The sequence below is a fragment of the Macrobrachium rosenbergii genome, chromosome 56 (genome assembly GCF_040412425.1).
Source record: "Macrobrachium rosenbergii isolate ZJJX-2024 chromosome 56, ASM4041242v1, whole genome shotgun sequence".
Taxonomy (NCBI): domain Eukaryota; kingdom Metazoa; phylum Arthropoda; class Malacostraca; order Decapoda; family Palaemonidae; genus Macrobrachium; species Macrobrachium rosenbergii.
The window spans coordinates 14,029,955-14,102,043 of NC_089796.1; the positions used below are offsets into that span (position 1 = coordinate 14,029,955).

General features: G+C 37.0%; 1 protein-coding gene, 2 long non-coding RNA genes and 1 pseudogene across 5 annotated transcripts; 2 read left to right on the forward strand and 2 right to left on the reverse strand.

Moving 5' to 3' along the window:
- Positions 1-16,293: 16,293 nt before the first annotated feature.
- On the reverse strand, positions 16,294-44,155 carry LOC136836313 (sulfotransferase 1B1-like; annotated as a pseudogene).
- Positions 44,156-50,366: 6,211 nt separating this feature from the next.
- LOC136836094 (pigment-dispersing hormone type 1-like) lies at positions 50,367-51,649 on the forward strand. The gene is made up of 3 exons (XM_067100059.1): positions 50,367-50,504; positions 50,790-50,886; positions 51,032-51,649. Exons 2-3 carry the CDS (start codon positions 50,791-50,793, stop codon positions 51,170-51,172), a joined length of 237 nt encoding a protein of 78 aa, XP_066956160.1. The 5' UTR covers positions 50,367-50,504; position 50,790; the 3' UTR covers positions 51,173-51,649.
- Positions 51,650-56,003: 4,354 nt separating this feature from the next.
- Positions 56,004-58,268, forward strand: LOC136836708 (uncharacterized). 3 transcript variants are annotated; one of them, XR_010852450.1, is made up of 5 exons: positions 56,004-56,132; positions 56,388-56,847; positions 56,996-57,119; positions 57,696-57,845; positions 58,030-58,268. It is a non-coding gene; the product is annotated as an uncharacterized lncRNA (long non-coding RNA). The 3 variants fall into 3 exon arrangements; XR_010852451.1 differs by lacking the exon at positions 56,004-56,132 and adding an exon at positions 56,146-56,256; XR_010852452.1 differs by lacking the exons at positions 57,696-57,845; positions 58,030-58,268 and adding an exon at positions 57,454-57,551.
- Positions 58,269-69,611: 11,343 nt separating this feature from the next.
- LOC136836718 (uncharacterized) lies at positions 69,612-70,401 on the reverse strand. Its single transcript, XR_010852458.1, has 3 exons — positions 70,343-70,401; positions 69,999-70,090; positions 69,612-69,748 (listed from the first exon to the last, which is right to left on the reverse strand). It is a non-coding gene; the product is annotated as an uncharacterized lncRNA (long non-coding RNA).
- Between the last annotated feature and the right edge of the window lie 1,688 nt (positions 70,402-72,089).

Consider the following 72,089-nt stretch of genomic DNA (forward strand, 5'->3'; position numbering starts at 1 on the left):
ACTTTTTTGGATGATGATAAATATTTCTGGGCACAAAGGAATGTAAACATTCTATACCTAGGTATATTATTATTCACTCCAAGATTACAAACCATGGAGGTTGTAAAGTAAGAGATAAAGTGTAACATTTTCTTATGCACATAAAATCAGCGTCTCATTTACATGATAACATAATACTACACATGTCATAGTTAAACTCCCATACCAAAGTCATTCCCTCTTTTTCATTACATTAGTGTACCAGTTTCACCAAAGTCATTCCCTCTTTTTCATTGTATTAGTGTACCAGTTTCAGCTAAAGGGATCCTTTGACCATTTTACTCTGCAATAAAAAAAAAAAAGCTTCATTTTCCAGTGGTCTTTTTTAGTCTTGTTCATGCTACTTTCATATTAGATTCTTTCTTCAAATAATTTTTGCCTTTCTGGACATCCTGTTATGTAATTTTTTATGAAGTTAATGATAAAAGTTCTTGGAAGCATGTGACTGATACAGTCGAAGTTTTGTCCACTACATAGCTCTTTAGACAAAGTTCTGTATTTCTTTCCTATATGCCTGAGACTTCCCTGGTATCTGAAGGTGGGCAGCTGGTTTTAGGGTAAAAATCCGGACTTGGAAGGATATGGCTGTAGTATATATACCAGGAATAAAAGATATTATATACATTAATGAGGATATGGCTATTGTATATATACCAGGAGTAAAAGACAGTATACATTAGTTTTAGCCAAAAAATTGCATTGCGACCCTGTTTTTTGCTCTTTCAAAAAAATCAAATACCTGCTCCCCCTGTATGTATTAACTACTTTACATGGTTAACAGTATGGTACAGAAAATGTGTTGGATCTCTTGATATCATTGGTATGAAAAATATATATTTTTTTTAAATTGGCAAAAGTAAAATGCCAAATTTTAAAAGGATATAAAACAGACAAATACTGTTAATTGGATAGGTTTTGGCTTTTTGTGTGGCAGTGTTACTTGAACCAAGCATTCAAGGCTACTGAGTCCGCTTCAGATTCTCCTGTCTACCACCAGTAGGAAGAAGATGCCACGAGTCAATTTGATTGTCCTCTTCAATTTTTGTAAATAATGTATTATACTTACCAAATATAAATCATGTACTGTACATCAGTTTTAGTGAGTGATTGTGGGAAGTCCCCATATCTATATAACTATAATGAAATTTTATATAGTAAGTCATATCCAGTGTTCATGTATTTTATGTTACGCGTTCATTAGCCGTTTCACAAATTTCATATGTAATGATAATTTTGACTCATTTTGTGTGCTGTACTGTTATTATTTTTGTATTTTGTTTGCATCAACAAGCAATGGCCTGCAACTCATTTGATAAAACAGTCAAACTACTATGGCTATTAGAAAAGTTTCAGGGTTTGTTTGCAGGCATTAAATGTCAATTTAAAAAGTTGTTAAAAGCCAGAATTTCAGGTAGGGACAGGCTAGACTAGTGTCTCTCTCTCTCTCTCTCTCTCTCTCTCTCTCTCTCTCTCTCTCTCTCTCTCTCTCTCTCTCTCTCTCTCTCTCTCTCTCTCTCTCTCTCTCTCTCTCTCTCTGTTTGGGATTCCAGTATTTGTCTTCCCAATGGTCAGTCAGTGTCAGTGATTAGCAAAATAGTGAACTACAGTAAGATATTTAAAGATGGCTGAATTTCCTTCAAGTCTTTGGCTTTATAGCCACTTTTGATTCCCTATTTGATTTCATAATTGGTAATTTCCCAGACATCCAATCATTTGTATACAGTTATGTAGTGTGCCTTCAAACTATACTGCCATAAAATTATACAGAAAATTATAATTAGGACCCAAGCTCTCCATGAGTTTGTCATATTTTTTATTGTAGTGTCATTTTGGCAATAAAATTGTTTAATTATAAATGTTATGAAATTTTGTAAGTGAGATTTTGATGGAAAATGTATTGGTTATGCTTGTAACAAGTTTTTGGCTTTAGACTAGTTTGTTATAAAGTTACTGAAGAGCTTTCCATTTGGTATTTTGTGGTCATGCCAAACATACCATTGCCCTAGATAGCCTTACATTTCAGTTGATAGTGTGCAATCAAGGATGAGGTTATCCAGAGTGGTGTGTATGTACAAAACATAAGATTTGTTTATTTATTACATTATTATTTTTTATACTTCACATACTACAGTATATTGTACAGATATGCATTTAATCTACTGAATTGTTTGATCATGTGACTTGTGTTGGTGTCCATGTTTTTATCAATATGTAAATTACAAAATACAGTACATATAACGTATAACCCATGGATGCTTTAGCTCTAAAATTAACTTAGAAAATCACAGGGTACAGTGTCATTTGACAGGATGTAGTGTGCACAGAGGTCTGAACATTTCTTTGCTTACTGAAACTTAGATCTGGCTTCATGTAATAATTTTTAACCCTTTGAGATTTTGGGGGGTCCTAACCTTGTATGTGGTATTATACGCTCGGTCCTGGCTTACTTATATTGGGCTTAGAGAGTGAATTTTCCTTTATCACTTTGTGAAAGTCTTTTTCATTATATAATGCTGGTTTTGATCTCACTTTCAAGCCAAATATTTGTACTCGATGTAATATCTTTAAATTTGACAACAAAAATCACCTTATCATAAAAGTGCCAATATTGAAGTTTATCTTTCTAATCTTGTAATTGTTTTTGAAATAGGTTATGAAAAAGCAATGTACAAAAAAGTAAGAATTGTTGTTACTTCACATAAATTTTTTTCCTTGTTTCTGCAGATGACATCATCAGAGTCTCAATGGTTGAACTTAACAATAATCAGAATCTCAAAGGGTTAAATAAATCTGACCACATTAAATAGTATAAAGATTTAGACCTACCTGTCTGGATTGCAACAGTATGAAGTTTCTAAATTTGAAGCTCATAGTGGTACAACAGTTATAAACAATCGGTGCTGCTGTTATCTTTAAACCAAAGATGTTTCAGATATTGCTTTATAGTTTTTTTTTTATTGTAAGACATTACACTTGGTAATGGATACAGAAAACTGGAAAATAGTTCTAAAGGCCTGTCTTAAGTTTTTATAACACTGTTTTGATATCTTACAATTAGTGTGTTATGAATTAAATTATGGAATCTTTAAAATTTGGTTTTGCAGGACTTGGGAGTTTTGATTAATTTTTTATTTGTTTTAGTATTCATTTTTATGTATATAAGTTATTTCTTGGAAATAATTTGTCCCATTGAATTATATACCTTGCAGGGGTACTGTCTACCTTTGAGTAGTTATTTCAGCAAGTATGCACAGTAACTTATGTTCTTGTCTGTCTTTAAATGATATTGTTTTATGGCAGTACATTGAAAGAAGCAAAAACCAGTGCTGAAACCAAGGCGAATCCCTGATGGTAAACTATTATGCATTATTCATTGGGTGAAAGGAACGAGACATGAGAAGATTGAAGTGAAAGCATTATTTACCATATATGTTTTGCTTTATGAGTAATGATTACTTACTTACATTTCATGGGTTTTCGTGAATAGACCAGTTTATCTTGTTGAGCTATGTATTGTTTTTAAAATTAATAAATTTAGTCTAGTTCATTTGATTAATGAATTTTTTGCTAATAAGTTATATTGTCTACTAGACAGGGAGAGAAAAATTTGGGCAACTTATACCATTTATATGAGAAGTAATTCCATAAGCCAATACTAGTGAACATTTAGAAATCCAGGCATCTTAAGTATGGAATTATCTAGCTGGAAAAGTAAAGTAACCCGTTATATTTTTACAAGGAAAATATATATTTACAATGAATGCAGTTTAAAGAACAGTACTCTACAGTGCTACCTCTTTGGAGCTTTATAGATAACAAACCCAGTTGAAGATTTGTTGTGAATTGGAGTTCAAGTGAATTCCAAATCCTGTGGAATTTTAATATTAACTTTCCACTGATAATTCAACCATGAGTCCAATGAAGGTTTTTATCCATTTCTTTATTAGTTACAACCTAAGTGAGTTTGTCATATTTCTTATTTTTGTAGAGATTTTTTTATTTCTTGCCTAATTGGTCAGTACTTAGATGTGAAAAAAGTTTTTGTGTTCTGAAAGCAGAACAAGTAATTAAAACTGATATTGAGTTTTGGGTATAATATTCTAATTTACAATTTTTAATATGATTAAGTTCTCCTGTAAGTATTATTCAAAAGTTCTCATATATGAAGTTTTATATTACTACTGCAGTAATTACCAGGGCACTATATAAACTGTATCTGATGTGATTCCTCGAGTATAGTTCTTTTGTATTATGTAAAATAATGCTGGTCAATGAGTACTTTAACAAAATAACTTTGTTTCCATTTTGTCCTTACCCAAAATAACAAAAAACCATCTAGTCATGAAATCTTATTTGGGTATACATTATTTCAACATGAACGTAGAGCAAAGAAACTAACTGAAAATTACTTGGCATGATTGAGTGTTGCATTTTAAATGACAGTAACTTTTAGTCCACTACCCAAGGCTGTCCTGTATCTAAATACTATGGTATGAAATGACAACTGAAATATGTCTGCAGCAACAGTTGTTAGAAATGAGAAATGTATATGTTGTCAGATTGTGTGATTGTCTTCCATTGAAACCATTAATAATGCTATTCTAAATATATTTGAATTCTAAAGGAGCAAATTTAGTAAACTGTGCATCCTAATCTCTCAGTTCTTAAATGCCTTAATTTCAACTTTGTCCTGAACAGTAAGAGTATATTTAATTGCAGTTTAAAACAAATGGCACTTGTTCCTATGAGAATACCAACCACATGTTTAATGTAGATTTACTTCTTGGTGTGGATTTGAAACGATTGTTGAAAGTTGGTTAAAAAATGGATAATTGGGGGGAAGGGGAGTGATTCCCTGATTCCCTTGCCATAAACCAGCACTCTTTTAGCTTATTCAAAACATTAGCTGCTTTCTTCCCCCAACTGCCTCACTGAAGCTTTTCCACCTTTTACTCTGTGTATGGAGTTTATTTTTTGTACCCATCATTGATGAGAATAAAAAAAAAAGCATGTCCAAAGATGTGAGGGAGATGACCATCATTGATGAGAATAAAAAAAAAAGCATGTCCAAAGATGTGAGGGAGATGACCAAGTGTGTGGCAGCTTTATATTCTCTGTGTTGAGAATCTCACTCTGTTTGTGTTCATTCTGCAGGAGTAGGGGCTGCAGGACATACCCATATTCCTGTATGGAGGGTGCTGGCTGGTCGCCATTGCAGTGGAAAAGGCTTGGCAGCAAACCGAGGAAGACTAAAAGAGCCACAGTGTCTTGCTTGAGCGATATACACTTAGAATCTTTTGGTTCCTTCCTCTCGAACTGCCCCATCCCTCATCTTGCTCCATCTGTTCTTTTCCTCTGGCTCACTGCAGAGAGGATACACGAGTGACCAGCAGATGCTCTCCAACAGTGGTGGTCCAGGTGTGTGTGTGGCAGCTCTCCTCAGTGAGACCCTAGCATGTGGACATGGTTTGTGTACCACCTACCCCTGCTTTGTTGCAGTTCAGGCATGTCTGCATCATGAAGTACCAGGAAACCCAACCTTTGCTGCCTTGTTAGACCAAGCCATGACTAATGGGTCCCCATTCCTTCTGCAGCTGCTCATGTTGCCATTCCAACTAAGGATCTCAACCTAACTGAGCCATCTGTAGCAGTCTTTCTGCCCATGGGAGATACCACTTCGGTATCGAATAGAGGCTGTGCTCTAGCGGTACTTACTGTTCCTGCTTTGACATGTTTTCCTGCCGTAGTAGAGGAGAAAGACTTGTGGGCTGAAGAAGGTGGAGAAACACAAAAGTGTACTTGTATTTTCTTCCGCCCCTTCTTCTGTTGGACTTTGAGTGAGCACCTTCCCTTTCTAAGGGTTGGTGGCAATATTTGTTAACTTACTGGTGAGACATCCATCATAGAGTTGACATGAGAGGTTTCTAAGCATGCTCATGACCTTATGTCTCCCTGTTCCTTCAGATGTTTGAGGACTGCTCTAGACTTTTTCTTCCATACTTTAGCAGAAGGTACATGGAGTAGAGTTGGCACTACCCTCTCGTCAGGTATGTGCACAATCTGATTGGTATGTGCCAGACAGAGTTCAAAAAACTATTGCTACTGTACAATGCTGCAGGATATCATGATGATCTGTGTGCATGTAACTCAAGAACGTTTTGACAACTGAATGACTTGCGTTGTTAACTTGAAATATGTGGATAGAGAATAATTAATTTTTACTTTTTGAATTAAATTTTTCAATGAATATTTGTACTTACAGAGCAAACATATTTTCCACTGCAAATCTCACTTATTGAAAATTATCTGAAGTCTGATTTTCCATATGTGTACTTGACTTACTGGTTGTTCATATTTTTGTTTTAAGGTCAGTAAAAAATTGAACCTGTTCTCTGAATAGACAATCTTTTTTTACTGATGCCTAAAAATAACAAAAGTATAGAGAAGATAGCTAATTTCCACTGGTCTTATTGGGTTGGTGGCAAACTTATATTTGGATTACTTTCTGTTGATTTTTGAAATCTAAAATTACAGTACTCCAATAAACTGAGTGAGTGCCGCACTTTGGTTATAAACTCACAATCTTCTGACCCTTTCTAATTATCAAGATTCATGCTACCAATGGTGTCTGTATAGGGAATGTCTACTGGTTCTTCATTTCTCCCATCTTGACTAGAGAGAGCAGCTTGGTTGTCCATGGGTCTCTCTGACCCAACTTGTTATAAGGTTCTGAGAACATTAAGCGTAACTGTAATGAAGAATACTACATAGTAAGGATGTGATCTATTCTCCTGTAATAAAAATATATCTAAGTCATTTGCTAGGAGTCTACAGTTTAACAGATTAAATAAAAATACTGTATATAAAAAATATCAAAGCTATCATCCAGTTATCTATCAAAAGATGTTCATCCAGGTTATGTCCTTTAGACAACTAAGAAAATAAGTGGATGGCTGAAACTGCAACTAAACCCTAGAAAACTACTGTAATAAAAAAATTGTGAATGCTGAAACTGGAACTAAACCCTGAAAAATAAGTAGATAGCTGAAACTGCAACTAAACCACAATCAAAGCACTAAATGACATTAAAATCAGTAATATAAATGTTTAACTTACTTGGCTGAGCACCATTACTAGTGCACAAGGAATGATCCTGTGATGAAAGTACTGTATAAGGAACTATTAACAAAACTGGATTAGACTCCTTTCTAAACCTTACAACCCTTTCTAAAACTTACAACACTGACATCAAACTATATGATGGGCACTAAAACTATTACATTCCCTCCTAAAAATGACAATATCAAAATACAGCATATTATGTATAGTATGTAGTACGAGAAATTAAGTTATGATAAAAGTGCAAAAATAAAGTACGTCCTACCCTAAAAACCAATCTATAGAAATCAGGCTGTATGCCAGACATATTCAATTACCCATTGCAAAGCAAAATCTGGAATAAATTTACCTAAACAGATAATTTATAACAGATACTGACTGTGCTTTCTGCAAGTCAAGTGATGAACTATATGACATCATACCATTAAAATGTCAAATGTGGACAAAACCATAATGCTGACTGCAAAGAGTGATCATTTTTAAATCCATTCAGTACAGTAATACTAAAGAGTGATCATTTTTAAATCCATTCAGTACAGTAATACTAAGCTCAAAATACTAGAAGATAAAATAGGCGTGTCCTTATGAGAAGCAAATTACAACAGAAAGGGTAAATGGGCATGTCCGTATGAGAAGCAAATTACGACAGAAAGGGTCCTTATGAGAACAAAATTTACAACATAAAGACCTTATGAGAAGCAAATTACAACAGAAAGAAGGGTCCTTATGAGAAAAAATTTTACAACAAAGAAAGGTCCTTATGAGAAGCAAATTACAGTATAACAGAAAGAAGGGTCCTTATGAGAAAAAATTTTACAACAAAGAGAGGTCCTTATGAGAAGCAAATTACAGTACAACAGACAGAAGGGTCCTTATGAGAAAAAAATTTACAACAAAAAGAAAGGTCCTTATGAGAAGCAAATTTACAACAAAGAAAGGGGACTGAATGGTAGCTAAAAATTAATTACTAATGATAACTGCAATACACTAATGACTCCAAAGAAAATAATTCAGAATTCCTAAGATAAATTTTAAAACAAATAAAATTCCTCAACATCATATATATAATTGGAGAAATCTACCAGACCTGGACAAATCCAAGATACAACATGATAGAAAGCTGTAATAAAACTTAACCCTTTAACGCCGAAGCCCTATTTAAAAAAACGTCTCCCATATGCCGGCGGCGTTCGGTGAGTTAGCGCCGAAGCAGAAAAAGTTTTTCAAAAATCAGCACGCTTAGTTTTTAGATTAAGAGTTCATTTTGGCTCAATTTTTTTGTCATTGCCTGGAAGTTTAGTATGCAACCATCAGAAATGAAAAAATATCATATATAAATATTGGAATATATGACAGCAAAAAAAAAACTCGTATATAATTATATACAATCATGCGTTTGTATAAAACAGTTAAAGCTAATGAGTTAATTTTTTTAGTTGTATTGTACACTAAAATTGCAATGATTTTAGTATAGTAACAAATTTTAAAACGATCAAAAGCAAATACAGAAAAATATTATCACAAAATGATGCATGAATTCACGCATGGACGTAAAAAATGTTTTTCAAAAATTCACCATAAATCAATATTATGCTAGAGACTTCCCGTTTATTGAAAAAATGAACCTAATTGATTGAATATTACTAGACTGTAAGTTTTGCTTACAATTGCAGTTCGACTTCGATTGAGTTAAAGTTGACCGAAAGTCTAATTTTTCTATTTATCATGATTTATATGGAAATATTTCAAACTGATAAAGCTACAACCATGAGTTATTTTTTGTTGTATTGTACATGACAATTGTGCACATTTCATATATAAAACTTTATGTAACGACTAATATAAAACAGTGCAAATATTACGACAACGACGAAAGAATTTGAGATGTCGGCGAGTTATCCGTAGACGTGAGAAAATGTTTTTTAAAAATTCACCATAAATCGAAAATATTGTGCCAGAGACTTCCAATTTATTGCAAAATGAAAGTTAAACGATTGAATATTACTAGAGTGTAAGAGTTTTAGCTTACAATTGCGTTTTTTACCATTTCAGTCGAGTTAAAGTTGACCGAAGGTTGAAACCACAGCGTTATCGTGATTTATGAAAATATTTCAAAACTGATAAAAAGCACAACCATGAGCTATTTTCTGTTGTATTCTACATGAAATTTGCACATTTTCATATATAAAAGTTTTTTGACTAATGTAAAAATGCAAACATTTAACAACATGACGAAAAAATTTCTGAGATGTTCGGCCGAGTTGAAAGAAAAAATTTTTTTTCAGAAATTCACCATAAATTAATATTGTACTGACTTCCAGTTTGTTGCAAAGAATTACATGATTGATTTTACTAGAATGTAAGATTTTTAGCTTATAATTGCGTTTTTACCATTTCAGTCGAGTTAAAGTTGACCGAAAAATTTTTTATCGTGATTTATGAAAATATTTCAAAACTGATAAACTACAATCAAAGTTATTTTCTGTTGTATTCTACATGAGAGCACATTTCTATATATAAAACAGTAACAACTAATATAAAACAATTGCAAAAACGACAGCGTGAGAAAGAATTTTCTAGCGCGGACGTAAAAATTTTCAAAATTCACCATAAATCGAAAAATGTAAGAGTTTAAAATAGGTAAATGATTATATTACTAGATCATAAGTTTTAGCTTAAAATTGCGTTTTTACCATTTAGGTCAAGTCAAAGTTGACCCGGCGTTGAATTTTATGCGCTTGATTATCGTGGTTTTTTGAAAAATTTCACGATAAAGCTACAGCCATAGGTTGTATTGCTGTATTGTACATGAAATTGCACATTTTCATATAAAACTTTAGACATTAATATTGCAAAAATTATGACAAAATGACGAAAAGAATTTATGTCCAGGCTGAGTTAGGTGCGTAAGAGAAAAAAGTTTTTAAAAAAATGTTTGTGCTAGAGATTCCAGTTTGTTTGCAAACAAAATTGAATATTGCTAGAATGTAAGGGGACAAAATTTCGGTCAAGTCAATTGACCGAAGGTTGAAATTTTTGTGTAATCGACTGTACGGTACGTCCACTCGGACCCAACAGACAATTTAGTCGACGTATGATATGTCAATAGGCGTTTTAGGGTTAAAAAAATGTTGCCTGATAGTGAATTGCCATCAAAACAAAAATATAATAATATGGGAAAAAACAAGACTATCAATGAGATCAAAGAGTAAACATGGCGGATCCAGGATTTAGGAAGGGGGGGCCTTTGTTAAAGTAAGGGGCGGCGAGTGCTGAAGGCGCAAGGCAATAAGCTAGGGGGTCAGGGGTGAATGGCAGCTCCCCCAGTGGGGTCCCCGGGGCAGAGCCCCAAGAGCAAAACTCTTTATAGCATTTCACAAGCATTTTGGGTTAAGTTTTTATACTGATTGATTGAAATTAGGATATATAATACATTCCAGTTTCAATAGTTACAGAATACCTACTGATCAAAACTGAAATATAGATCATTTGTACTATTCTTTACCACAAATGTTAAATTATCTGCTATACTTGCATTAGTTGCATATTAGTAGTTAAGCAAATAAAGCAATGTACATAATTTATCAGTAAAGTAATGCATATTTGGCACAGGCGGTAAACTTCTTTAATTTACGTTTCACAAACGGTAAACTGGGTAAAATATTTGTCATGCTAACATACTAGGTGTTTGCATAGTAACAGTCAAGTTAAAGAACAAATTCCAGTCTATGTTTGCCCTCTAAAGCAAACTTACCAATCACATCCTCTGCATTTCTTTCAATATCCCTATACAGGCACATGGATGATAGCTAAGTTAGAAAGTCTATCAGCAGTCATAGTTGTTCTGAGATAAGTTTTCAATCTTCTCAATGTTGAGAAAGATCGTTCTGCTGTTGCTGCTGTGATTGGCATTGCCACTCCAATTCAGAGCAGCATGTGTATATTTGGGAACATTTTATCACACTTAAGTTTTGATTTTTACTGACACTGATGTTTGATAATAATCCACTCTTAGTGGTGCCATTCATAGCTGAAGACGGCCCCCCCCCAAAATCTGCCACTGTATTTAAAACCAAAACTCAGAAGAGATTACATCTTGCCCGGAAAAGAAAAACTAAAGATAGAGGGAGGAACTTGCAAAACAACAAGAACTGCTGAAAAAGAAGTAAAAATCCAAATACAAACACATTATTATAATTTTAATCTTGAACCAATAGGGACAAACAAGTGCTCTCAAATCCAGAAACATCAATTGTTGCAAAAAGCAACTTGGACATAATAGAAATAAAAGTAAACAAAAATCATGTGAATTCCAAGTCTCTTCAAACCAACTACTTGTTACTGCAAAAAGCTGTCAAAATTGTTGTAGCTGGATGGGGCAGGGACTTTTGAATGTTCATAAAAGGCTTCACCCAGCTAACTATTTTGGCAGCATAAGGAAGGGAAAGATGCATGTTCATATAAGGTTTCAACTCTGTGCTAAATCCAGGTCTGCATTTATGCATAATGTGTTTGAATGCATTGCTTCTCCTTGTGGTACTGTTTAAATGCTGTAGTAACTTTATTAATGTGTTACTAAAGTATTTCAGTCCTATTAATTTTTTCCAATCTGGGACCTAAGCTTTAAATCTAATGAATATGTTCAATTGAAATCAAATAGTCTAAGAAACCTACAATAGCCCTTGATGTTTCATATAAGAACTTAATGCACTTTCCAACATCTATATATAATCTATAGGCAGTGAAGTTACCAACTTAATTAACAACAGAACATCACAAATGAGGGCCTCAGAACCAGAAGGTTGTAAACGTCACTTTTTAAAAAATGGTGTAAATTGCCTCAAGTCTAGTATCCATTACTCTGCTTCTAAGAAAGATATTGATTTAAACTAAGTTTCATAGGAAAGCCCTACCTTAGAACTTTTTTGTGAAAATTTGAAAAAATTGTAAAAAGGCTATACAGCTAGCATTCAAAATATCACTTCAATCCTCACCATTTTGTATATTCTGGTCATAGCAGCATTTTTAAAACCAGTGTTAAATGTATGAAATGATAATCAAGTGTTATTATATTCGTGGTATAACAACAATGGGATGTAATAATGATAATTATAATAATAATAATGATATTGATGAGTAACCAATATAGTGTGATGGAAAATAATAATAATACAGTAATATTAGTAATAATGAGTTGTGATGATAACCTTCATCATCATAATATTTAACCATTAAAACGGGCTGGCTACATTACATGCAGGCATGAGTTTGTCTGTACACTGCCGAAACATATTCTTGGCCTGCATCGTGCAGTAACTTAAACATATTTTTTCCTTTGACGTTGTTCATGTCCTTTTCTTCCTCTTGGCCATTGCACGAATCACAGTGATCACTTTCACTATCAGAGGAAGACATAATGGCGCTAAATAAAGGATAATAATAAAAAAAAACAAATCACAACACCACGGACATTCGAATTTCGCCACGAAAATCACTAGACTGGAATGTAAACAATAGTGGAGATGTAAACTGCGCTTGGTGATTGGCCGACATACAGGCCCCTTATGCGGGAAAATGCCGATTGGCCTAGAACTGAATGCCAGTTTAGTGGCGCGGCGCTCACTGGCTCGCTCTGAGCTGCTTTTAACAACCTTCTGGTTGTAACTGAGCTCTTATGAGGCTGTAAGCTCCAGCGCGACATCTCGTTCATTCATGTAGCTAAAATCGATAATTCCTACTGTTCTGGGTACGGATTTCGACTTACTGAAACTGCTGAATAGCATAGAAATGCCAGAATAGACAGAGGAAATGTTGACACATCTACTGGTATGCCTAACTCCAAATCGGTGGGGTGGCGTTTACAACCTTCTGGTTCTGAGGCCCTCAAATAACGGATACCTCAGAAACTCGAGTATCAGAATGTCTATATGCAATACACTTAAAAATATGAAGTCGCACATTAAAAAAAGAAATACTGTACATATATTTCATACATTTTTGAATAAACTAATTATCTGGTTGATGTGATTTACTGAAATTAAGCTGTAAAGCCAACTGATAGGGCACCTTCAGCCATTCTGTGCATAAGAAAGTGAAAAGTTGGAATGGTTGGACAAGCTGGGAGCAAGGAAGTAGGAATGGAGATAAAGTAAAATAATAATGAATATAAAATATTTAAAAGTAAAATAAAACAAAGCAATCAAAAGCACAAATACGGATCAAAATATTCATTTGTAAATAAAAACTTGAGCAAAGCAGTAAACCAACATTACCTATCTTTACCCAACCAAACAAGCATAAGTACTATCAGAATGCTTATTCTCCATACTGGATATTATGTTAAAATGGAACAATCAGCCAACCAATACATACATATCAAAAATTTAACTATCACATAACAATTACATAACTTGACGAACTTCAGATATGAAAATAACAAAAACCTACCCAAATTCTCTTTATGATGAGGAAAGGTTCTCAGATGGCAATAATTGACAACCAGCTATGTTGTTCACATGGGATAATAAGGCTAACATTTTTTACAGGGCAAAAAGTAAAGTCAATTTTTGCAGAGAAGAGGTACAAACTATAACGCAACTTTATCTGTCTAATACAGTGAAAGGGTTAAAGCCTAATACAATATCAGCAATAATTTAAATGACATCTAACTTTGCCAAAATACTAACTGGCCCATACATTTGCTAACAAGCTATTATTTACTACCACCAAAAAAGTATACTTACTATAATATACGTGAAGAGTAACATAGGTGCCAACCTAACCAGAAATACTGCAAAATGTTTAAACAAGGAAACCACACAAAAAAGGAAGCCGATCCTTCACGTCATTTACCTTATTGGATCTTTTATTAATGGTAACATCATAGTTACAACGCTCTCTATTCATTCACACAATTTTCATACACCTTCATATACAAAACGAACTACCTTTATTTACATTTAAGTATCTGATGTCGTGTACAATGATAAGAATCCAGTAAGTTGACAAAGTATACAGTAGCTTTCTTGCATTCATATTTACTGTTCAGACAACTGAATTGCACTCAGTTTTTAAGAGTCCACTGTTGTTTATCGACAAGGATATAATAAGGTACTGCAATAATCCTTCATAGGTTACCAAATCATAAAAAACTGGACATACTGTACTGTTATAAGGGTACCATCCATACCAGGTACTTGACCACTCTAAACGGTTAAAAGTTAATACTGTAACTGTTCTAAAATGATTAAGAAAACTACAGCAGATAAAAGCCTACATGCACCTTTCAGCATATCAACCATACAACTACAATTAAATCTGAAGGTAAAGTAGTTCTAAGTTTAACCCTTTCACTGTGAAAGACGACTGCAGTCATACTAGAATTTGTACCTCTTCACTGTAAAAATCAACTTTACTCCATACCACTTAAGTAATGTTAACCACATAATCCCATATAGGCGAATTATTTTATCATCAACTGCTGCCATCTGTTAACAATTTTATGAAATGCCATCTGACAGTAAACATCTGAAAACTTTTTCTCATCATTAAGAGAATATGATACACTTTTGTCAAATTCATACATAAAGTTGAAGTTATTTATGATGGATTACTAAGATTTATAATGGCAAGATGCATACTTCTGCCACATAAAACAAGGTTTGTTTACATGTTAGCTGTAGTGTAGCCCAACTTCCAACAGGCTTCTCATTTCTATGATAAATATGGGATGCTGAAATGATAGCTGAAGGGGCTTCCTCCACTCTGCAAGAGGACTATCTACCTGTTTAAAGCTACGTGCTTTGGGCTGGTGATAGCCCCACTGTTCTTCACACTGGTTTTCAATCCTAGTATCAGCTTGGGCCATTCGCAGGATATATGCTGCTACATTACCTGGATGACTAGCTAGTTCTGGTGTCCTCAGATCTCAGTTGCTCCACAGACTATCGACTTATATTTTGTTGTGACCTGGGGATTACAATAAAATTTGAGAAATCAAATGTCACCTACGCAGCAAGCAAAGTACCTGGGCATGCTCATACACATGGGAGCAGTGGCAGTCTTTTCCTTGAAATCTCTTGTCGGCAAGCTCAGGGGGGTTACAGTGCAGTTCCTGTCTCAACAAGAATGACCAGCTTGGCTTTGGTAGCACCTGTCATCCTTAGAGAAGCTTGTTCCACATGGGCAACTCTTTATATATAATTGCCACAGGGGCAACTGAAGCAGCACTGGTCAGCAACAAGTGATCCTCCCTTCAGCTCATGTCCTTGAGAGGAGAGATCAAAAAGGATCTTACTTGGTGGCTGGATCATGAAAACCTACTCATGGGAGTTACCTTGAACTCTTCACCTCCAGAGGTGTGGCTGTTACTCTCTCAAATGTTTTCATCAAAAGAGGTTCAGGCACACACCAGAGCAGCATGTTTGCTTCAGGTGTGTGGGCAAAGGATGAACCTTAGCTGCACATCAACGCTTTGAAAATGCGAGTAGTGTCGCTGGCCCAGCAAACATTCAAAGAAGGAATGATGGGTCGCAGTAGTGTTGATCAGCAACACCATCAGCATAGTGGCATACACCAGTATGCAGTAGACCTATAATGTAACCAATCAATGTACTGTACTTCTTTTGGCTGATAACCAGGGACTGCCTGTATGTGTTATTAAATATCTTGAGGTATAGTATAACACATAATGGTACAAGAAATACTGCCAATTTGAAAAAACAATAAATTACACAATCCCTTTTCAGTCATTTTTTAGACATAATGGGCTACTTAAAAGCTAAAATCATGTTCATTCCAGAAAATATAGAGCTTAAATTTTTTTTTTTTTTTATTATTATGCTGAAAGCATTTTAACTTTTCAATATGAAATGCACACCTTGAGAATCAAAGCTAAAATAAATTCCACAGCAAAATGGATAAGAGACCTTTTTTATGAGGTTCCTCATGTTTGACATGCATTCTTTTGGATGGCGCTCTCTGAACCTCAACTCCAAGTACTATAACTTTGAAAATAAGAATCATCAATAACGAGGATTTGAACATGTGGCCCGAAGTAATGTTTTAGCTTACCTGTGGCAATCTGCAATATGTATTATCTTTCATCCAGGGATACTAAAATATACATTATCAATCTAGAGTTGAAAAGTTTTATACATAAATTAGCTAGAAAAGTTTTATACATATGATAGCTTGAACTTACAAGTATTTATACAATCAGGACTCCACATCAGCATCACTTATTTCATATGTAAAGCAGAAGTCGGTATTGGATAAGCTCCTTTTCTCCCACTCTTCAAAAGCAGAAATTTCCATCTTGGTTAAACGAGCTTTCCAATCTCCCACTTTACCTAAAAAAATACCAGATTTCCATTACTTTTAAGCATATAAACATCATCATTAATAAAAGGCATGTTAATCTCCATAAACTTTAGACCCAATTACAATACCTGTTTCGAATCTTTTAGTTTAACAATGGCTTAAAAACCAAATAGCATCAGTTTCCTACACCATCTGCCGTCCTCAGAAAATATATTTAATATGCTTGATGTGATCTCAAATATTTTTTATGTTCACATAATACAAACACTAACTTTTAATATGCTAGACAGGTATAATTTCACAAGTTTCCTTAATAAAAATGTTTAGTAAATGCTCCAACAATTTCCTTTTTAGGACTCCAGGTGAAGGGAAGTTGTGATAATTTGAATAACTTTGTCGACAAAATTTTTTAAACGGAAGAAAATTATTCAACAATCTTAGTATACGGATGTAGAGTATATCTAATGACAATTATCATGGAATCTGCACAACATACTATACTGTATTAAATTGTTCATGAAATTATTACATATACACACACACACACACACCACAGACAAAAGGAGAATCAACATTTACAAAGTTTTGTGTATGACTGCATATGTTGAAATGTATTGACCCTGGCTTAGCAGAAACAATGTTCTGATACCTCTGTGAAATTCTATAAATGTTACTAATACCTATATAGGATACAGAAATCATCTGCTACCATTAAATTGTCTAAACTTAACATTTTAATTTGAATGCTGCCAAATGTCAATCTCTATTTACATTTACAAAACATCTTAGGATTTATTATTATATTATTACTATTTTACTGAAAAGAATGGCAGCCTATCCTAGCAATGAGAGAATCTTGACATTAGTTGGTCTGTCTCATTAGTAATAATAATAATAATAATAATAGTATTTTAATGTAATAAAAATTTAAACATATGATTACCTTTCCTCATAAACTTTCCCTCTTCTTTATGAGCAAAACCAAGGTCTTTCCAATGCTCATAATTGACGCTAGGATTTTCAGACATTGCATCAAATGATGTGCAGGCAGCTACATACAGAATGTCAGCATCTGAGGCTTCTATCTAAAAATTTAGCATACACAGATTATAGTAAGGTCTGGAACATGAGTAATAAATGTTCATAAAATGTAACATAATGAACTAAAACAATGGAGTACAAGATCTTTTGCCTTTCGGGCTGTTTCAATAATAATAATAATAATATTTTTTTTAATAATAATGAAAATGTCTTTGAGTAAAAATAAAAAGAACTTACACTCTGCTGTTTCAATTTCCTTGTGGCCATATTCTCTGCTTCTATCATATCATGTTATTCCCAAGATATGTGCATGTCTATATATCTGTCTATCTAATACATATACAGGCAGCCCCAGTTATCGGCATGAGTTCCGTTCCTGGATGCTTGATGATAACCAAAAATCGCAGATAACCGAAATTCAAAGTCTACAGGTGCACCCTAGACCATGTCACAGCCAGATATTTTACCCTAATATGTAATAACTCTTAAATAAAAATGTGGAATTTCATTTTGCCTTGTCTTCCTACTATGGTCTCTGGTAGTTCTACAAATTTTTTATGCCAGGTTGAGACACTTACATGAAGCCTTGGCCTGGGAGAGAGAGAAAAAGTCTCACCTATTTCAGAACGCTTAACGATGTCATATTTCATCTCCATTGATATCGTTCTCCTCTTTTTAGTGGCACTTCCATCGGACACAGCATTCTCACGTTTGGAACCCATGGTGAATTAAAAAAACACGCTAAGGCAACAAAGTGTACTTGTGTATATACAGTAAGTACTTGTGTAACGCGAAATCTCACGTATCATGCACCCCCAAATTTTCACCCTTAAAAATGATTTTATCATGTATCTTGTGTATCATGCAAATCCTTTTTTGAGAGACCAAATTACAATAGACTAACTTCTTTTCCTCCATCTCTTTATCTATCCCATCTTCTAGTTAATACGTTAAAAAAAGTAACAGAGAATGATAAAAGTATCATTAGTAACGTTATAATTGTTGCTTAAACGCATATAGCCATAAACAACAAAACAAAAAGTTGTTTTGCTACGAACAACCAAATTGGATAACAAAAGCTGTTTTGCTTGCATTTCAACCAACGTATGATAGTAAAAAATTACCATAGTTATGTTACAAATGACATTAAATAGAATAGGACTAATATATTTTCACGTTATACCTTTATTTGCTATGGAGAAAAGGTCGGTAAGGAAATATAGTGCTAAATTTAAGCTGCAAGTTGTAGCTGAAGCTGAGAAAACAATGTTCAAATTGCTAATGACTATAAATTATCGTGCATCAGCAACATAGATGAAACTCAACCATAAATAATGGTGGAGAAAAAATTCTTATAATCAAAACTACTGGGCATGAAAGAACACATTTTCCTGTTGTTTTCACGTCAATAAAAGATAAATGCGTAAAGCTCATACTATGATGAAATCAGGTGAAAATAGTGAACGGAACATATTATTTTTATACAAAAACATGCCCCAACGCAATCTATTAATGAAAAAAAAAATTAGTTCATGAGATGTATTTGTCGTATTTCGACTTAAAAACACTTCATACAGTAAAACCCCCGTATTCGTGGGGAACGCATACCGCACACCCACACGAATAGCTAAAATCTGCGAATACTTAGAACCCCTCTAAAAACACTTAGAACTGCCTATTTTGATAGTTTAAACACAAAAACCCCTTAAAATTGCTTATACCTGAGTATTTTAATAGTTTTATCACAAAAAGTGCATTTTGTCATGAAAATGATATGAAAATACAGTAATTAGTGAATATTTCTCAGTGAAAAATACCACAAATGGGTGAATTTTCCGCGAATAATGGGTAGATCGTTCCACAGAGAAATCCGTGAACAGTGAGACCGCGAATATGGGGGGTTTACTGTGTAACGAAAAATAACCTCCCATATAAACAGTTTCTAGAGCTAAACTGGGTTAAATACGGCACAATAAACTTAACTTGTAATCGCCCTCAGTTGATTTTCAAAGTCCAAACCAAAACATTGATCGCTTTGTTTGTATTTTATAATACAATAGTAATATGAGAATACATTCAATATTACTGAATACAGTGAAGTAAAGCATAACTTTTTACAAGATCCATGGAAAAGATGCATATTCGTTATGTTTGTATTTTATGAGGGTCTCATGGCACTTAACCTGCCGATAACCAGACAACAGCGCTGTATACCCCAGTTATGAATATATTGGACAAGCGCCGTAAAACCAAAATGCCGATAACCAGGGATGCCTGTATATACATACCACATACTGAAAAGTAACAGATCATATTTAATGTAAGTAAAATTTTATCAAAATATATAAACAATTTCCACTGTCATATCCGCTACTATTTTGTTGACTTCAGGATACAAACTGTACATTCATATATACACTAATTATAGTACTGGACATGATAGTCAAGTTAGTTGTATTTTTGCTCTCTCTCTCTCTCTCTCTCTCTTTTTTTTATGATAAGAGATTTACTAATTTTCAAATAATATTAATATTAATAATCTCTTTCTCTCTCTCAGTACTGCATACAGTATATCTTTTAATGAAATATGAATTACTGTACCATTAACAGAACTCCAGGAAGTTCACAATGCCATCATTGAATGAGCACATATGTACGTTACATTTTTTTTATTGCTCTGATGTAGGGTCCATGACAACAGGCTACTGGTTGGAGGAGTTGGAAGTAGCCAATCACAGAGCTTGTAGCAAACCACTTACAGACACACTCAGATAAATTACAGCGTGACTGACTGAGGAAAGCTATAGCTAGGGCTGAAGCTAAGGCTTCTGCTAGTACAGTTCATTCTCCAGGAGTTGATATTGCTGTTCTGCCTGTCCCTTCAACACCTGTGACGGCCTTTTCTCCCATTTCCAGACCTCCAGCTTTTCCTGTCACTCCTTTACCTAGTTCTCATTCTGCTGAACCCAATGTCATTGCCAGCTTAGAAACACAGGTAGATCATAAATTTAATTTGCTTGTGAATACTGTTTCCCAGATTGGGAATTTTGTGAAGGTCCTGATGGACAAATTTGATAGTGTAGTGTCGAGTACAGTGTCAGCGGAGGGGGTGAGTGCTTGTCCCACCGATGCTCCTAGACCAAGGTCCCTGCTAAACTCCCCTTGCTCACCTGGGAAGAAGCAAACTGGCAGTCTAAGGGAGGTAGGTGGGGTTTGCCCATGAGCAGTCGTTGCCTCATCCGAGCCTGTTGTTCGCCAATCCCAGGCTGCGGAGGAACGCTGTTGGAAAGGCATCTGGATGGATGTACATGACCTGTCATCTAGTGAGTCAGACTCTCCCGGAACCAAGAAGCGCAGTGGATTTTTTACGAAAGTTTCTAGGCCATTGAAAAGGCTGGGCGCTTCCTTGGAAACAGATTTGCTTCCATCTCGTAAGCGAGCTGTAGAGAGGGAACGTAGCCCTCTCCCTTCGTGCAGTTTTTGGGAGTCGCCAGTGAAAGATTCTTGTGCCCATTCAGTTGCGAAAGTGCGTTCTGACCCCAAAAGAGTGTTTGCCAGCCTAGTTCATCGTCGCGAAGTGTGCGAGCGCCCAGAGTCTAATAGTGTTGTGTGTAAGTGCCCACTAGATGATTGTCCAGTGTCCGAGTTCTCATCTCTTGAGTGCCCAGTGTCCGAGTGCCCATTGTATGAGCACACTTTCTTCCGAGAGCCTATCGCATGAGCGTTCACTGTCCTCTTTTCCAGTTCGTGGACGCCCAGTATCCGATCGTTCTGACTTAGAAGATCCGGTGTATGATCACTCAGTGTTTGAATGTCAAATCGCTGAGCGCCCATCATTTGGCTGCCAAGTGTCCGTTAAGAGTGCAGTGGCCTCGAAAGGTTCAGTGTCTGCTCTGACAGCAAGTGGGCATCCAGTGTCCTCAAAGTTCACCCAGCTTCCAGCATCTACGTCGCCCCGCAAGGAGAGCTTCCAGTACCTGATTCTGCAGGTGAGTTTCCTTCAGTTGCCCAAGATCCTTCTTTGGCGCCGCTTCAACTCCAACTTGACAAAGTTCTGAGCCTTCTTCAAAAGCCAGCTCTGGTACCTCAAGAACCCGCGGACCCTCCAGGATCACCCGTTTCCTCCACTGAGGAACCAGTAGAGGAGGAGCAACCTACATCGAACTACTCAGCGCTGCTCAGGTATTTCCTGATCTGCTATCTTTTGTTCTTCTCTCCAGCTGTCCCTTCGTCTCGGGGTCGGCTTCCTTGATGTGACAACCTCCAGGTACTGCCAGACTACCGCGTATGGTTTTATCTTCATCTTCAAAGAAAGCATTCGCCCATATGGATGACTGGTTAGCAGAAAAAAAGAGATGTTGGGAAAGAAGTTTTCTGTACGTCGCCCTCTCACTTGATACGACAGAAGTATGTGTCGTATGTAACTCGAGAAGCTCCGTCCTTGGGAGTTTCTGCCTCCTCTCAAGGGGACTTTTCCAGCATCATATATGCTTTGAGTCGTTCCGCTTTCTCTTCGGTCAGAATTCTCTCCGCCGCTTGAGTTGGACCATCTAATTAAAGACATCTTCGAGTTCTTCAATTTTCTGGATTGGGTGGGTGGGGCTCTAGCTAAGAAAATAGAAGACTGGACGACTCTTCAAGAAAACTTTGCATTGGACTGGCTGGGAGTTCTGGCTTGCGCTGATAGAGCTGTAAGAGATGGCTTGCGCTGATAGAGCTGTAAGAGATGGAGCACAAGAGCTGGCGACCATCTTCATAACAGGAATCCTTAAGAAACAAGATTTGTGGTGCTCATTTACGGTGAAGGGAGTCGCCCCAACTCAGCATTCTTCTCTTCCTTTTGCCCCCCTAGACAATAACAGTTTATACTCACAGGACACCCTGGAATGTGTTTCAGTAGAGCTCCAGAAGAAATCAATGCAGGACCTTCTCACTCAATCCGCCAAAAGGACTAGGTTCCCTGCATGAGCCACTGCAACTTCCAAATCTGCTAGGACACCGTCGCCTTTGCAACAACAGCCCTTTCGAAGTAATAGAGGTCATTTCCAGTCCCAACCAAGAGCCACCCTCCAAACTTCCAGACCAGCCAAGAAACCTGTTAACAAGCCAGCACCTCGAAAGTGAGTCGTCTGTCTTCAGTGTTCCAGTGGGAGAAAGACTTTCACTTCTGGACCGAGTGGAAGAACAGCAATGTGGAGCCGTGGGTGCTGAAGGTCTTGAAAGAGGGCTATGCAATCCCTTTCAGAGAGAAATCTCCCTTAGTAACCTCTCTTATCAGCTTAACGGCCTACTCAGTAGGCTCGGAGAGGTTTTCGGCCCTATCTCAGGAAGTGTCAGCTCTACTAGAGAAGAAAGCCATGGAAGTAGTCGAGGATGTACACATGGAGGGGTTTTATAACCGCCTCTTCGTGGTTCCCAAGTCATCGGTAGGATGGAGATCTGTCCCGGACGTCAATGCCCTGAACCTCTTCATTCAAACAACGAAGTTCAAAATGGAGAAGAGTCAGTCAGTATTGTCAGCCTTCCACCAGGGGGACTGGATGGTCACGATCGACATGCAAGATGCGTACTTCCACGTTCCAGTTCACCCGGATTCCAGGAAGTATCTGAGATTTACGTTCCAGGACAGAGTCTCCCAGTTTCGGGCACTGTGCTTCGGACTCTCCATGGCCCCTCAAGTTTTTACCCAAGTACTTGCTCCTCTAGCAAAATGGTTACATCTCATGGGGATAAACATCTCTCTGTACCTGGATGACTGGCTCCTACACTCCCCCTCGAGATCTCAGTGCATGGAGCACCTGCAGAAAGAACACTTAGTCCATCTCGCTCAAGATCTAGGTCCCTTTTAATAGAATTTCAAGAAGAGTCAGCTAGTCCGGCTCAGTCTATTCTATATTTGGGGATAATTAGACTCTGAGTTTGGGCTTTTCCGTCCCAACAAAGGATCCTAAATTTTCTCAGAAAGTCAAGACTTCATAACTCCCACCTCCTGCTTAGCCAACGCATGGAGTTGAAGCGGCGCCAAAGAAGGATCTTGGGTAACTGAAGGAACTCACCTGCAGAATCAGGTACTGGAAGCTCTCCTTGGCGGGCGCACGTAGGTGCTGGAAGCTGGGTGAACTTTTGAGGACACTGGATGCCCACTTGCTGCTTCAGAGCAGACACTGAACCTTTCGAGGCCACTGCGCACTCTTAACGGACACTTGGCAGCCAATGATGGGCGCTCACGGTTGACATTCAAACACTGGTGATCATACACGGATCTTCTAAGTCAGAACGACGGATACTGGGCGTCCCACGAACTGGAAAAAAGAGGACAGTGAACGGCTCATCGATAGGCTCGGAAGAAAGTGTGCTCATGCAATGGGCACTCGGACACTGGGCACTCAAGAGATGAGAACTCGGATACTGGACAATCTTCTAGTGGGCACTTACACAACACTATTAGACTCTGGTATTTCGACACCGGCGATGAACTAAGTTGGCAAACACTCTTTGGGGTCCCAGATCGCACTTCGCAACTGAATGGGCTAAGAATCTTTCTACTGGCGACTCCCAAAACTGCACGAAGGGAGAGGGCTACGTTCCTCTCTACAGCTCGCTTACGATGGAAGCAAATCTGTTTCAGGAAGCGCCCAGCCTTTTCAATAGCCTAGAAACTTTCGTAAAAAAATCCACCGCGCTTCTTGGTTCCGGGAGAATCTGACTCACTAGATGACAGGTCATGTACATCCATCCAGATGCCTTTCCAATAGCGTTCCTCCGTAGCCTGGGATTAACAACAGGCTCGGATGAGTAACTTTGACTGCTCATGGGCAAACCCACCTACCTCCCTTAGACTGCCAGTTTACTTCTTCCCAGAGTGAGCAAGGGAGTTTAGCAGGGACCTTGGTCAGAGCATCGGTGGACAAGCACTCACCCCCTCCGCTGACACTGTACTCCCGACACTACACTATCAAATTTGTCCATCAGGACCTTCACAAAATTCCCAATCTGGGAAACAGTATTCTAAGCAAATTAAATTTATGATCTACCTGTGTTTCTAAGTAGCAATGACATTGGGTTCAGCAGAATGAGAACTAGAGTAAAGGAGTGACAGGGAAAAGCTGGAGGTCTGGAAATGGGAGAAAGGTCGTCACAGGTGTTGAAGGGACAGGCAGAACAGCAATATCAACTCCTGGAATGAACTGTACTAGCAGAAGCCTTAGCTTCAGCCCTAGCTATAGCTTTCCTCAGTCAGTCACGCTGTAATTTATCTGAGTGTGTCTGTAAGGTCTTCCACTTCCCCTTATCCCAGTCCCTACATTCCTCACAATTAAGCTCAGGAGAGCAAATCTGCTCCCTGCAAGAACTACATACAGTATGAGAATCATATTTTGCTGAAGTGAGTCTAGTTTTGCAGCCTTTGCTGCAATACCTAATGCTAGAAAAATTAGAGTCAGACATAGTAAGTCTAAAGTCCAATCGGGAAAGTCACAATTGAAAAAATATACCAGAATTCTAGCTAAGCTAAATAGCTGCACTACCAATAGCAAGGAGTACTTCACCTAAAGACGATCTCCAGCCATCCGGTGAAAACGAATCAAGAGCTGCTAATAACCAGTGTTAAGTTATCAGCTGGCAGAAACGAACTGAGCTCTTTAGCTACATTGTACCTAATCTCCCCCAAAAGTGGCCAGGGCAGTATACCTACACCCAAAACAAAAGAGTGCTGCCGCGAATTTTGAATTCTGAGCTGCCACGTAAAGTAGAAACTATAGCTATGTTATTATTTGGTAACTTACTTATATAAAAATTTCCAATACTGTATGCACATTTTTTAGTAAAATCATATGAAAATGTTACAATCACCCTGGATATTTTCGAACACTGATTTGACTGACTCAAAGCTGATTCACAATATTTCAAAAGTAAGAACTGAAATATTTGATTGGTGTAAACAAATACAGGTATTGTAGCACCTCAACTAAACACATACTTTGAGGTCTGGTTTTCTGATAAGTAATAAAGTCTGTTAAGTAATGAAGGCCATATACTATAGCCAGTATATGAATACAGTGCAGTATTTTCTAAAAATCCTATAGCTAACAGCAATCCACATTGTCCATTAACTAAAATAACTTGTACTTTACACTTTACATTCAATTCAAGTGATTTATCAAAAAAATGTACCACCTCTAACCTTTTCACCTACACAAAATGAACACAAAATGACATTCAAAAGAACTTACTTCGAGAAATTTTGCCACTTTCTGTATAACACTGATGGGATGTCTTTTTAAGTCCTCATATGTTACAAACAGAATATTTGATACATCTCGCTGATTCCAGTACTCTAGCACATGATCAAAGAATGGGCTGTACATAACTGTAATGGAAATTATTATTATTATTATTGTTACATATTTGAGGCAGATCACTCAGTCTAAATTTTTAACTCACTGAACTGACCTAAAAGAAAAGCTCTTAATAAATGGACAGTACAGTGTATTATATCTTATTTAATAACTTAAATAAGTTTTTTAAGTATAACTTATAAAATACTGTGACTTGATAAACTGATTATGTAGAAGATCAAAGTAAGTCGTAAAAGCTTTAAAATGGACTTGTTCCAAAAGTTTAATCTTCGCCATCGGATGAAAACTGGACTATCGATTAAAACATGTTTACTGTTTAGTGTTCTGCATTCTGGGACTGGGTCATTTATATTATTCATCTAGTACTCAAAGGTCACAAAGTATAACCATAGTAAAGCAAGGATAAAATTACTTCATTGCAATAGCCTTTGGAAATTCAGATCACCACAATCCAACGGTGTGTTCAATGTTTAGGCTTATGAAAGGTGATGGGTATTAGATATAACAAAAATACTTGATAGGATCATCATATATGATACAGTAACAAAATACTTTACTCGACCTACTAATTTTGAAGTTTCTAAATAACTCCTAGTCACTGACAATTACAAATTTCTGTGGTAGCAGCAAATCCTAGACCAGATGGAGATTTGTAGCCATTAGTATGAATACAGAACATGAACCTTTGCATCTTATATGATCTATTGGGCACTGTTTAAGATGTTAAGGGCGATCTGCATAAGTTTTTGATAAACAGTAATGGATGTACAGAAGCATACTTTACGCACACAAGAATCCAATGGGAGAGATATTACGTTCACATTTACTGATTCAAAGATTCTGTTGGCTCCAACTGGCAATAGCAGTGAATGACAATAAATAAATACATTGTGTTCTGTTAATATGCAAGTTCCTAAAATGCATAATCCATAATATGTGAAGTATGCTCAGAATTATGAAGAGCATCTTCATATGTGACACATAAGTCACATGATGTAAACCTGTCTTTTGAAAGTGTGGCAAAAAGCCATTGGTAAAACCTTTCTAATTGAGCCTCCCTTCAAAACATAATCCAGTAGTTACAAAATGCCACCACAAGGTGGCAGCATAACACAAATTCATTGATGTTAACCCTTAAACGCCAACTGATCGACAGATCCTTAAAATTGTCTGTCAGGGTGCGAATGGACGTTCCAGACGCCGACTACAAAATTTTTCAACCTTTGGTCAACTTTTCGACCAATGGTAGAAAATGCAAATTGTAAGCTAAAACTCTTATATTCTAGTAATATTCAATAATATACCTTCATTTTTGCAACAAATTGAAGTCTCTATTGTCTTCGATTTATGTGAATTTGAAAAAAACTTTTTCCGCGTGGTAACTCGTAAAAATTTGTGAAATTCTTTCATCATTTTTGTCATAATTTTTGCACCGTTTTATATTAGCCATTACATAAAGTTTATATATGTGTGAAATTTCGTAAATATAACAAAAACAACCCATGGTTGTAGCTTTTCACTTTGGAAATATTTTCATATAAATCATGATAAGTGCTAAACTTTCAACCTTTGGTCAACTTTGACCAATTGAAATGGTGAAAAACGCAATTGTAAGTTAAAACTCTTACATTCTAGTAATATTCAATCATTTACCTTCATTTTGCAACCAATTGGAAGTCTGTAGCACAATATTTCAACATTATGGTGAATTTTTGAAAAAAACTTTTTCCTTATGTCCACATGATAGCTTCGGCCGAAAATCTCAGAAATTCTTTCGTCACTTTGTCAAAATGTTTGCACCGTTTATATTAGTTGTTACATAAAGTTTTATATATGAAAATGTGTGCAATTTCATGTAGAATACAACAAAAAATAACTCATGGTTGTAGCTTTTATCAGTTTGAAATATTTTTATATAAATCACGATAATGCCAAAATTTCAACCTTCAGTCAACTTTGACTCGACTGAAATGGTCGAAAAATGCAATTGTGTTAAAACCTACATTCTAGTAATATTCAATCATTTACCTTCATTTGGCAACAAACTGAAAGTCTCTAGCACATTATTTTGATTTATGGTGAATTTTTAAAAAAAATTTTTTCCTTACGTCCGCGCGGTAACTCGGCTGAAAATCTCATAAATTCTTTTGTCACTTTGTCGTAATGTTTGCACCGTTTTATATTAGTCGTTATATAAAGTTTTATATATGAAAATGTGCGCAATTTCATGTAGAATACAACAAAAAATAACTCATGGTTGTAGCTTTTATTAGTTTTGAAATATTTTCATATAAATCACGATAAATAGAAAAAATTTGACCTTCGGTCAACTTTAACTCTACCGAAATGGTCGAAAACTGCAATTGTAAGCTAAAACACTTACAGTCTGGTAATATTCAATCAATTACCTTCATTTTGCAACAAACGGGAAGTCTCTAGCACAATATTTCAATTTATGGTGAATTTTTTAAAACAACTTTTTTTTACGTCCGCTTGTTGCAATTCATGCATCATTTGTGATAATATTTTCTCTGTGTTGCTTTGATCATTTTACAATTTGTTATATGCAAAATCATCGCAATTTAGTGTACAATACAAAAAAAACAATAACTCATTAGCTTTAACCGTTTTGCTCACAGCGATTTGTATGCAATTATATATATGAAATTTTTAATTTTTTTTTGCTGTCATATATTTCAATATTTATATATGATAATGATATTTTTCATTTCTGATGGTTGCATACTAAACTTCAGGCAATGACAAAAAGGAGCCAAATGAACTCTTAATCTTAAAAAACTAAGCGTGCTGTGATTTTTTAAACTTTTTTTCCGCTTCTCGCGCTAACTCCTGACGCCACTGGCATACAGCAGACACTTTTGTAAATAGAGGCTCGGCGTTTAAGGGTTAGAGACTCCACAACAACAATGTTTCATAACTGCTGCAATAATATGGCATCGCAGCCTATAATAATAATAATAATAATAATAATAATAATAATAATGTGTAGGTACATGACCCTCTTTTGAGCATACTGCTGAAAGTGATGACTGCATCAGCTGCATCCATTTTGTAATTTTTTTATCTTTAAGTATACCTTAGTTTAACCAGACCACTGAGCCGATTAACAGCTCTCCTAGGGCTGGCCCAAAGGATTAGACTTATTTTACGTGGCTAAGAACCAATTGGTTACTTAGCAACGGGACCTACAGCTTATTGTGGAATCCGAACCACATTTTTATCTTTAATAATTGCTTTTTGGAGCTATTGCATTTTGCCAGTAACTTGTCACTTTTGTCATTTTTTTGAGAGGTAAATAGTTGTAAACTAGGACAGTTTACTGAGTTTGCATTGTTTGCATTCTTGTAGGAACAAGCTGAAGCTAATATTCCCGCTTACGAAGTTCCTTCAATAAAAACAATATAATAAGACCAAGAGATATCTTCCAACTTTTCACTTTATTCTGCATTTCACCATACAAAATAGTCTTTGGTATCTGACTATCATCCAGTCTTTCCAGATAACCTTTCCATCAGCCTTTTCATTCTTCTATAGGCATATGTTGAGTGTCAAATTTTGCCCTGTTCAGCACCTCCACATATGTCATTCTGAGACCAGGGTATACCAAGGATCTTTCTGAGGTAGTGACACAAAGACCCTGAGTCAGTGTGCACTGGTGAGCTATCTCGCTACACCAAAAAGCAAGCAGCATAGCATACAAGCACTATAAACACATTTGTTTATAATAAGAGCATACTTTTCAATGAACCAAATCATGAGTTATCTGGCATCGCTACTACCAGGGTCGCTGACAACGAATCATTACGTGGACAAAAATTCCATGTGTAAAATAAAATAATATTCTGATGTAAATAAGGTATTAATCAACTACTCAGGTTACTGTACAGCATAAATATTTGCTTTGCAATAGCGATACACTATCATTCAAAAAAGTTTAATGACTACACCATTCTATACTAAACTCATATTAATCAAAGCATCATACATACCTGTGTCAGAAAGAAACATTCTGATGAAATCTGATAAAGTTCCCTGGAAACTGCAGGGCGTCAGTAGTCTCATAAAGTGAAAGTAAGATATGGCAGTGTCACGTGGGTTTCTTGTTATATAAACCAACTGAAAAGAGAAGTTAGTAATTACTTTACAGTGCTATACTAGAGACTTTCTAGAATCTACTAGAGCTATTTAGAATGTGCAAGTAGTAAATTATACTCTCATTTATATTGTAGGATTGTTATCAGATAAAGAGCAAATAATTTAAATTTACATACTTCAAGTAAAGAAATTTTAAAAAGGGGCCCCAAAAGAACTTCACTTAAAAGCAACAATGTAAAAGCCTTCAAATAAAATGGTAAATTACTAAAAATAAAGAGTGACATAATGAGCAACTAAGTACCAAGTGCTTTTGTGGGTTACGTACACATCTTTGTGGTGAAAAGAAATATAGTATATACAATACACCAAAGCACTTGGTACTTAATTTCTACTTATATATGTGGACAGCAATATAATGCTAGTTTGAATGAATGAATGGCTATACCAAGTTTAACTCCTCATGGTATGCATGAAAGTTACGCTATCCACCACACCCATCCTCAACAACACCCCATCCCTCTGTGACACTGTCTCCAGAAATTGTGATCCTGGACACTTTCTTCGCCATCATTTACTTGGCTTTAATACACACCACACTTCACAATCAGAATAGTGCAGGAGATATCTTCCAACTTTTCTCTTTGTTCTGCAATTCACCATACAAAATAGTCTTTGGTATTTGACTATCATCCAGTCTTTCTAGATAACCTTTCCATCAGCCTTTTCATTCTTCTATAGGAATATGTTGAGTGTCAAAATTTGCCCTGTTCAGGACCTCCACATTATGTCATTCTGGGACCAGGGTATACCAAGGATCTTTCTGAGGTAGTGACACAAAGACCCTTGAGTCAGTGTGCACAGGTGAGCTATCTCTCTACACCAAAACAGCAAGCAGCATAGCAAACAAGCACTATAAGCACAACATTTGTTTATAATAAGAGCATACTTTTCAATGAACCAATTTCATTACGTGAACAAAATTCAGGGAGTGTGAAATAAAATTCAGGGAGTATAAAATAAAATTCTTAAAAATAATTATTAAAAACTAATATAAAAATCATGACAATAAAATATCACAAATGTGAAATTCTACAACTTGAATTTATTGCAAATGGCCAACTCCAGTACCAAATTTAAAAACTCCACTACTTTTGTAATTTGTAAGTCCTCTGAGAAACTTGGCAAGGATGTACCTGCCTTGTCCACTATGTGCCTCAGAGAGAAATTGGTCTAAATGACTGCCAACATTGGGGCACTGACCAAAAGGTGCATTATACTCAATGGGACCAGACAGTCATTGCAGTATGGCTGGCTTTCACCAGCCACCAAAGCTGCGTTAGGCAAGTATGGCCTATACTGGGGTGGCAAAAGGCTGTTTCCCATCTTCTTGGCATGTTAATGTATTTCCAAGCATATAATGCATGTTCTCCCTCATTTCATTCTTATTTTGTGAGATCCACCATTTTAGTTGCGGACAATAAACAAGATTCTGATTCCATACTAAAATAATTACATATAATTATACCGGCAGTCACCGGTTTACGACGGGGTTTCCGTTTTTATGCCGCGTCATAAACCGAAAATCGTCGTAAACCGAAAAATCGTCGAAAATCGTCAAAAATCAAGAAAATCTTACTTTTAATGCTTTGGTGTATTGAAAACGATGTAAACCACATTTTTATTGAGTTTTCATCAAAAACCTCCAAATTTTTATTATTCTACCGTTTTGGAGCTATATTTCTTCCGTCGGATCGGCATTACAACGCGTCGTAACCCTGGAAATAATTTCTGATGAGTATATTTGAAAAGCGTCAGAACCTCGAACGTCGAAGACGGACCCGTCGTAAACCGGGGACTGCCTGTATATGGGACATCACCTTGAAATAGTTCGACTGCTGCTTATTTTGCTAGTTGTCCACTTCATTTCCACATACACCCACGCATAGGCACTCGCAAATCTTTACATTTATTCCTCTCCACTCAAAAAAATATGAAGCAACTATAAAATTACTGGAACTGCTGGATTTATGGAATTAAGAATGTAAAAGCCTGTAATACACTTCAAATCACAGAAAGTCATAAAATCTCTTTCATCCAAAACTGCTATTCAGTGCTTACAATATCACACAACTATGCTGTAACAATTGAGGTTGGAATAGGATGCGATCCTTACATTTAAAATCATACCAAAAACAATTTAAGAACTGTTTGTATGTCTCCAAATAACTAAAAAATTCCTTAGTTGTTTTAAATGCAACATCTGTAAGATATACTAATACCTAATGATCAAGGATTGTAATGAAAGTCCACAGGCAGCTCTCCAACATCAACCATGTTTTGGATTAGGAGAGAAATTCAAATCACCTGTATGAGTTTGATACCGTATGGTGCAAAAAAATCTAAAATACTCCACCAAACTAGTGTTATTGAGGAGCATATTACACTTAAAAACAATATGAACAATCAAAACATTCCAGGGAGTTCACAGCATATGGAATACAAATGTACAGTATTATAATAAATGTATTTAAAGTTCTTTTTCTTCAAAGATATGACTAGATAACCAACAGAATTTCATCTACAAAACCAACAAAGCAACGTATGCAAAATTTAATTGCTTAAGACTCATGAAAAAAATTTACCTTAGCATTACTGCCTTCAAATGATGGTGGCAACAGTGAATATGGTAAGTGAGTCTTAATGAAACGACGTCCTGCCTTTGATGCAACAGACTTAATTCCTGGATATGGATACTCAAGATATGGAAACCTTGTCTCTAAAACCTCTGATGATGCATCACTCCTCTTGAAATTGTGAGTAAGCATATATACAATTTCTTGTATCCATGTAGTGCCTGTATGAAAAGGAAATGGAAATGGCTAATACGATACATAATACACTTTGCAAATATACATCCTCAAATACCATTAAGTTAAATCAAAATTAGCCATAAGCAAATATAAAATGTAATTCCAAAATATATTAAATCCTAGATTTAATCAAAAGTAAATAAGATTTTCAAATTAATTTGTATTTTTTTAGGTATAGTATATAAACCAGAGCCTTTTACATAGCATTATTGCTCAGTTTCAACAACAAACACCTGCTGAAGCTTGGTAACAAGATGATTATTTGGTGGTAGAAGGGTGTTTGGGGGGTAAGTCCCCAACTCGCCTGCCATCAGCCAGCACTTTTTCCTTTAGTATCAGGGACAATGTGGTGTGGTTGAGATGGGATTACGACTGGGTTATGACAAAAACTTGGTTTTGAATAACTAGGAATAATGCAAATTCATTTTTAAACTCGGATATGTGTTCCTATGGGAATGCAAACCATTGCCTTTTTATGTAGACTTATTCCTTAGATGGAAGATATGTCTCACAACTAACTGGGAAGGTGAATCTCCACTTGGAAATGTCATGTATACCACTCATGAAAATGAGCTAAGAACAATGACTCGCACTGACTATACAACCTGGCAAGGGATGAAAAGTTGACAAGGCCCCGGCCTAGAGCAAGATGTGTCTGGATTTACTCTTGGAAATATTTGAAAACCATGCGCTAGCCCCTCCACTTGTGACACTTTTCAACATCAGCCAGAATACTATAAATCTCTGCTGTAGACATGGAAGATACAAGAGGAAGTGCACCCATGCAATCAAGAGTATTACATTGTACTCCAAATCCAATGACACTACAGGATTTTGAGCTATTGGGTAATATAAAAAGAACCACGATGCTGCTATGCATGTTCCATAAAAATAGAGCTAACTTCCTTATCTACCAAGTTGCTCTTAATACCAGTGAACTAACAGGAAAAAGTTATCTCTGGAAGTTTAAAAGGAGGGCTACTGGTATTTTAAAGGGTAGAACACCATTTCGGTTGAGATTCAAACAACTATTCAACAACTGTTTCACTCTAAATGCATGTGGCTGTGGGGATAAAGATCCCCATAGTGTCTAACGAAATCTCCATTTGCAGTTTAAAAATGCAAGGGGAGTTTGGAGGCTTCTGCAACGAATACAGTATCTGATGACTGAAGATTGGTGATATGGATCCAGAGGTAGCTCTTCTCTTCTCTCCTACATTAATTAAAACTCAGAAGTGGCAAGGACTTGGAAGCACCAGTACCTAATCTAATACTTGTATGCTGCACAGAATCTAATACTTTTAACTGGCTATAGGTAACTGAAGAACATACCATACAACCATTTGTCAATTTAGATAAAATATCAAATCTTTAAGGTAATTTGCAGTTTCCTAGTATAAAAACCAAACCCTTTAATTTAGGAGTACAATACCCTTCAATGGAATTCAGCTGTCGGAACTTGGTAACACAGTAGTTAACTGGCAATTTTTTAAAGTAATTTGTATTTTTCCTAGATATAGAAATGATACTTTTCTCACTGGAGTATCCTGGGAATGGTCATTAAACTTGGTAACAAGGTTGATTTAGGGAGTCAATGGGGAATACCCTTCACTCACCTGCTGTCACCATTAACTTTTTCCCTTTGCCTTGGGGACAAAGCAGGATGATTCAGGTAGGCACTATGATAAAAGGCTCTGATTTGCATACCTAGTAGAAATATTTAGGTGGGAGGATGTCTACATCAACTGACAGCAAGTTGTAAACTTTCCTAGAAATGTCTCAGTTGTGAGAGCAAGCAAGGGGAACAATAACTCCTGTAACCTCATAGTACTGATCTGGCATAGGGATGCTAGAGCAGAGGCCATGGGCCTGAGTAAGGAAAAGATTGAAGAACCATGTACTACCCCATTAAATCTGCACACAAGCTGAAGGGCAGCTAAATTTTGAGTCCAGAAAATAGCTATACCACTGGCCACCACTCTGCTAAAAGAAAGAGCAGAGTGAGTCACATCTTAAAACTGCTGAAGCACAAAGACTAACTGCTTAATTGAGTAGCTACCTACATCTTTTGCTTATCAAGCACTTACTGGCAAGCTGCTGCTCCTGGGAGGAAGAAAGAAGAGTGGAGGAAAGCCAGTCACTGTACCATTTTACCACAGCCTTATGTTCTCCAAGTACCTTAAACAAGCTGTGCTCTTCTTGGAAGGAGCTGGGTATTTATACAACCTGTTGAGCAGCCACCACATGTCCCAGAAAATATGAGTCTGGGAACCTGTGGATTAAGGCCCAAGGTAAGATGTGATATTGGTAGTCTGATGCTTCAGACACTTGTGTTCATCACCCATGTTACTGGAGAGTTACTCTGAAATGTCAGAAATCATTTCAGCCCTGATTTTAAGAGTTTTCATTGAGATTATACAACTAATGATTCCCTAGTTTTGCCACCAATCTCCAGGGAATAAAGGGGCATGAGAGCAATTCCAACTAATTGAGTATCAGACAAGAAGTCTGGGATACTCAATAGTTCATCAAGGGGATGGCAGTCAAGCAAGCGAGATCACGGTCCTAATAGTGTTGATCACCATTTTTGCATACAGTTGATCCCCAGTATTCGGGAGGGGACAGGGACCATAACCATCCGCGAATACCGAAAATTCGCAATAAGTTTGAACCCCCTCTAAAAATGCTTATAACTGCCTATCATATTGGTTCAAACACCAAAGACCCCCTCTAAAAATGCTTATAACTGCCTATTTTAATGGGTCAAACACCAAATATACCTTAAGCTATCATCCTAAAACAATTTAATATCATTTCAAAGTCATCTTACAACATTACCCTTAAAAATATATGGCTTACTGCTACATGTGAAAACTACTCAAGTTCCCCTATATTCAGGCACAGCCATTTTCTCTCATACAGTATTCAAGCAATCCCATTTTCTTTTTACAGTACTTAGAGAAGCACTTGGAATTCACATGTCTAGAGTTAAGTACTGTACCTAAATATTTAAATATGCAAAGAAAACTACATTTTATTGATATTTTGCTGTTTACATTAATATTAATATTCAAAATTAGTAAATCTTTTTATCATAAAAATGTATTTAAGTCACGAAAATAACATAAAAATAAAGTAATTAGTGAATATTGCTCTACGAAAAATCTGCGAATTAGTGAATTTTCCACGATATATTTGAGATACATTCCACAGAACTGAACTTACTGCTGTAAACATGCTCATGTACATTAAACACTCATAAATGAACATGAACATCTCATCCAGCATGTGCAACCCTAGGACCTGTGGTGAACGAAGCCCATCAAGGAGCAAGCGAGGTTGTGTGCTAGTGGGTCATCTCAGTACTGGCTCATACCAAGAGGAGACCTGTAATGTTTTAACCTGCTGGCTGAGCAGTTCCAATCAACATACCAGGACCAAACCAAGCAAGTGAGAAGTGCTGACTCAATCAGGTGTGTTTCTGGCAACACAAGGTTGGAAGAGTTTGGGAACAGTTCTCTCCTGGACAGGATACTGAGCAAGGTGAGTGAGGTCCATGCCAGCCAAGCCAACTGTTGACCAGTCATCCTTGGGTGACCAAACACTGCTGTCTCCCAGAGAGGATAGAAATGGAAGAGCTGGGAGTAGCTCTAGCGTCCAAGGTAGAGGAGGCCAGGACGGTATCGACTGTATTCAGTGAAGCCTTGCCAGCCCAGCCAACATCTGACCAGTCACCCACAAATGGCCAATTGCTACTGCCTAACAGAGACTGGGAAGGGCACTCACCTGAAGTCCTATGGGAATGGGAATTCTTGTAAAGGCCTTCTTGACTTCGCTTCCTTCTATGGAAGGAAGGCAAGAAAGATGAGGAGGAGGGGTGAGAAAGAGCTCAACAATGGGAAGGAGGAAGAAGAAAAGTACTTGCACACCCTCTCCTTGCCCTTAGCCTGTGTCTTATGCTCATGAGCCCTTGGGCATCTCCATGGGAAAAATGACTGCTACTGGAAGCTAAACAGCAGATGGTAGTAGTCAACCTGGTAGGGGTAGGTGTATTAATTCCCCATCTGTGCAAAACCATCTCTTGTCCACAAGAGAGGTGGACTTGGGTGAGGAGTAGGGATGTGCTGGCTGCAAAGTAAAAGTGGTAGAAAATTTCTCCTATGACAGAGTAGTAAAATTGTGGGGACCCACCTAAGTGTAGGGGATGAAAGCCGACTATACTACGCTAATGCCCTCACACTTCCAAATGTGACACTATTTTTTAACAAAACAACTAAAAACGAAAATGCAAGTCCAACTTAACAGTCAAAAGAAACACAGCAAGATGTCCTCACTTAATAGCAACCTAAGAAAAGTGCTTGATAACAGCAGGTGGGTGAGGAATATTCCTCCATCATCCCCCCAACTGCAGTTAATCCACCTTGTTACCTAGTTCAACAACCATTCCAACTTGCACTGAAAAATACTCCTATATACAGGTGATGGTTTGTGTTTGTACAGTATTTCCTTTTATGCGGGAGACTCACTCCTTAGGGCAGGAGGATGTCTCTCAACTGACACTGGAAGTTGAATCTCCACCTGGAAATGTTGGGTTCCTGGTCATGATAATAAATCTTGTATAAGAATGCCAGAATGACAGGGGCCTGGAGTGAGAAGTGTCTGGATTCTTGCTTGTATAAGAAAAACTCAAAGATCCAAGTGTGACCCTTATGAGGGGCGACACAAGTTTGAAAGGCAGTTAGATCTGATAAATATAAACTGACTGGTTCAGATTATGATTCTATGGCCCCCACCGCCCCCCAACACACTCCTCACTGAGAGAGTTGCAGCTTTTTGCTGAAGCTCTACCTTACTACATCTGTGACAATTCCAGCATATACTCAACTAAACCTGCTGCAGCCTTGCAAAGGAAGGAAGAGAAGAAAGAAGAAAGAGAAAACTGTCACACTATCATTCAAACCCAGCCTCACACCCTCCAAAAGCACTGTAGATGGGATGCTCTTTTCTGTTCTAAGAGGAGCTTGGGGGACTGTACAATCTGCTGAGCAACCACAGTAGGTTTCAAAGATATGGTACCCAGGGACTTGAAGGAATGTCTCTTTGGTAGAAAGAAGGTTAAGGCCAGCCCACTGCTGCATTATATGCCAGTGATCTAGATAAAAAAGGTAGTTAACTTCTTTATTAGTACATGGACAACAACCTTGCTTTCGAACATGAGGCATCAAATTCCAACCTCCATTAATGATCAGAAATTTCACTATCTTGAGAAATGCATTAATGAATTGCAAGTCTGTCTTACATCTGAAGGTGCATATCTCCAGACACCTGGCATCATTACCTGCACTATCAATCTCTATGCCTGTTGAAGCGGACAAGTTGTAAGACAGTTTGATTAAAGCAAAAAGCCTGAAAGAAAAGGTGCTCCTGGACACTTCCTTCTCATACCTGTCAGTACTAAGAAAAGACATTCCAACACTCTGTCCTAAGAAATCTCATCCTTCTTAGCCAGCACCTTATGAACTGAGCAAAAAGTGTCACGACAAGATAACATCAACAAATTCCCTGACAGAGGGAACCAAGTAACTTCATATCTGGGTTTTAGTCACAAACTAGGAACAAGAACAAGAGAGATTCCAAACCCTCTAAGTACCCAAAATGATGAGAAAAGCCACAAAACTCGTCAATACACTTCAAGACTGGCTGGCAAGAAGAGTCTTGAGAGATCTCTGTCTGACATCTTCCAAAAGGGGCTTGAAAATAGTGCCTGAATTGGGCAGCAGACGACAAGTCACAAGACATTCCAGAGGCTGAAACTCCTGAGGAGGGGAGACTACTCAAGCTCTTCATGATCACAGACAACTCCACCTAAGCAGATCAATGCCCTTTAATCTGAAGACCTAAGAAGAGCTTATACTGACACGGGCAGACAAAAGAAATGGGAACTTCCTGTTAAACCATGTGGTATACACGTCCAGTCACTGGTGTTTCTCAATGCTTTCGAACAACCTTTCCACCGCAAGTAAAAAAGTGTTTGATTTTTAAAGCAAGAGCATCACTTTAATCAGCTTGCAGTCACATGCGCAGAAATGCTGAGATGTTTGGTTAAATAAAGTGAAATTGCATGCATTTATGTACATCATTGTTAACTGAACATACAGGCAGTCCCAGCTTAACAGCAACGCAAGTTAATGAAGTTGCAATTTTTACGTTTGGCTAATGATGTTGTTAACCATATTTTTGGCACCAGTAAGTGGTTTTCAGTGCTTTAAATGGTTTATTGTTTATTGGTGTTGGCAGGCGGTTTATCGGCATCGGTAATCGATTTTCGGCAACAGTAAGTGGTTTATCTGCGCTCAGTAAGCCGTTTATTGGCACTGATCGGTGCTTAAAGCATTGTAAATGCCATTTATTACCATAATTACTGTGATGTTCCAGTTATCAATGATTTTTGGTTATCGGCACTTAGCCGGAAATGGAACCCCACCGTTAACCGGAGACTACCTGTATATAACCTGTTCCTTACTTTTCTTTTTAGTGATCTTGACACACTTCTTTGTTTCATTGTGCAAGCATGTGTGCTGAAATTCTAAAATTTGTAGTTGACAGAAATCACTGTAATTGACAACTGATGTATAAAAACCATTCCTTGCTTTTTTTTTTTGCTTGAGCTACAATGTCCCTAGTCGCCAGAACCCATACAGGCTTTCACCTCGTCTGAAAATTCTATTCAATGCACTGTTCAGCTGTATGTACCATTTTTTTTTTTAGCCTGTATATGTGTGTGATGTATACCTATACATCATGTTAGGAAACAATGCACCTTCACTGTAGGCCCACATTCATTCTCTCTCTCTCTCTCTCTCTCTCTCTCTCTCTCTCTCTCTCTCTCTCTCTCTCTCTCTCTCTCTCTCTCTCTCTCTCTCTCTCTCTCTCTCTCTCTCTCTCATACTGTACAGCATTTCTGTTGACCTTCACTTACTACAGTACTGTGCTGTACTTAATATGATACATTAATGTAGTTATAACTTTTTCAGTATGTTTGCACGTCTACAGGTTATCAGGACACATGCACCACAGCTACAATAAGCTTGTTTACCTTTCACACACTCTCTCTCTCATGGTCAATTTTTCATAAAGAATTGAGATTACTTATGTTTATGTTTAAAAAGAAGCAATGTTAATGTTTTTTTAAATGTATCAAAGAAACCCTATTAATGTTTTTGTATACGTTATTTTAGATATCTTGTAAGCACATATGGGTACAATATTTCACAAATTTTTGGAAGCAATCCATTTCTAGGTATATCTATTAAAATCAAGCAATGTGTAAATCAATATTTTAATCTGAACAATAATTAAAAAATACCCATTAGGATAGGCTATTAAGTATTTCATGTGGAACTGCATCACTAAAAGCTATTTAAGTTGGCCCTGAGGCACGCTATCATGCAGGCTATATAGCAGTCTATGCTACTTAGTAAATTTTGGTACTTAGCAGGGGAGCAGACCCATACGCTGTTACAGTATTAAGCTGAGGTACCTCTGTACCCTGCAAATGTGATCAAGCCAACACTAAGGTGAACACTCATATAAAAATGTATGAGGATGTTGCCACGCTGAAGCATGGTGCTTTGAACTAGTAATGTTTCACTGCAGACAAAACAAATGTATTTTCTGGAGAAGTTAAAATGCATGTTCCCCAGATCTAAAGATAGCACGAAGTCACCCTCTCTGATGGAATCCAACATAGTCTGTGCTGTTTCCCACAGTGCACCAAGACTGCAGGTTTAAACTCATTTAATAGAGAGCAATCAAAACCTGTCTACTGCCACCTTCTCTACCAAGAAGAAGCAACTGTAAAAGCTCAGAGATAAGTCATCTGCAAATTCAAGCACACTTTTTCTAACATCCCATTCACTGCTGCTAACAGAGCCAGAGCTTTTGAAGATCCTAGAGGATAAGTTGGGAACAGTACCCAGAACATGAGATGGAGGTGGTGTCAATCTCCGGAAGGTATTCTGTAACCAGCCCAAAAGACAAGGATAATGCAGGGCTCCAGCCCTTGTCTCTCCCAAATGGCATGACAGGTATCCCTTTGCTCATGGAACTACAGAGAGGCAACACCAACCTCAGCGTCCCTATCCTTTCATCTTCCCCTTACCTCTCCCAGCATGGGCTGGAAAAGGAGTCTAGGTGTGCCTTGCCTCATTTTCACAGAGTGAAGCTCCTCCTAACAACAGATGGCATGGTCCTGGTCTGAAGTATACCACACAATATTATGTCATGGTTCATACCCTAAAGACTTCCATATTAGCTATAGGAACCAAACCATAAGCTACAAATGAGCGTTCGATACGCCATCAAGCATATGCACCACGGCTTGCATGAATTAAGAATATCCTGAGTATCTGCCCCGATCTGATGAATGTCTTTCTGAATACTGTACCATGAACCCTTTGCTTGCATAAGCAAAATCTGGGGATAATGTACAGGTACATCGGGAGTTCTGGACCAACCCTGCAGCATCCAAGGGTTCACACAGAGTGATTCAATACCGTTGGATACCATATGATGGAGAACTGTAGGATCTGAAAACCCTGTCTGCATGCACAATCCAGGAACCACCATGCACGCACTATGCAAAGGCGTAGCAGTGACTCCTTAGGAAAGCCCAGGTGTGCAAGCCAAAAGCAACCATCCCGTCCAAGAAGACCATGAAGACTCTTGGTACCAAGCAACCCTGTCTGCATGCACATGGTCCAGAGACCGTATATGCACAGCAAAACAGTGGCGGTGCTAAACTATGCATACTTTGGGAGGAGCACTGGTTTACTAGCCCCAGTCAAAGAAGACATGGGAAAACTTGGGGTACCAATCCAGGAACCATCCAAGCACCAAGCAAGAGGGTTACCATGCACCCCTTATGATGCTCAAGGAACTGTGGCATATGACCAGTACTACCAGTGGATAATCTATACATGGAATGGACTTCAAGCAGTAGCCATCCAAACCAGTGGAGCTCCCCAAGTTCAGTGAGATAAACTAGTTGAGGTCTAAGGAGAAAGGGCAGGGCACTACCTTACAGGCCCAATCTTTGGCCCATGGCAAACCATCAGCAGCTGAGGTGCAGCACACTCACCCATAAAAAAAAAGATTTGACCCAGTACCCATAAGCACATTACAATAGAGACCTGTCTCATGGGAAGCCCATCTACAGACATCCACACATCAAGTCTAAGGGTCAACTGCACTGGCTCTACTACATGTGCTTCAAGGAAAACAACGGTGGAATATGATGATTCCCCAAGTCTGAGAAGTTCAAGTTGACCCAGGGTACTAAACCTATTTGGTGGGACCTGTGCTAACCCTACTTATAATGGGTAACACCCACAAGAGGGTGAACACCATCAACTCCCCAAGCTGAAGAATGATGTTTACTTGAAGTTCTCTGGGACTTCTTGCAAGAGACAGAGGATTTCTTTGAGAACGACTGCTGCATAGCAGGAAGCCCAACAGCATCAACTGCTACTGTCTGCCATTGCAAACAATATAAGTCAATCCAATACAACAAGGGGGTAGGCATACTGATCACTCACCTTCAAGCCCATATCCCCCTCTCAACCAAGAGAGTGGTGTGCCTGTGGAAGGGGCAAGGAGATGGTTCAAGGGTAGGGAGGAGGGTCAAGTAGACAAATGTTTCTAGCCTACTTCTTCTACTGCAACTTTCCCATGACAGCTGCAAGTCCTACCTCTAAATGGATGGCATAAGGGGCCATATGTACCTGCTCATCCCCCTAAAACCTATATTATTTGCACTATCTACCCATGATAAAGTAAACAAAACACTAAAAACAAAAACACAAGTTCCAACTTAGCAGTCAGTAAGTTTTATATTCCAGTAAGAACAAAAACATTGACTTGCATATACAGTATAAAGCTATTTTAAATACCTGTCTTTGGATAGCTGGCCACTATAATGTCATCAGGCCTAAACTGAAAATCAGGTAATTCTTTCAGCACTCCTGACATGATTAACTGGCCAGCAAATACATATCCCTTGCACCTGAAAAAAATAAAAATTAAACTTTTCATAAATGTTGCATGTCTCAGTCCATATGAATGAAACAAGGAGCTCCCAAATAGAAAGTGTGCTATTTAAAAGGTAAAATAAAGATTAGATATATTTTAAACTTACAAAATTAACATACTACTTACTTATACAAAGAAACATCAGCACCAAAAGTGATTCATCAATGGGTAACCTAGTGCAATCCTCTAGAAGATTCTTCAGACGAATACCTTTTGCCTCTTAAGATACCACGCAAGGCCAAGAGTTCCAGAAAAAGTGTCAGGGCAAATATTCTCTTGTAAATTGAAACTTCCTCATCTCAGGATACTGTCCATTACTACTGAAAATACCAATGTAAAATTTAAAACCTGAATTCTAAGTAATTAACAAACTTCTAACATGGCCTGAATTTATACAAGTTTCATATCATATGATTACTTCAAAAATATATGATTTTACAAAAGCACACTGTAGTACTGGTACATAACAAGTTTCTTCAAAATTCATCTGCCCAATCTCAAGATATTTTGTTAACAAACCTGTACAAAAATTACTCCCTCAATATTTTACTGGCAGAGGTAATAACCCACATGAATATCTTCCTCAATTTGTAATTCCATAAAAATTAAGACAACAACATTTACTACTTAAAGTAGCTGTAAAATACTGTACAGCTCAAATACTCATACTGTATATGAAACAGTATCAAAGAAACACAACCCCTTCCAGCAACTTACCTACTGGATAAAGGCCTACGAATCCATACATTCTGTCCCCTTAACGACCAAACTTTGCTAGGTGACTGAAAACAACTCCTGGCATTAAAGATAAATCTGTACAATGACATTCTGCCAGCTCATCAATCACACATCTGAAAGATACTGAAACTCTGAATACCAACAAAATTAAATTTTTAAAGTGATTTGTATTTCTCTTAGATATACAAAGCAGAGCCTATTACAAATGACAATTACTCAGCATGAGCTGGAGAAGTCATTTCAAGAGGGGCAAGCAGGAGAATAACCCTCACTTGCCTTATGTCACCACTCACTTTTTCCTTTAGCCTTAGGGGCAAAGCAGGGCAGCTGAGGTGGGTTTAATCTATAAAAAGTTCTGGTATGCATACCAAGGAAAATACAAATTACTTTAAAAATGCATTTGTTCCTATGGAAAAACAAACCTTCACTTTATATGGGATACTCACTCCTTAAGTGGGAGGTCATCTCAGCAACTGACTGGAATTGAATTCCACCAAGAAATGCCATGCTCATGGTTGTGCATGCAAACAGGGGACGTCATCACTCAAGTAAACTCCCCACTTGGTCTGGTAATTTGGTTATCTAAGAAGTATGGCCCTGGGCCTGAGTAACCCCTGCAATACAGAAAGGTACTAGAGTAAAGAAACTTCAGAGAACCATGGCATCCTCGAAAAGGATCTCATGATAGAGGGCAGCTAATTCTGGCTATTACCAAATAATGAGTGCAGAGTATGTCTACTATGTCACCAGCCCCTTCCCTAGCCTTGTTATAAGAGGGAGGACAGAGGGAGACATCCTAGTAACTAAAACTGAGACTGGATGCTAAGTGTGTAGTTACCTGTATCTTGTCCAACTCCAGCAAGTACTTCAGCCTAGACACTGCTCTTGAAATGAGGTAAAAGAAAGCAAAGAGAGCCCAGGCAACCCCTCTTACCATGGCAGTGGAAGAAGAGGATCATCACCTTCAGCAACCCCTTCCTTCTTACCCACCTCCCTTCCCAGCCAGAGATTGGGGGAGAAGGACGAAAGGGCTGGGCAGGCTTCAACCCTTCTTCAAAGAAAAAGATTGGGCTATCTTTCTGGGTTTTAGAAAACCAGGCTTCTTGCACCCCATATGTAGAAAGCTTTACTGCACCCAACAATTTAGCTGCAGTTGTCTTTGCACCTGAATTGAATTTGAACGACTCCACAGTTGAAAAGAGAAGTCTCTGAGGTTCAACCAACACCTCCAAGCTACTTCCCAGAAACAGCAATAAGCTGTTCTCAGCAAGAGGCTACACTCATGAGAAACCTGCCAGGAGAGGAGAGCGCCAATCATGTCTCCTAAAATCAAGGTTCATCAATGCGCAGCATTCTGGTGTGCAAGCAACGAAGGATAGAGCTTTACTTCCTGATACCAGCAACCTCCTAAAAATTTCTTCTTATCCTGATACCTGTCACGGCAAAAGTCTGTTAATATGTTCAACCAAAGGCTGAGCCACAAGACAGTCCTGGACAGATGCCACACCCATAAACTCCATGGTGTTTGTCTCAGAAGCAAAGAAAGCAACACCTTCCTAGTGGGGTCTCTCCAACAGATCTCATTAATATGTTTAAAATGAAAGTGATACTAAACCTATTGCAAATTTACTGTTACCAAGATACTTGATCAACTTTTAGTTTTAACATTCCCTACCATGGAGCTAGTACTAGGCTGGGCCTAACTCTCATGAGAGTGGTTGTGGCATTTAGGTAAATATTTACCACATTTTCAACTTCATTTACTAGAAAGCAGCAGAACATCCTCACTAGACAGCACCCAAAGAAAAACCTCACTCACACTCTAGTAAAATTTTCTTTGAACCATTATGGCATTTTGGACTTGAAAATTTAATTTTCCTGTGTTTTTAAAGTGTGTTTAAAACATTTCTGCATTCATTATATTAACAAATAAATACTAATTGAGACAGTGGACCCCACCCTTATATCCTACAATCTGGGGACCACAGTGGTAAAGTGAGGTTTTGATGGGGAAAACACATAAGGAGTAAACGACAACAATTGATTAAACCTTTGCTCCTCCAAGACCCCCACCTAACTAGCCTATGACAGAGGTCTTTATCTACCCCTAGACCCCTATCTAACTTAACACGGGAGTGCATCCTTACCTAGCCCCACACACCCACCTAACCGACTCTAGGGACTGGTTCTTACCTAGCCCTTAGAAGAAGATGGAGGGCATTTTCCCACACTACCCACCTAGCCTAACCTCGCACACCAAGTCCTTACCTGAGAATAGACCCCGCATACCTAACCTAAGTCACTGCTGGAAATAATAATAATAAGGTTGCAACCTAACCAACCACACCTAAGGCACCAGGTTCTTACCCTAGTGCAAATTGGAAATGTTTGAGAACATTCTAAAAACTTTTAATCTGAATGAGAACTTTCAATGGGATTATCATTCATGTATTTCACTCATTTTGTGTTTTCCCTTCACCCAAAAGCGCCCACCTTCTCACTGTGGTCCCCAAATTACGGGATATAAGGTTGCAGTCCAAATTCTAAATGTACACTTTTGCTAACAAAATGAATGTCAGGAAAATGATATTTACAAGTCCAAAATATGATGATGGTTTAAAGTAAAATAATACCCACCCACCTGCCATCAGTCTACAATCAAGTTTCAATGACAGATTCAAGGGGTGCTGTGGAACATTATATAAATGGCAAAAAATTTGTAATGCCACAAGAACCAAAAATTACTTCTTATGCAAGAACGCTTTGGTAGAACAATAGGGTAGCTCGTTTGTTGACGGCACTATAACTTGACTTTTTCTACAGTTTTCTGGTTGCTAATTGGCGAATTTACCTTTCATTTTTGGCACTCAAGTCTAATTAACCTGTAATTTCCCAAAGAACGGTTCATATCCCGGGTCCGGCAAGTGCAATAACTTGTTAACGTGGTAAGTACCCAACCGCCTCGGCCCAGTACTAAGCACTGCGTAAGGGACATTCCATTTGGCCGACAACAAACAGATGCACCGCCAGTATCAGAACTCTAAACGTGTAGAAAAACCAGTTGAAAGGTAATTTGTTTTCTAAAAAGCTGTCCACGGTGAGTTAGATTGTGGCAATTGACGTTTTTCTATGTTATTTTACTTGCTTTACAAGAATTTAAAGTATTTTTGTCGCCGATTGTAACTAAGCCAGATTGACCTTTGAAGATTACATGACTTGAATTCCCTAACGCAGGGTAGGTCTGGGCCAGCATTCCGCTGGAAAGGTCGCCCCCCCACCTCCATAGCTAACACGCAAAATTGTAACCAGTAAACAACCTCTAGGTACGTTATGTTGGTATTTTTGGGGTGTTTACTGGTTATAATTTTGCTGTATTAGCTATGGAGGGGTGGGGGCTTGCCGGAAATGCTGGCTTAGACCTACCCCTGCGCAGGGGCAATTCAAGTCGCGTGAGTCTTCAAAGGTCAATGACAGCTTAGTTACAGCCGGCCGACAAAACATTACTTTAAATTCTTGTAAAGCAAGTAAAATAACATAGGAAAACGTCAATTGCCATAGTCTAGCTCACCGCGACAGCCGGCTTTTAGAATTACAAGGTAAAACAGGCGCGGAGCTAATATACAGAATTACCGAACGCTTGTGTGCACCTACTGACTTTACCAGACAGTGACTTGGGCATTAATATATTTGGCAAAACTGAATACTACAACTGCACCCCTCTGGTTCGGTGACTGGCAGTTTATGAGCAAAATAGGCGCCGTGTTTAATACCACCCTCGAGGAAGAGCGTAATAACTGAGCAGTAAATACTTTTAACCTTTGCCAAGGACATAAACATAAACAAAAACATTGCCTAGAAGAAAATATTCCGTTTGGTGACTGGTGGGCTCTAAAACTTCCCTTGTGTGGAATTCTGCTCATGTTTCCATTGTTCAGTGTTACTCGGGGTGGTTGAGGCGAAGCCCTAAGTCAGGTTAGGAAGATAAGGTCTGGTCTGGTCATGACATGGCATAACGTACATGTGTCTGTCATTCTCAACTGGCTCCAAAAATTCATCATAGCCTATACACTTAATTACCTTACAATTATACCTTTCTGTCTTTCATGAACATGTGTGTTCGGCTAGGTTCGTCTTGAAGCTCTCAGCCTAAATTTATTTCTCAGTGAGTAGGGTATCCGTGCCATAGGACAGGCCTAGTTAGCAACAAGGTAGCCCTAGAACCCGTTGTCTATCCCTTAAATAGTTTCTGAGCATAACAACTAAGTAAAGAGACTTGGATACCTGTCTAAAAATCCTCCTAATTCGACTACTGATATGAACCATGCAATGACACTACTATTATAGACAATAATTCGGGTATATCTACCAAGGTTCCGAATGCATAGGGTCCGGCATACAGACATGATCAAGGATCCGTTCACTTCATGTAGCATTTTTTGACAATAACACTACTGTCGGTCGGTCGCTAACACAGACTGAGTCTGACTGACTGCATCAATGGGAAATCCAACTAGTTCTCTTTTCCATTAGATCATTCATCAAATTTAATGCTTTTCATCCCAAATCTTACCTTCTGAACAACAATAAATAATATTACAATGAAAACATTTTGAAAACCTTTATTTTATGATACTTTTAGTACTTCATTTCTTATCATCCTTGGTTTCTCTGTATATCTTTATGACAAAGGATGTAGGGGAAGAAATAAAGCATATTTACGTCAATTTTAACAAAATCAGTGAAATTTTGATGCATATATGATGTTGCAGTTATCTGGATGTTCTTACTGTTGAAGCCAAGATTTCAAGAGTTAAAACAGCAAGAGTAGGTGTAATCACAGCTTAAAGTGATGTAACGATGTAACAACTGGTACCCTGTTTAATTAGCTGGTTGGCATGAGTCCAGATGTCTGCATCTGGACCCCTATACATTTCTGATACTTGCCACACTTACGCCGTCAGTAGCAAGGTATTTGCCGGAAAAGGCCACCTTAATCTGAACTAACCATTGTTAAAGCACATCTCGGTCTCAAATCCGCCTCCCCAACTCTCTCTCTCTCTCTCTCAGTTTACTAAATAGTTATAATTTATTCCATTTGCAAGTGCACATTCAACATATACTATGCGTATGTATCTTTAATTATGTGAGACATAGGTGCATCTATAAATATCAGGGAGCTAAAAAAAATAAATTACCCCCTTTACACACACACACACACACACACACACACACGCACGCGCGCGCGCGCGCTCGCGCGTGCATACACTTACACGCAAAGATTCCAGTGCCAGGTCAACAAACCAAACTTTCAAACAAGCAATCCACACAAAATTATGGTTGAACATCGAAATGAACAGACCCTTGTAAACAATACATCCGAAAGTGATAGACAGATTTCAAGCATTTTCAAATCATAACACAGTACATGAATTATGTTTTTTTATTTTATTGACTTTTTTTCTCTTCCAAACTCATTATCACCTTAATTATTTGATTAACTAGAATCGCTGTTTAGCACTCATTAAAAAATTGTTTGCAAATCCGTTTTTAATTTCACGAATCGAAAACTCCTGCTGCTGACCCAGCATTGGAAAAATTCTTTTTCTTTTTACTTTGGGCACCCTGTGGTATTGGAAATATTAATTACATTAACTGTGCCATGACAGACTACTTTTCCCTTTCAACAGTGGTATCCTTAGAGGTTTTCCAAATGCACGGGGAAACAATATCGGTGTTGCTCATTGTTTAGCAGACATTCTGCACCATAAGATACAGATTTATATGTATAAAATACAGTATTTCCTGCTTCCTGTGAACTTTTCTTTCTGTTTCTCTTTATAGGTCATACTTTCTGAAAAAAATAGGTGCTTTGCTGATGTCTGCAAAGTTCTGCATATGATTCTTTTTTAAAGAGCCACTATTCGAGTGACTTCGTCTATGACCCGAGGCATTGCAGCTCCAGAAAATTTCTAATGCCATTTGCACTATTTTTATTAGCAATTATTTAACCTTCATTGGATAATCCATATGATAAAATGTACCAATGAAGAAACAGAAAATGTTCAATGCTTTCATATTTGATATTATGCTAGAATGTCAAGTGCTACACATTCTTTTCCCTCCCACCTTACCATGGAGACAGATTGTATCTTGACCACCCATCATTCCAGTTATTCTCATTATTTTGCCTTTGTCCTGCACATCGTATTAATAATAATAATAATAATAATAATAATAATAATAATAATAATAATAATAATAATAATAATAATAATAATAATAATAATAATAACACATTACAGTCTTCTCCTTGCAAATGGATGAAATATTATAACTGATTTGCAGCTTTTTCGAACAAAAAAATTATTCAGGAGCAAGCAATTTACCTGATGACGTGAGCGATTTAAACATTGGTTTTTGCACACACTTGGGAACGGTCTTTAATCAATAAACTGGTTAGGAATTTTATTTGGTTTTAATATTCATCAAACTTACCAGACTATCATACCAGGGATCATGTATTATCAAATTCTTTTGTTATGCTCAAACAAAAGGAAAAGAAATGATGCACAAACAATAGGAATGGTGCTTGCTTCAGAAGGTTTGAAAGGAAGCAGTGGATGAAAAAGAAAAGAGACAACAAATAAAGAAAATCATTTATTCAAGATGCTTTACGTATGGGAGTCATTAGAGGAGGGTCAGTGTACCCCTTGTACAGGCCAGTGCTATATAAAAAATGGAAGGATCTTATTCGACCTCAGTATTGAATCAGAGTTGCTATTCTGGTCACTTTCTCATCACATTCTCTCGAAAAGTGAGTTAAACATATTTTTATTTATTTATTTATTTATTTATTTATTTATTTATTTATTTACTTACTGACTTACTTACTTGTTTATTTACTTATTTTACAAAAAGTACTCACTCTCTATAAATCATGGTATTCAGCAAAGCTTTCTCTTTCACGACCATAATTTTTCTTATGTCTGCAAGATTTGAATTTATATTTCTTTCCAGTTATTTCCTTTAATGGTCTGAGTTACTTATCACTATTTAGGTCACTTTATCTGTTAGAAACTGCTAGGTATTTCTTTTCCAGAATGCTGGCAAAGGTCTTCGCTGTTCTCGTGGTAATGGTAGCCATTGTATCCTGCTTTGCAGCTGCCGAACAAGACCTCCCAGCTGCTGAGAGACAGGTAAGGGTTTAGTAACTCTCCAAGAACTATAAGCATGGTTCTGAAATTTAGTGAGATGAGTAAAAAATAATATTTCGACGTGTTCTTACATGCATATTGGGCCAAACGAAGACGACTGAAAAAGTTTTGATGGTTCTCTTCTCAGGAGATGGCGGAGCTTGCAGCACAAATCTTGCGAATGACCCGCGGTCCCTGGAGTGCAGCAGAGGCTCACAAGAGGAACTCAGGAATGATCAACTCTATTTTGGGGATTCCCAGAGTTATGGTTGAAGCTGGAAAAAGATAAGACGACAATCTAATGAAATTTTAGCTAGACAAAACAGTTGCTTTTGTTTTGTTGTGAGAAGCTACCGCAAAGACATCGATAACAGAATTTGATAACTTTATTTTTATCTTCATGAACGGAATGGTAAAAACTAAATTTGAAATTCCTTGAACTGTCTAAATAAAGAGAAATACCATATCCATATGCTTTCCTTTTCTTTGCAGGCTAAGATATTTATCAGTAGAAACACATACTACATAAACGTTTTGTTTTCTTGGTCTTCTCTCTCATTCTCGAGAGAAACCAAGACTCGAAAACCGATCCCAGCTTTAACTACAAAGTTTTTCGTCGGATGTGATTTTCCAGTCAGCTACTGATGAGTTCACTATTCTAGTTAAACAACATAACAACATACAAGCAAAAGATGTTAAACCACGTTACTGTAGAAAGAAATGTAATACTTATTACATATAATAAAGACCATGCAACATACCTTATTGTCGCTTTTACTTGTTATTAGTTGAAAGGCTACGTAAATCCTTATGGCTTTACTTATATAAAATTATACAATTACCCACCTTTAAAGTACTGCAATATATATACTGTATATATATATATATATATATATATATATATATATATATATATATATATATATATATATATATATATATATATATATATATATAGTGTAATGTTAATCCATTGGTCTTGTGAAATGGATAATAACCAATATTTGTGGCTTAATATTTGTAAATAAAATATGTCATGGTGTTATGTGACAAAATTCATATATATACATATACAGTATATGCATATTTATGCATATTATGCAATTATGTATATATATATATATATATATATATATATATATATATATATATATATATATATATATATATATATAAAGCATAAGTAAATACATACAAGTCCACAAAAGGCAAAGAGTTACGAGATTCTTTCTCTACAGTAAAGTTAATATTGGGATGTTGGGCACTGATGAACTCTAAAAAGGAATCAGCATTGAAATCACGCTAAACAAAGCAAATGTCTAAATAAAGGGAAATACCTTCTATACAATAAAGGGTGGAAACTAAGGGGGCCACTTATCAAATACTGTCTCCTCCAGGGAGTCCATAAAAGTATTGGCTAAGGTAGGACCCAAGGGGCTTCCCATTGCCGTCCCTTCCACCTGTCTGAAACAAGAATCGTTGAAAAATGAAGACAGTGCCCCGCACGGCTAATTCTAAAAGCTTCTGGAATAAAGGTTTATTAAAACTTTTAAACAGGGGAATCGGGAGAAGGCAAAAGTTTTTGAAAATAATCCCAATCGTCTCCTCAACAGGAACATTAGTAGACAGGGATCCAATGTCTAAGATGACCATAAAAAGGTCAGGGTCCTGTTTCAGAATATCCTCCTTAAAATCAACAGCACTTTTAGTTTCTGTAAAAGAAAACTATTGAGATGGCCTTGTCTGTCCGTCCGCACTTTTTTCTGTCCACACTTTTTCTGTCCACCCTCAGATCTTTAAAGCTATTGAGGCTAGAGGGCTGCAAATTGCTCTGTTTTTCATCCACCCTCCAATCATCAAACATACCAAATTGCAGCCCTCTAACCTCAGTAGTTTTTATTTTATTTTCAGTTAAATTTAACCATAATCGAGGGTCTGGCAACGATATAGGACAGGCCACCACTGGGCTGTGGTTAAAGTTTCATGGTCCGCTGCTCATTAAGCATTACACCAAAACCACCGAAAGATAGATCTATTTTCGGTGGCCTTGACTACTGTATACGTTGTACAGAATACTCGATTGCGCTGAAGAAAATTCGGGGCATTTTTTACTTGTTTACACCATATCATTGGTAAGCGGTTCTAACAACGGAACTAAATACTTGGCAAGTTTATAATTTGGTGTATTTCACGAGGAAAGTATTGGTTTAAGTGGGACGCCCTCCTTGTGGATCTCTGGGAAAGCCACACATGATTCCGGATGTGGAACCTGTAATGAGAAGGTTTTGGAAAGTGTTTTCATAAATGACGTTGTTGTGTTTGAGTGTTCTGCGGAACCTATTAATTTTGTCTTCTATTTTGGTAACGTTTTGTAAATTAGGTGTTCCAGAATGCTGAAATCCTGATGAGTCATTGAGAATTGAGTGCAGTTTGCTCATACAGTCATATATATATAAAACTAGTGTTCCCTTACCCTTGTCAGGACACACAATGATTATATCTTCGTCTTTAGCTAATTCTCTCAAAATACGTAGATCCTCGTTTCTAAAAAATGAAGCCCATCTAGTTTTAAGGTCTTTATAAAATTTATTAAATTTATTGAGATGAGTAAAAATGAATACTGACATGGCAATACAGTATTGCTGAAGTTCCCTGGTCAGAAAGATCAGCCAAGGCAGACGCTACATCATACTGAGAACCTCTGAGAACAACATTTGAAGATGTACTGTCGAAGGGCTAAACCAAATGATTTATGGAAGTAAAACTTGGATTAGTATTGTGTATGATCAGCACCCAAGGTCCTTTCACCTATGTGAGACCTGGGAGAACCAGGAAAATGGCCTGCTAATGGCTCCGCAAGTAGACCTATAGGCTCCACCAAAATCCCTTCCCTAGTTCTCATACGCCAATGACAGTCTATCAAGAACTGAACAGAGCTTAAACACTGGCAAGTGTCTAGCCTTTCAAAAAGTACATAGGCTATCGACATCTTCATCAATCGTATTTGCTGCGGTCGAGGATATTCTTCTAGTATTGTACATTCTCATCATTTCATCTTGGACCTAATACCCAGTTCAGCCTTATGTCTTTATAGCGCCAAAAGTTAGGAAATTCCAAAGAATTTGCGTTTCAGTTAAATTCTTATGATAATGATAGTAATCTCGTTCATAAAGCGGACTTCAAATAGAACTAGGATTCTCAGAAAAACGAGATATAATTGTGTAAAGGTGAACTATCCTTGAATTTCTTTCAAGAAAAACTATCTTCTTTGCAACCAATGAGATTTTGTTCTATTTCCAGTGTAAGAAGAGGTAAATAAATGAAATAAACATACTTATATAAATCTTAATTTTTGATAAGTATTCTAAGAAACAATAGAAACAGAAACTTAGTTGCGTTTTTTATGACTCCTTGAAGTAAGTAATTGAAACTGAACATTATTTCAAAAGACTACGCTATTTTTGTTTTTCGAAATGAAACATAGATGATAATCTTTTTAATTCTTAAATAATATAATATAAGAATCAACAGAAACAGAAATTTCGTTGTGTTTTTTATGACTCCTTGAAGTAAGCAATTAAAGTTGAACATTATTTCAAAAGACTACGCTATTTTTTTTCGAAATGAAACATAGATGAAATTCTTTTTAATTCTTTAATAATATAATAGAAATATTTTATGAACAACTGTGACGTTTTCTGTGCTTAGAAACCCCACAGCGAAAATTTTAAAACCCTTTTACAGTATTTTCATAGAAAAGGAAGAGAAAGATGATATCAGATTCCATTGCTTGAAGACTAGTTTCCAAAGTAGTGGGTACTAGGAGGGGAAAGAATATTATCAGGGTCTTAGAATAGCCCAAAACATAATTCTGGACTAAGGAGAAAAATCTCAGATGTTTACCAGTTTCTTCGAAAGCTTTAAATGAATGGCTTTATATCTGCTGCTCTTAACGAAGGAACATTTGTGCATTTTATTCTTTGACATTGTTATACCCAAACTTAATTCAGATGTTCCTTCTCAGTTTTCCTTATTGCATGCTTACATGATTGCTGCAGATGCTGAGATCAGCATTTCATCAAATTAAATTTTGTGTAACTAGATGCGGTTGGGACAATATGCCCTATTTTTTCATTTACTTGAGCTAATGTTCTTCAGAATTCATTGAAGACATCAAATTTCTTTGCTCTCTGTCTGTCATTGTTATCCAATAGTTACGCGATATTTTCTCACACATTCTTTTAAAGATTTCTGAAGTGAGATACTTGACTCTGGACCTCTTTGCCTTTTCTGTATTCCCAGAGGCCTATAATCTTTTTTTTTCTAACTCTGATACTGTTTTGATGAAATCATGGGTGAAACCCGTTAATATCATTTCAAGATATACGGTTTTGAGCACGTTTGTCCCAAGTGTACGTTCTGCTTTATTCTGCATGAAAAATCATACAATGTAAAATCTCATGGCTATATTCTGCAACGTCCATTCATACATTTATATGTGCACAAAATATATAGGTTCCTATATACTCGTAAATGTATACCTACTTAGATATGTGAGTAAAAGACATTCTAAACTTCCCTGTTTATTTATTGTATTCAAACAAATCTTACAAACCTGAAGGTACATGGTGTTTTCGTCCTGTCAGTTAGGTATTGTTAGACCATCGTCCCTGCAGGACTGTCCATTGCTGAAATGCAGTTTTTATGGAAGACAAACTATTTTCATCAACAACTGAAGACGCCATTTCCAGGGAGTAACAACAGAATGGATTTTTGGGGTAATTTTTCCTGTCTTGATATTTCTCAAGGTTCAGCTATAAGAAGTGTAAACAAGAAATTCGTGCGTGGTTCCATTACAGTATGCCGTGTCCTAGAAAAAAATAGAGAAGAAAATATTGATTTAGTCCATTTACACATTTTTCACGATATCCCTGATCGCTACTGTTATTTTTACGACTTTTAAAATTACCGAAAATATCTTCGAACTCCATTTACTACAAAACAATTGTTTAACAAAACTATACTTATCTATTGATCGTGACCATCCTTCCAAGTCTTCCAATTACTCTTTGCTTACCTGGATAACATTTCGTGAACTTATTTCTTGCCTGCTTCAGCCATGACCATGGGAATCCCCAGAAGAGAATTGATCATTCCTGAGTTCCTCTTATGGGCCTCTGCTGCATTCCAGGGTCCGTGGGCCACACGCAGGATTTGGGCTGCAAGGTCTGCCACGTCCTAGAATGAAGGTAGCACCTCCAGTAAAATTCCGAAGCTTATTATTTACTGATTCTAAGTCAAGCGCATGTAGTCTAGATGTCACTTACAAGAGGGAAACTAAAATCAAAACATTTCATTCTTTCAGACTGTCAAGTAAGTGCAATCTAGAGTCTGTCAGGCTGAATTTATATCTTCAAATGTAAACAGAAACTCTTATTGTGTGTATATGGGCTCTTCTTAAGATCTGATAATCATTCTTAATGACATTACCTTTCTTTCCTTAGTTGGGAAATCTTCCTGGGCCACTGCGTAGCAAAAAAGAACTGCCAATGCCACGGTGGCAACGATGAACTTTGCCTGCATTCTGGAAGGATGTCAAGTACATGTCATGAATAAGGTGTCACGTTCACGGTATTGCTTAATCATCTGAAGACTGAGAAATCATGAAAATCATCACGCTGTTGTCAAATCTTGTGTAACAATTTCGTCGTGAATTTACTCCCTTAAGTAAAGAAAATTATGCACCGACCGTTTATATATAAATCTTTGAAGGCAAAAGAGTTTATATGATTTATGGAAAGGGGATCATTACGAAATATGGAATCGACTTTACTCACTTGTTGATGAGGATGGACGAAGGAAGTGATCAAGAAGACCAATGAAGATCGAATGATGGAATTGGGAGAAAACCTTCCACTTTTTAAGCGGCGTCACCCCTTCACCTGGTCACCTGGTCCCCCACAGGTATTCCCAAGTCATCCCCCATTCAAAGACAATTTTTCTCGCTCTAATTCGTCTGTCTGCATCTTTTTTTTTTTTTGTCACCTGTTAAATGTCTTTTTAGGTCTACCCAGACGTGAGATTTATCGTTTACATTTTTATTTTCTCTCAGACAATTGTTATGCCATTTGGGCTGATTACCCAGTGCCATACAAAAAGTGGAAGGATCTTATTCGACCCCAGAATTGAATCCGAGTTGCTATTTTGGTCATTTTCTCATCACATTCTCTCGAAAAGTGAGTTAAATTATTCGTTTACATATTTATTTGTTTATTTATTTATTTATTTATTAATTTATTTATTTACTTAATTAATTACTTACTTACTTGTTTATTTACTTATTCACTTATTTCACAAAAGTATTCACTCTCTATAAATCATGGTATTCAGCAAAACTTTCTCTTTCTCGACCATTAATTTTTCGTAGGTCTGCAAGACTTGAATTTCAATTTCTTTCCAGTTGTTTCCTTTAATGGCCTGACTTAGTTATCACTGAGAAGTGAAATATATACAATATAAAATAAATAACTTTATAAGGAAGTCATTGCATTAGATCACTTTATCTGCGAGAATGCTGGCAAAGGTCTTCGCTGTTCTCGTGGTAGTGGTAGCCATTGTATCCTGCTTTGCAGCTGCCGAACGAGACCTCCCAGCTGCTGAGAGACAGGTAAGGGTTTAGTAACTCTCCAAGAACATTAAGCATCGTTCTGAAATTTAGTGGGATGAGTAAAAAATAATATCTCGAAGTGTTCTTATATACATATTGTGCCAAACGAAGACGACTGAAAAAGTTTTGATGGTTCTCTTTTCAGGAGATGGCAGAGTTCACAGCCCAAATCTTGGGAATGACCCGTGGTCCCTGGAGTGCAGCAGAGGCTCACAAGAGGAACTCAGGAATGATCAACTCTTTTCTGAGGATTCCCAGGGTCATGGTTGAAGTTGGAAAGAGATAAGACGACAGTGTAATCAAAACAGCAGCTTTTGTTTTGTTGTGAGAAGTTACCGCAAAGACATCGATAACTGCGAAAATTTAATAACTTTATTTTCATCTTTATGAACAGAATGGTAAAAACTAAATTTTAAAATTTCTTGAAACGTCTAAACAAAAAGAAATACCATATCCATATGCTTTACTCTTCATTGCAGGCTACGATATACATCAGTAGAAGCGCATACTACATAAACGTTTTGTTTTCTTGATCTTCTCTCTCATTCTCGAGAGAAACCAAGACGCGAAAACCGACCCCAGCTTTAACTACAAAGTTTCTCGTCGGATATGATTTTCCAGTCAGCTGCTGATGAGTTCATTGTTTTAGTTAAACAACATACAACCAAAAGATGTTGAAGATATTACTATAAGAAAGAACTGCAATATTTACACAATAAAGACCATGCAACATACTTTGTTCTCTCTTTTACTTGTTAGTAGTTGACAGGCTACCTAACTCTATATGCCTTTTCTCGGATAAAATTACATAATTTCCTACTTTAAAGTACTATGAAATATATATATATATATATATATATATATATATATATATATATATATAAATTTCTGACTACGTCGGGATAGGTCTCTCAGGTGCGTTAACCACTGGGCCATACAAGTCTGCGGAACCTAGCCACTGCCCCAATTACCTGGGCAAGCTAAGGTACCAGAGTTTTCCCAACTTCCGACTGCAATGACCCAATAGACAACATTTCATTTTTCTTCTGGTGAATAAGATTAGAAATCATCAACACACAATCACGTGTGGAACAGAAATAAATTTCTGATTGATGAAGGTCTCTCCAGGTAAAAGGGCGTTAAATCTGCATTAAAATCATTTATCAAATACTGTCTTCAAGGTAGTCCACGACTCAGTATTGGCCCAAGGTAGAGAAATCATCAACCACAATCGTGTGGAACAGAAATAAATTTCTGACTCACGTCGGATCAGGTCTCGGGTGGAAAGCAAGGGCGTTACTTCACTGGGCCATGTCTAAAAGAACGGAACCGAGAGCCACTGCCTCAAGGAATTACCTGGTTAACGCCCTGCTTTCCACCTGAGAGACCTGGTTCGATCCTGACGTGAGTCAGTGTTCCACACGTGATTGTGTGTTCATGATTTCTATCTTATTCAATAAGAAGGATAATTGAATGAAATGTTGTGGAACGAAATAAAGGAGTTTCGTCGGGGTTAGAAAGGTCTCTCGGGTGGAGTTAGCTTGCCCCAGGTAATTCCACAAGGGTGGAAGTCGGAACCTTAGACTTGTATGGCCCAGTGGTTTTTGCTTTCCACCTGAGACCTGGGTTCGATCCCGACGTGAGTCAGAAATTTATCGTGATTGTGTGTTGATGATTTCATCTTATTCCTCAGAAGGGATAACGAATGAAATGTTGTCATCAGGGTGAGTGAAGTTGGGGAAAACTGGTATGCAAGCAGTTACTTGCCCAGGTACTCAGCAAAGGGGTGGCCTCCTTTAGACTTGTATGGCCCAGTGGTTAACGCCCTTGCTTTCCACCTGAGAGACCCAGGGTGATCCCGACGTGAGTCAGAAATTTATTTCTGTTCCACACGTGATTGTGTGTTGATGAATCTTATTCCTCCTTAATGAAATGTTGTCTATTGGGTCATTGCTGAGTCGGGACTTTTAGTTGGTGAAAAGAAAAAGCTCTCAGTTACTTTGAGATGGCTTTGGGGGGCAGTGGTTCTGTTCCGTTGACTTCTTTTTAACTTGTATGGCCCAGTGGTTAACGCCCTTTCTTGTCCACCTGAGAGACCTGGTTCGATCTTGAGTCAGAAATTTATTTCTGTTCCACACTGTTGATTGTGTGTTGATGATTTCTATATATATATATATATATATATATATATATATATATATATATATATGCAAAAATATACAATTCCAGAAAAGCAGAGTTAAGAAATTTTTCCCTACAGGAAATTTAATATTGGGATGTTGGGTATTGATGAACTCTAAAAAGGAATCTGCATTAAAATCACGCTAAACAAGGGGGTCATTTATCAAATACTGTCTCCTCAAGGTAGTCCACAAAAGTACTGGCTAAGGTAAGACCCAAGGGGCTTCCCACCGCCATACCTCCCACCTGTCTGAAACAAGAATCATTAAAAATGAAGGCCTTGCTAGGCACGGCCAATTCTAAAAGCCTCTTAAATAAGGGTTTATTAAAACTTTTAAAAATAGGAATCAGGAGAAGGCAAAAGTTTTTTAAAATAATCCCAATCGTCCTCCCTCCTTAAAATCAAAAGCACTTTTAGTTTCTATGAAAGAAAACTATTGAGATGGCTTTGTCTGTCCGTTAAAGCTTTTTCTGGTCCACACTTTTTCTGTCCCCCTCAGATCTTAAACATAAGGCTGAGGGCTGCAAATTGGTCTGTTGATCATCCACCTACAATCATCAAACATACCAAATTACAGCCCCTCTAGCCTCAGTATTTTTTTTTATTTTATTTAAGGTTAAATTTAACCATAATCGTGCGTCTGGCAACGATATAGGACAGGCCACCACTGGGCTGTGGTTAAAGTTTTATGGTCCGCTGTTCATTAAACATTACACCAAAACCACCGAAAAATAGATCTATTTTCGGTGGCCTTGCCTACTGTATACGTTGTACAGAAAACTCGATTGCGCCGAAGAAAATTCGGGGCATTTTTTACTGGCTTACACTGTATCATTGGTAAGCGGTTCTAACAACGGAACCAAATACTTGGCAAGTTTATAATTTGGTGTATTTCACGAGGAAAGTATTGGTTTAAGTGGGACGCCCTCCTTGTGGATCTCGGGAAAGCCACATGATCCCGGATGTGGAACCTGTAACGAGAAGGTTTTGGAAAGTGTTTTCATAAATGACGTTGTTGCGTTTCAGTACTCTGCGGAACCTATTAATTTTGTCCTCTATTTTGGTAACGTTTTGTAAATTAGGTGTTCCAGAATGCTGAAATCCTGATGAGTCATTGAGAATTGAGTGCAGTTTGATCATATAGTCATATATATAAAACTAGTGTTCCCTTACCCTTGTCAGGACACACAATGATTATATCTTCGTCTTTAGCTAATTCTCTCAAAATACGTAGATCCTCGTTTCTAAAAAATGAAGCCCATCTAGTTTTAAGGTCTTTATAAGATTTATTAAATTTATTGAGATGAGTAAAAATGAATACTGACATGGCAATGCAGTATTGCTGAAGTTCCCTGATCAGAGAGATCAGCCAAGGCAGACGCTACAGCATACTGAGAACCTCTGAGAACAACATTTGAAGATGTACTGTCGAAGGGCTAAAATAAATGATTTATGGAAGTAAAACTTGGATTAGTATTGTGTATGATCAGCACCCAAGGTCCTTTCACCTATGTGAGACCTGGGAGAACCAGGAAAATGGCTGCTAATGGCTCCGTAAGTAGACCTATAGGCTCCACCCAAATCCCTTCCCTAGTTCTCATACGCCAATGACAATCTATCAAGAACTAAACAGAGCTTAAACACTGGCAAGTGTCTAGCCTTTCAAAAAGTACATAGGCTATCGACATCTTCATCAATCATATTTGCTGCTGTCGAGGATATTCTTCTAGTATTGTACATTCTCATCATTTCATCTTGGACCCTACCCAGTTCAGCCGCATATGTCTTTATAGCGCCAAAAGTTAGGAGATTCCAAAGAATTTGCGTTTCAGGTAAATTCTTATGATAATGATAGTAACTCATTCATAAAGTGGACTTCAAATAGAACTAGGATTCTCAGAAAAACGAGATATAATTGTGTAAAGGTGAATTATCCTTGATTTTCTTTCAAGCAAAACTATCTTCTCGGCAAGCAATGAGATTTTGTTCTATTTCCAGTGTAAGAAGAGGTAAATAAATGAAATAAACACAGTTAAATAAATTTTAATTTTTGATAAGTATTCTAAGAATCAACAGAAACAGAAATTTCGTTGTGTTTTTTCTGACTCCTTGAAGTAAGCAATTAAAGTTGAACATTATTTCCAAAGACTACGCTATTTCTTTGGGAAAAATAACATAGATGAAATTATTTTTAATTCTTTAATAACATAACGAAAATATTTTATGAACAACTGCGACGTTTTCTGAGCTTAGAAACCCCACAGCGAAAATGTACAAAACTCTTTTAAGTATTTTCATGGACTAAGGAAGAGAAAGATGATATCGGAATCCTATTGCTTGGAAGACTAGTTTCAAAGTAGTGGGCACTGGGATAGGGAAAGAATATTATCAGGGTCTTAGAATAGCCCAAAACATAATTCTGGACTAAGGAGAAAAATCTCAGATGTTTACCAGTTTCTTCGAAAGCCTTAAACGAATGGCTCTATATCTGTTGCTCTTGACGAAGGAACATTTGTCCCTTTCCGTATTCCCAGCGGAGATTTGCAGAGCTCTGTTGTCTTTTCTTGATCCTCCTACATTTTCCGTGATGCCAGATCTTGCATTTTATTCTTTGGCATTGTTATACCCAAACTTAATTCAGATGTTCCTTCTCAGTTTTCCTTATTGCGTGCTTACATGATTACTGCAGATTCTGCGATCAGCATTTCATCAAATTAAATTTTGTGTAACTAGATGCGGTTGGGACAATATGCCCTATTTTTTCATTTACTTGAGCTAAAGTTCTTCAGAATTCATTGAAGACATATCAAATTTCATTGCTCTCTGTCTGTCATTGTTACCCAAGAGCTACGTGACATTTTCTCACACATTCTTTTTAAGATTTATGAAGTGAGATACTTAACTCTGGACCTCTTTGCCTTTTCTGTATTCCCAGAGGCCTATAATCTTTTTTTTTTCCTGGCGCTGATATTGTTTTGATGAAATCATGGGTGAAGCCCCTTGTTATCATTTCAATATATCATTGAGCACGTTTGTCCCCAAGTGTACGTTCTGCTTTATCCTGCAGAAAATTCATACAATGTAAGATCTCATGGCTATTTTCTGCACCGTCCATTCATACATTCATATGTGCACAAAATATATAGGTTCCTCTATACTCGTAAATGTATACCTACTTAGATATGTGAGTAAAAGACATTCTAAACTTCCCTGTTTATTCCCTGTATCCAAACAAATCTTACAAATCTGAAGGTACATGGTGTTTTCGTCCTGTCAGTTAGATATTGTTAGACCATCGTCCCTGTTGGACTGTCCATTGCTGAAATGCAGTTTTTATGGAAGACAAACTATTTCCATTAACAACTGAAGACACCATTTCCAGGGAGTAACAACAGAATGAATTTTGGGGGTAATTTTTCCTGTCTTGATATCTCTCAGGATTCACTAGAAGAAGAAGTATAAACAACAAATTCGTGCGTGGTTCCATTACAGTATGCCGTTTCCTAGAACAAAATATAGAAGGAAATAAATATTAATTTAGTCCATTTACACATGTTTCATGATATCCCTGATCGCTACTGTTATTTTATTGACTTTAAAATTACTCCAAAAATATTCGAACTCTATATACTACAAAACATATGTTTAACAACACTATACATATCTGTTGATCGTAACCATCCTTCCAAGTCTTTCAATAACTCTTTGCTTACCTGGATAACATTTCAGAACTTATTTCTGCCTGCTTCAGCCATGACCATGGGAATCCCCAGAAGAGAATTGATCATTCCTGAGTCCTCTTTGTAGGCCTCTGCTGCACTCAAGGGTCCGTGGGCACATTCAGTATTGGGCTGCCAGGTCTGCCACGACCTAGAATCATAATTCCATTAAAATTCCGGAAGTTGTTGTTTATTCTAAGTCAAGCGCATGTAGTCTAGATGTCACTTACAAGAGGGGAAACTAAAATCAAAACATTTCATTCTTTTCAGACTGTCGGCACTGCAATCTAGAATCTGTCAGGCTGAATTTACATCTTCAAATGTAAACAGAAACCTTATTGTGTGTATATGCTTTCTTACGGTCGAACGATGATTCTAATAACATTACCTTTCTTTCCGTAGTTGGAAATCTTCCCGCCACTGCGTAGCAAAAAGAACTGCCAATGCCACGATGGCAACGAGGGGAACCTTGCCTGCATTCTGGGCGGATGTCAGTACATGTCATGAATAAGGTGTTACGTTCACGGCATTACTTAATCATCTGAAGACAGAAATCATGAGAATCATCACGCTGTAGTCAAATATTGTGTAACAATTTCGTAGTGAATTTACCCTTAAGTAAAGAAAATTATACACTGACCGTTTATATATAAATCTTGAGGGCAAAAGAGTTTATATGGTTTATGAAAGGATAATTACGAAATATGGAATCGACTCTACTTACTTGTTGAGGAGGATGGACGAAGAAATGATCAAGAAGACCAGTAAAGATCGAATGATGGAGTTGGGAGAAAACCTTCCACTTTTTAAGCGGCGTCACCCCTTCACCTGGCCACCTGGGCTCCCACAGGTATTCCCGAGTCATCCCCCATTCAAAGACAATTTTTCTCGCTCTAATTCGTTTGTCTGCATCTTTTTTTTTTTTTTTTTTTTGTCACCTGTTAAATGTCTTTTAGGTCTACCCAGACGTGAGATTTATCGTTTACATTTTTATTTTCTCAGACAATTGTTATGCCATTTGGGCGTGATTACCCAGTGCCATACAAAAGTGGAAGGATCTTATTCGACCTGGTGATTGAATCTGAGTTGCTATTTTGGTCATTTTCATCACATTCTCGAAAAGTGAGTTGAATTATCGTTTACTATTTATTTATTTATTTATTTATTTATTTATTTATTTATTTATTAATTTATTTATTTACTTAATTAATTACTTACTTACTTGTTTATTTACTTATTCACTTATTTCACAAAAGTATTCACTCTATAAATCGCGTATTCAGCAAACTTTCTCTTTCTCGACCATTAATTTTTCGTAGGTCTGCAAGACTTGAATTTTTATTCTTTCCAGTTGTTTCCTTTAATGGCCTGACTTAGTTATCACTGAGAAGTGAAATATATACAATATAAAATAAATAACTTTATAAGGAAGTCATTGCATTAGATCACCTTTTTTATCTTATGAGAAACTGCTAGGTATTTCCTTTCCAGAGTGCTGACAAATGTCTTCGTTGTTCTCGTGGTAATGGTAGCCATTGTATCCGTTCTTGCAGCTGCCGAACGAGACCTCCCAGCTGCTGAGAGACAGGTGAGGGTTTAGGTAACTCCAAGAACATTAAGCATCGTTCTGAAATTTAGTGGGATGAGTAAAAATAATATCTCGAAGTGTTTTATATACATATTGTGCCAAACGAAGACGACTGAAAAAGTTTTGATGGTTCTCATATTTCAGGAGATGGCAGAGTTCACAGGCCAAATCTTGGGAATGAATCAGTGGTCCCTGGAGTGCAGCAGAGGCTCACAAGAGGAACTCAGAATGATCAACTTTTTCTTGAGGATTCCCAGGGTCATGGTTGAAGGAAAGAGATAAGATGACAGTGTAATCAAAACAGCAGCTTTTGTTTTGTTGTGAGAAGTTACTGCAAAGACATCGATAACTGCGAAAAATTTAATAGTTTTTTTATTTTCATCTTTATGAACAGAAAGGTAAAACTAAATTTAAAAATTTCTTGAAACGTCTAAATAAAAGAAATACCCATATCCATATGCTTTACTCTTCATTGCAGGCTACGATATACATCAGTAGAAGTGCATACTATATAAACGTTTTGTTTTTGATCTTCTCTCATTTTCGAGAGAAACCAAGACGCGAAAACTGGACCCCAGCTTTAACTACAAAGTTTCGTCGGATGTGATTTTCCAGTCAGCTGCTGATGAGTTCACTGTTTTATAAAGAACATACAACTAAAAGATGTTGAAGATATTACTTATAAGAAAGAACTGCACATTTACACAATAAAGACCATGCAACATACTTTGTTTCTCTCTTTACTTGTTAGTAGTTGACAGGCTACCTATGTCTTTTCTATATGTCCTTTCTCGGATAAAAATGAAATATAATTCCACTTTAAAGTATATTATGATATATATATATATATATATATATATATATATATATATATATATATATATATATATATATATGCAAATATATACAATTCCAGAAAAGGCAGATTTGCGAAATTTTTCCTCTACAGGAAGTTTAATATTGGGATGTTGGGTATTGATGAACTCTAAAAAGGAATCTGCATTAAAATCATTTATCAAATACTGTCTTCTCAAGGTAGTCCACAAAAGTATTGGCTAAGGTAAGACCCAAGGGGCTTCCCTCCGCCATAACTCCCACCTGTCTGAAACAAGAATCATTAAAAATGAAGACCGTGCTAGGCACGGCCAATTCTAAAAGCTTCTTAAATAAGGGTTTATTAAAACTTTTGAAAATGGGAATCAGGAGAAGGCAAAAGTTTTTTTTAAAATAATCCCAATCGTCTCCTCAACAGGAACATCAGTGAACAGAGACTCAGTGTCTAAGATGACCATAAAAAGGCCAGAGTCCTGTTTCAGAATATCCTCCTTAAAATCAAAAGCACTTTTAGTTTCTATGAAAGAAAACTATTGAGATGGCTTTGTCTGTCCGTCCGAACTTTTTCTGTCCACACTTTTTCTGTCCACCCTCAGGTCTTAAAAGCTACTAAGGCTAGAGGGCTGCAAATTGGTCTGTTGATCATCCACCCTACAATCATCAAACATACCAAATTGCAGCCCTCTAGCCGCAGTATTTTTTTTATTTTATTTAAGGTTAAATTTAACCATAATCGTGCGTCTGGCAACGATATAGGACAGGCCACCACTGGGCTGTGGTTAAAGTTTTATGGTCCGCTGCTCATTAAACATTACACCGAGACCACCGAAAAATAGATCTATTTTCGGTGGCCTTGACTACTGTATACGTTGTACAGAAAACTCGATTGCGCCGAAGAAAATTCGGGGCATTTTTTACTTGCTTACACTGTATCATTGGTGCGGTTCTAACAACGGAACCAACATTTGGCAAGTTTATAATTTGGTAGTATTTCACGAGAAAGTATTGGCTTGGCGTGGGACGCCCTCCTTGTGGATCTCGGGAAAGCCACACATGATCCCGGATGTGGAACCTGTAACGAGAAGGTTTGGAAAGTGTTTTCATAAATGACGTTGTTGTGTTTCAGTACGCATGGAACCTATTAATTTTGTCCTCTATTTTGGTAACGTTTTGTAAATTAGGTGTTCCAGAATGCTGAAATCCTGATGAGTCATTGAGAATTGAGTGCAGTTTTGATCATATAGTCATATATATATATAAACTAGTGTTCCTTTACTCCTTGTCAGGACACACAATGATTATATCTTCGTCTTTAGGTAATTCTCTCAAAATACGTAGATCCTCGTTTCTAAAAAAATGAAGCCCATCTAGTTTTAAGGTCTTTATAAGATTTATTAAATTTATTGAGATGAGTAAAATGAATACTGACATGGCAATACAGTATTGTTGAAGTTCCCAAATCAGAAAGATCATTGAGGCAGACGCTACAGCATACTGAGAACTTCTGAGAACAACATTTGAAGATGTACTGTCGAAGGGCTAAAAATAAAATGATTTATGAAAGTAAAACTTGATTAGTATTGTGTATGATCAGCACCCAAGGTCCTTTCACTTATGTGAGACCTGGGAGAACCAGGAAAAAATGGCTGCTAATGGCTCCGCAAGTAGACCCATAGGCTCCACCAAAATCCCTTCCCTAGTTCTCACGCCAATGACAATCCATCAAGAACTAAACAGAGCTTAAACACTGGCAAGTGTCTAGCCTTTCAAAAAGTACATAGGCTATCGACATCTTCATCAATCGTATTTGCTGCTGTCGAGATATTCTTCTAGTATTGTACATTCTCATCATTTCATCTTGACCTAATACCCAGTTCAGCCTTTATGTCTTTATAGCGCCAAAAGTTAGGAAATTCCAAAGAATTTGGTGTTTCAGGTAAATTCTTATGATAATGATAGTAATCATTCATAAAGTGGACTTCAATAGAACTAGGATTCTCAGAAAACGAGATATAATTGTGTAAAGGTGAATTATCCTTGAATTTTTTTCAAGCAAAACTATCTTCTCGGCAAGCAATGAGATTTTGTTTATTTCCAGTAAGAAGAGGTAAATAAATGAAATAAAACACAGTTAAATAAATTTTAATTTTTGATAAGTATTCTAAGAATCAACAGAAACAGAAATTTCGTTGTGTTTTTTATGACTCCTTGAAGTAAGCAATTAAAGTTGAACATTATTTCAAAAGACTATACTCTATTTTTTTCGAAATGAAACATAGATGAAATTCTTTTTAATTCTTTAATAATATAATAGAAATATTTTATGAACAACTGCGACGTTTTCTGAGCTTAGAAACCCCACAGCGAAAATGTAAAAACTCTTTTAAGTATTTTCATAGACTAAGGAAGAGAAAGATGATATCGGAATCCTATCGCTTGGAAGACTAGTTTCAAAGCAGTGGGCACTGGGATAGGGAAAGAATATTATCAGGGTCTTAGAATAGCCCAAAACATAATTCTGGACTAAGGAGAAAAATCTCAGATGTTTACCAGTTTCTTCGAAAGCTTTAAATGAATGGCTTTATATCTGCTGCTCTTAACGAAGGAACATTTGTGCATTTTATTCTTTGACATTGTTATACCCAAACTTAATTCAGATGTTCCTTCTCAGTTTTGCTTATTGCATGCTTACATGATTACTGCAGATTCTTAGATCAGTATTTCATCAAATTAAATTTGTTAACTATATGCGGTTGGGATAAAATGCCCTATTTTTTCATGTACTTGAGCTAAAGTTCTTCAGAATTCATAGAAGACATCAAAGTTCATTGCTCTCTGTCATTGTTACCCAATAGTTACGTGACATTTTCTAACACCTTCTATTTAAGATTTATGAAGTGAGATACTTAACTCTGGACCTCTTTGCCTTTTCTGTATTCCCAGAGGCCTATAATCTTTTTTTTTTGACGCTGATATTGTTTTGATGAAATCATGGTTGAAGCCCGTTGTTATCATTTCAACATATCATTGAGCACGTTTGTCTCCAGTGTACGTTCTGCTTTATCCTGAAGAAAATTCATACAATGTAAAATCTCATGGCTATATTCTGCACCGTCCATTCATACATTCATATGTGCACAAAATATATAGGGTCCTATATAAATGTATATCTACTAGATATGTAAGGAAAAGACATTCTAAACTTCCCTGTTTATTTCCTGTATCCAAACAAATCTTACAAATCTGAAGGTACATGGTGTTTTCGTCCTGTCAGTTAGATATTGTTAGACCATCGTCCCTGTTGGACTGTCCATTGCTGAAATGCAGGTTTTATGGAAGACAAACTATTTCATTAACAAACTGAAGACAATTCATTTCCAGGGAGTAACAACAGAATGAACTTTGGGGGTAATTTTTCCTGTCTTGATATCTCTCAGGGTTCACTAGAAGAAGAAGTATAAACAACAAATTCGTGCGTGGTTCCATTACAGTATGCCGTGTCCTAGAACAAAATATAGAAGGAAATAAATATTAATTTAGTCCATTTACACATGTTTCATGATATCCCTGATCGCTACTGTTATTTTTACGACTTTTAAAATTACCCAAAAATATCTTCGAACTCTATATACTACAAAACATATGTTTAACAACACTATACATATCTATTGATCGTAACCATCCTTCCAAGTCTTGCAAACACTCTTTGCTTACCTAGATAATATTTCGTGAACTTATTTCTTGCCTGCTTCAGCCATGACCATGGGAATCCCCAGAAGAGAATTGATCATTCCTGAGTTCCTCTTGTGGGCCTCTGCTGCACTCCAGGGTCCGTGGGCCACACGCAGGATTTGGGCTGCAAGGTCTGCCACGACCTAGAATCAAGGTAACACCTCCAGTAAAATTCCGAAGCTTGTTGTTTATTGATTCTAAGTCAAGCGCATGTAGTCTAGATGTCACTTACAAGAGGGAAACTAAAATCAAAACATTTCATTCTTTCAGACTGTCAAGTAAGTGCAATCTAGAGTCTGTCAGGTTGAATTTACATCTTCAAATGTAAACAGAAACTCTTATTGTGTATATGGGCTTTTCTTAAGATCTAATAATCTTTCTTAATGACATTACCTTTCTTTCCGTAGGTGTGAAATCTTCTGGCCACTGCGTAGCAGAAAAGAACTGCCAATGTCATGATGGCAACGATGAATTTTGCCTGCATTCTGGAAGGATGTCAAGTACATGTCATGAATAAGGTGTTACGTTCACGGTATTGCTTAATCATCTGAAGTTGAGAAATCATGAAAATCATCACGCTGTAGTCAAATTTTGTGTAACAATTTCCTAGTGAATTTACTCTCTTAAGTAAAGAAAATTATACACTGACCGTTTATATATAAACCCTTGAAGGCAAAAGAGTTTATATGGTTTATGGAAAGGGGATAATTACGAAATATGGAATCGACTCTACTCACTTGTTGAGGAGGATGGACGAAGAAAGTGATCAAGAAGACCAGTGAAGATCGAATGATGGAGTTGGGAGAAACCTTCCACTTTTAAGCGGCGTCACCCTTCACCTGGCCACCTGGGCCCCCACAGGTATTCCCGAGTCATCCTCATTCAAAGACAATTTTTTCTCGCCTGATTCGTTTGTCTGCATCTTTTTTTCTTTTTGTCACCTGTCAGTGTCTTTTTTAGGTCTACCCCAAACGTGAGATTTATTGTTTACATTTTTATTTTCTCTCAGACAATTGTTAAGCCATTTAAGTGATTACCCAGTGCCATACAAAAGTGGAAGGATCTTATTCGACCTCAGAATTGAAACTGAGTTGCTATTTTGGTCATTTTTTCATCACATTCTCGAAAAGTGAGTTAAAATTATTTATTTCCTATTTATCTATTTATTTATTTGCTTACTTAATTACTTACTTGTTTATTTACTTATTCACTTATTTCACATGGTATTCAGCTAAACTTTCTCTTTCACGACCATTAATTTTTCGTAGGTCTGCAAGATTTGAATTTCAATTTCTTTCCAGTTATTTCCTTTAATGGTCTGAGTTACTTATCACGGAGAAGTGAAATATCTACAATATAAAATAAATAACTTTGTAAGGAAGTCATTGCATTAGGTCACTTTATCTGCGAGAAACTGCTAGGTGTTTCCTTTCCAGAGTGCTGGCAAAGGTCTTCGCTGTTCTCGTGGTAGTGGTAGCCATTGTATTCTGCTTTGCAGCTGCCGAACAAGACCTCCCAGCTGCTGAGAGACAGGTAAGGGTTTAGTAACTCTCCAGGAACTTTAAGCATCGTTCTGAAATTTAGTAAGATTAGTGAAAAATAATATTTCGACTTGTTCTTACATGCATATTGTGCCAAACGAAGACGTCTGAAAAAGTTTTCATGCTTCTCTTTCCAGGAGATGGCAAAGATCGCAGCCCAAATCTTGCGAATGGCCCATGGTCCCTGGAGTGCAGCAGAGGCTCACAAGAGGAACCCAGAAATGATCAACTCTATTCTGGGATTTGAGGGTCATGGTTGCTGAAGTTGGAAAGAGATAAGACGACACTGTAATCAATTTTCAGCTAGACAAAACAGACGCTTTTGTTTTGTTGTGAGAAGTTACCGCAAAGACGTCGACAACTGCGAAAATTTGATAACTTTATTTTCATCTTCATGAACGGAACGGTAACAACTAAATTTAAAATTGCTCGAAACGTCTAAATAAAGAGAAATACTATATCCCTATGCTTTCCTTTTCATTGCAGGCTACGACATACATCAGTAGAAGTGCATACTACGTAAACGTTTTGTTTCTTGATCTTCTCTCTCATTCTCGAGAGAAACCAAGACGCGAAAACCGATCCCAGTTTTAACTACAAAGTTCCTCGTCGGATATGATTTTCCAGTCAGCTGCTGATGAGTTCACTGTTCTAGTTAAACAACATATAACCAAAAGATGTTAAACCATGATACTATAAAAAAGAACTGTATTACCTATAATAAAGACTATGCAACATACCTTGTTGTCGCTCCTTCTTGTCATTGGTTGATAGGCTACCTAACTCTTTATGGATTTACTCAGATAAAATTACATAATTATTAACTTTTAAGTACTAATATATATATATATATATATATATATATATATATATATATATATATATATATATATATATATATATATATATATATTATATGTATGTATGTACATATGGGTGTAAG

Excerpts from the sequence above, each read along its gene's own strand:
- LOC136836094 (XM_067100059.1), top strand. The coding sequence starts at position 50,791 with ATGCTGGCAAAGGTCTTCGCTGTTCTCGTGGTAATGGTAGCCATTGTA. Across the intron at positions 50,887-51,031 it reads TCCCAGCTGCTGAGAGACAG|GAGATGGCGGAGCTTGCAGC; the intron begins GTAAGGGTTTAG and ends TTCTCTTCTCAG.